The sequence below is a fragment of the Staurois parvus genome, unplaced genomic scaffold (assembly GCF_062004578.1).
Source record: "Staurois parvus isolate SC_StPar_1 unplaced genomic scaffold, SC_StPar_1.0 ptg001246l, whole genome shotgun sequence".
Classification (NCBI taxonomy): Eukaryota; Metazoa; Chordata; class Amphibia; order Anura; family Ranidae; genus Staurois; species Staurois parvus.
This window is the reverse complement of record NW_028319042.1, coordinates 169,855-241,943: the sequence shown is the minus strand read 5'-3', so window position 1 is coordinate 241,943 and position 72,089 is coordinate 169,855.

The following is a 72,089-nucleotide window of genomic DNA, read 5'->3' as shown; positions in this document are numbered from 1 at the left end:
GAAAGCATGACTCCACTCTACTGACGCTACAGTATAAATGATGTCATGCTGCTTCTATTGCTGAGATCTTTATGAGATCTAGAATAAGCAAAATGGGCCCCAAATCACGTTTGTTGTCTACAGAAAAGAACTTTGTAACTTAAAACACGTCTCTTGTAAAATGGTTGTTAAAAAAAATAGTAATAAGAAGAAGGAAGAGCCTTTAAGTGTAGTATAAGACAATATTTATTTGAAAAACAATGAAGAACCACCTTATTGTATAAAATCAAAGTAAGCTCAACTGGGTAGGTGGATGGCTGTGTCCTTGCTGTGTCAGCCGTGTCCTCACTGAGAAGGCCAAGGATGTGTCAGGGTTGCCGGCCGGCATGTGAGGTCTTCTGAAGATGGCATCTGGAACGCACCTTGAAGCATGACGTCGGCGGCAGCGTGATGACGTATACGGACCAGCATGCATAGCGACGCGTTTCGGAGCATGTTTGTCATATAAATATTGTCTTATACTGCACTTAGAGGTAAAAAATAAATATATAGTGTTGCGCTCCCAAACCTCAAATCAATATATTGTTATTTAAATTTGATCTCTATAAATCAAAAATGATGTGTGTGAATAAACATAAATACTAATATACTAATACTTTAAATTGATACAAATAAATAATGTGCATGAAAAGTAAACAATAACAATAAATCACTAAAAAATATATAAATAAATATAAAAAATAAAATATAAAAATAAAAATAAAAATAATGTCCCAAAAAGTGACTTTGTGCTGGAAAATCTTCAATCTAAAATAATTATAAATCGGTGACTGCTTGTGAATCCTCCCTCCAGTGAAGATGTGCGCTCACCTCATAAGAAGCCTGCAATTAGGCTATATAAACTTGCGGTTCACCTCCTTTGGAACCTACTTGTTTAGAAATCCTGCTTTAAGATATCCATGGTATGCGACATATGCTATAGGATGAATCTCCTCTCCAGAGGGTGCAACTCCTCTATACTTTCATCTCCATACGATTCTCCACATACAAAAAAAATCTCGACATGGTGCTTTATCTTTTATATAAGTATGCCTTTTATTTGCTGATGATATGGCACTCACATATAAAGTGTGCGGATAGTGGTAGCACAAATGCAATCCTAAACCGCCGCTGATTATCGGAGCTGTGTACTCGTGGTCCGGCAAACAAACTGACTCCCTCCGAGTGACGTTACAGTCCCACCCCTACGCGTTACGCCACTGGTCACGTGGCTTCATCAGGGGGATTTGATTGGACCAGTGGCGTAACGCGTAGGGGTGGGACTGTAACGTCACTCGGAGGGAGTCAGTTTGTTTGCCGGACCACGAGTACACAGCTCCGATAATCAGCGGCGGTTTAGGATTGCATTTGTGCTACCACTATCCGCACACTTTATATGTGAGTGCCATATCATCAGCAAATAAAAGGCATACTTATATAAAAGATAAAGCACCATGTCGAGATTTTTTTTGTATGTGGAGAATCGTATGGAGATGAAAGTATAGAGGAGTTGCACCCTCTGGAGAGGAGATTCATCCTATAGCATATGTCGCATACCATGGATATCTTAAAGCAGGAGTTCTAAACAAGTAGGTTCCAAAGGAGGTGAACCGCAAGTTTATATAGCCTAATTGCAGGCTTCTTATGAGGTGAGCGCACATCTTCACTGGAGGGAGGATTCACAAGCAGTCACCGATTTATAATTATTTTAGATTGAAGATTTTCCAGCACAAAGTCACTTTTTGGGACATTATTTTTATTTTTATTTTTATTTTTATATTTTATTTTTTATATTTATTTATATATTTTTTAGTGATTTATTGTTATTGTTTACTTTTCATGCACATTATTTATTTGTATCAATTTAAAGTATTAGTATATTAGTATTTATGTTTATTCACACACATCATTTTTGATTTATAGAGATCAAATTTAAATAACAATATATTGATTTGAGGTTTGGGAGCGCAACACTATATATTTATTTTTTGCGGTTTATCACATTGGTAGTTATGTGCTAGAGGTTTGCGATCCAGCATTAGAGTGTATTAATTAGGAGTTTTTGTTCACTTTCTGGCTCGCAAGATATTTCTAATATTTTGCACTTAGAGGTGCTTCTTTCTTCTTACTTCTATACAGAGTCTGCTATAACTATATGAAGCTGGCCCTAGTGCTATATGGACTTTATTCTTACATTGGACTTTATGTCATTACATTATTATTAGAGATGAGCGAATTATTCAAAAATTCGATTCGGCTGATTCGGCGAATTCGCGGAATAAATTCGATTCGAGTCGAATATATTCTCTGCGAATTTAACTTATAAAAAGGGTGTTTCTAGGCTTCAGAGAGCCTTTATATTAGTGCAGAACACTGTACCTTTAATTTAAATGCCCTTGGAGTCTGCTGGGGAAGAGAAATAATACTGACAGTCAGTATGACATGCAGATGAGTGCCGTCGATCTTAGAATCACTGCACACTTCACTCATTTGGGCAGTCACGGGGCCAAAACCAGAGTGTGGAGCCACAGTGTGGCGGTGGAGGCAGCAGCAATGGGAGGCCATACAGCACCCTATGACAAAATGGAACCCACCAGCAGTGTGAGGAGACCTGAAAGTGGCACATGGCAGAGTGTGGCGATGGAGACAGCAGCAATGGGAGGCCGTACAGGGACCCATGACACACTCTGGACCTGGCAGCAGCAAGAGGAGGCGGTACAGGGGCCCATGGCAGATTACGGGCCTGGCAGCAGCAATGGGAGGCCGTACAGGGACCCATGACACACTCTGGACCTGGCAGCAGCATGAGGAGGCGGTACAGGGGCCCATGACAGATTACGGGCCTGGCAGCAGCATGAGGAGTCGGTACGGGGGCCCATGGCAGATTACGGGCCTGGCAGCAGCAATGGGAGGCCGTACAGGGACCCATGACACACTCTGGACCTGGCAGCAGCATGAGGAGGCGGTACAGGGGCCCATGACAGATTACGGGCCTGGCAGCAGCATGAGGAGTCGGTACGGGGACCCATGACACACTCTGGACCTGGCAGCAGCATGAGGAGGTGGTACAGGGGCCCATGACAGATTACGGGCCTGGCAGCAGCAATGGGAGGCCCGTAATCTGCCAGCACCCTATGACAAAATGGAACCCACCAGCAGTGTGAGGAGACCTGAAAGTGGCACATGGCAGAGTGTGGCGATGGAGACAGCAGCAATGGGAGGCCGTACAGGGACCCATGACACACTCTGGACCTGGCAGCAGCATGAGGAGGCGGTACAGGGGCCCATGACAGATTACGGGCCTGGCAGCAGCATGAGGAGTCGGTACGGGGGCCCATGGCAGATTACGGGCCTGGCAGATGACGACGAGGCTGCCAAGTGCGATCAGCCTCATCATCATCAATTAGGGTCTCCGCCTCACTACTAGCCCCCTCGGCTGCGTGTGGGTCAGGAGACAGACCTGTCTCTAGACCGGCTACCGAGCCACTCTCCTCGTCAGTACTTCTTTGCCTGGCTGCTGAAGAGGCGGATGTCTCCCCCCGTTCCTGACCGCCCTCTGTTAGCTCTTCCTCACTGTACAGTGGGGCTGAGCCCACAGCATGCGATACTTCGCTTGGTGAGGGAACACCAAAGGACAGGGGCAGGTAGAGGACACGTGATTTCAGTGGGCTTGCTCCCGGGCCATGCCAACTAACGGTTGTGTCTGACGTACCCACCGACCATTGGCTGTAGGTGTCAGAGGTGACCTGGGAAGAGGAAGACGACCGAGCCAACCAATCGATGATGGCAGGGTTGTCGGTGGAGACACGACCGCTGGATGACACCGGGAGCACTGGCCTCTGGCTGCGACTAGTGCTGCCTCGACCCCTTCCTCTGCTGCCACGTCTGCTCGCTCCTGAAACATTGCCTCCTCTGCCACTCCTCTGCGTGTTGTCTGACATACTCTTTAATTCAACGATTCTGTGTCCCTGAGTAACGATTCTGTGTCCCTGAGTAACAATTCTGTGTCCCTCAGTAACAATTCTGTGTCCCTGAGTAACGATTCTGTGTCCCTGAGTAACGATTCTGTGTCCCTGAGTAACGATTCTGTGTCCCTCAGTAACAATTCTGTGTCCCTCAGTAACAATTCTGTGTCCCTGAGTAACAATTCTGTGTCCCTGAGTAACAATTCTGTGTCTGTCCGAGTAACAATTCTGTGTCCCTGAGTAACAATTCTGTGTCCCTCAGTAACGATTCTGTGTCCCTCAGTAACAATTCTGTGTCCCTGAGTAACAATTCTGTGTCTGTCCCTGAGTAACAATTCTGTGTCTGTCCCTGAGTAACAATTCTGTGTCCCTGAGTAACGATTCTGTGTCCCTCAGTAACGATTCTGTGTCCCTGAGTAACGGTTCTGTGTCCCTGAGTAACAATTCTGTGTCCCTGAGTAACGATTCTGTGTCCCTCAGTAACAATTCTGTGTCCCTGAGTAACGATTCTGTGTCCCTGAGTAACAATTCTGTGTCCCTGAGTAACAATTCTGTGTCCCTGAGTAACGATTCTGTGTCCCTCAGTAACGATTCTGTGTCCCTCAGTAACAATTCTGTGTCCCTGAGTAACAATTCTGTGTCTGTCCCTGAGTAACAATTCTGTGTCCCTGAGTAACAATTCTGTGTCCCTCAGTAACAATTCTGTGTCCCTGAGTAACAATTCTGTGTCTGTCCCTGAGTAACAATTCTGTGTCCCTGAGTAACAATTCTGTGTCCCTGAGTAACAATTCTGTGTCCCTCAGTAACGATTCTGTGTCCCTCAGTAACAATTCTTTGTCCCTGAGTAAAAATTCTGTGTCCCTGAGTAACAATTCTGTGTCTGTCCCTGAGTAACAATTCTGTGTCCCTGAGTAACAATTCTGTGTCCCTGAGTAACGATTCTGTGTCCCTAAGTAACGATTCTGTGTCCCTGAGTAACGATTCTGTGGCCCTAAAGTCTCTCTGGCCCTAACTCTGTCCCTAATACAGACAGGTCTGTCTCTCTTGAATGACCGGAGGCTAATGGAGAATTGTAAGATGGCCGCAATTTATAGCTCCACCATTACACAGTGCTGGCTGGCTGGCTGCTGATTGGCTAATGCGATCACATGTCATGAATGAATGCATTATGGGTCAGCGCGCCTTGTCTGCGCGCCTTCCCAGAGATCCCCGCTCCGTCGCCACACATGTCGCCGCCATTTTTGGGAAAATTCGATTCGTGCATCCGAAGTTTGCTAATTTTCGGATTCGGCGCGAATCGAATTTTTCCTGATATTCGAAACGAATTCCACTTCGCCATGTTCGATTCGCTCATCTCTAATTATTATGTTTAGTAGCGTGCTCTTATATATAGGAGCTGGGTGTTTGCTTACTGCGCTGATCTTCCTCTGTACAGAGTTTCTTGTTAAAAAAAATAGCTATTCTCTGAACAGAGAGTAACCATGCAAGAAAATGTTAACCGCAAGGGAACACGAACACCTAACAAGTAACAATAGAGAAAGTGCTTCCTAGTCTTAGATATGAACCCAACTATGGGAATAGCTCTCGAGAGGCTCTTTGTCTATGAGGGTATCTTGAGGAACCAAAGCCTTCCTGTTTCATCCTTCCAAGCAAGTGCCATCGCATAGCCAGGAAAGTGTAACTCCTCTCTAATGATGCTTGTTTCATTTAAACCTGTCATATATATAGAGTAATGATGCTTCTATCACTGAGATCTATATTAGATCTATAATAAGGAAACTAGACTTGAAATCACATTTATTGTCTACACAAAGGCCTTAGAACTTTTGGAGTCTTCCATAAAGTGGTTGTTAAAAAGAATTGCTGTTCCCTGAGCAGACAGTAACCAAGCAGGAAAATATTAATCTTAAGGAAACAATAAAACCTTAAATGAGACAATAGAAGACCATGCTTCTTAGATATCATCCCAGCTACAAGAGCAGCACTTGAGATGCTCGTATTCTACAGCTGTAGAAGGGCATCTTGAGATACCAAGGCCTTCCTGACCTGTACTTCCACCAAAGGTGCAAACGCACAGCTAGGAAGGTGTGACTCCATTCTACTGATGCTTGATTCATTAAAACCTGCAATATAAATGGTGTAATGCTGCTTCTATCACCGAGATCTATATTAGATCTATAATTAGGAAACTAGACTTGAAATCACATTTATTGTCTACACAAAGGCCTTAGAACTTATGTAACTGAGAATAAGTCTTCCATAAAGTGGTTGTTAAAAAAGAATTACTGTTCCCTGAGCAGACAGTAACCAAGCAGGAAAATATTATTCTTAAGGAAACAATAAAACCTTAAATGAGACAATAGAAGACCATGCTTCTTAGATATCATCACAGCTACAAGAGCAGCACTTGAGATGCTCGTATTCTACAGCTGTAGAAGGGTATCTTGAGATACCAAGGCCTTCCTGACCTGTACTTCCACCAAAGGTGCAAACGCACAGCTAGGAAGGTGTGACTCCACTCTACTGATGCTTGATTCATTAAAACCTGCAATATAAATGGTGTAATGCTGCTTCTATCACCGAGATCTATATTAGATCTATAATTAGGAAACTAGACTTGAAATCACATTTATTGTCTACACAAAGGCCTTAGAACTTTTGTAACTGAGAACAAGTCTTCCATAAAGCGGTTGTTAAAAAAGAATTGCTGTTCCCTGAGCAGACAGTAACCAAGCAGGAAAATATTAATCGTAGGGCTCGTGTACACTGCAGCAGCTAAACTCACGTTCAGGAGATGTTCAGCATTTTTTTTTTTTTTGTTTACAAACGATTTTATTGAATAAAAGTAGACATTAAAACAACAGCACATTTTCAAATAATATTTACAGCAAAAACAAGGCACTTTTGAAAAGTACAATTCAGAAAAGTATATTATAGTAAGAAAGAGAAGAAACAGAAAAAAAGTAGATTGCAAGTACCTGAAATACGTTAATGATAAGATAGGTTGAATGATACTTCTGTCAACAGTATGGGGGTGATTTACTAAAAAGTACATGGTGCAAAATCTGGTGCAGCTCTTCATAGAAACCAATCAGCTTCCAGATTTTATTGTCAAAGCTTAATTGAACAAGCTGAAGTTAGAAGCTGATTGGCTGCCATGCAGCTGCACCAGATTCTGAGTGCTCCAGTTTTAGTAAATCTACCCCTATATGTCAGTCATTTTTCACTGGAAATGTTGCTAATCATGCAATAAATGTCTATAATCCCTCCATGGCTCCCATTTTTTATCAAATAAGTGCATCTTATCCAGCAGAGTATAGTGAATGCATTCTATGAGCATTACAGCATCAATTCTGTGTAGGATGGAGGCCAAGGGTACAGCATTGGACCTCCAGTGTAAGGCAATAGACCATAAAGTGGCAATACATATAGTATGTATCAATCTCATAATGGCATCAGGGACCCCCGGGATATGAGCCCCCAATAGACACGTCTGTATAGACAAGCGTACTGGGGTACCCGCCAGTGAGGTAGCCACCTCGGATATCCTGCACCAAATCAAAGATACGGACGGGCAATCCCAAAATATATGCACCAAAGTGCCTGTAAGGCCACAGCCCTGAAAACATAAAGGGGACGTTTGTGGGAACAATATATGTAGTCTTGATGGGGTATAATACCATCTAGTTAAAACCTTAAGGGCCGTCTCACGAACAGAAACAGATCGAGAGCTTTTACATATGTTATCCACCATGGAATCCCAATCCTCATCCGAAAAAGTGGTACCACTATCCTCCTCCCATTTTTGTCGGTATAAAGGAGGTGTATGAAAAAGACAGAGCAAAGATTGGTGATAAAAATTAGAAATAAGACCCCTTCCCCTAGGGCAGTCACGGCTGGTACGTTCAAAAAAGGAAACCGGAGAAGTTGGTATAAGGCCAAAGTATGATTCAAAAAAGTGTCTAATCTGTCGGTAACGATGGCATTCACGAAGGGGAATATCAAAAAGCGTGCGCAGCATATCAAAGGTAATGTAAGATTCTCCTCTTTTAAAAATCAGATAATCTGATAAGAGATTGATCATACCACCAACGAAACAGTTGAGGAGAAGAAAAAGCTGCTGCAAAAGAAGGATCACCAAAAAATGAGATACCGGGGGGAATAGGAGAGACCAAATTTAATTTAAATTTGTATTTGGACCAAAGTGTGCTGTTCAGCATTTTTTTCCAGCAGCCCCTGAACTCTCCTTTATGTTTTCCTATGTGTCCATGTATACACAGTCGTTTACAGGCAGTTGAGTTTACAGTTTTTTTTTAACGCACCAAACTTGCGTTCAGGAGTAGATTTTTGCAAACGCCAAACGCTTGTAAACGCGGTTAACCGCGTCTATAAGCGTTTGCTTTTAGAAGTGTTTAACTGTTCCATGTCCAGATGCTGTCTAAAGCCTTTTTTCATCATCAGAAATGCATGCAAAGCATTTTCCATGTATTCAAATGGACCCGGCACACCAGCGCAGTCAGTTCCAGGTTTTGCGTGAAGGAAAAAATGTTAGAATGCGCCGCATTATGCTCATGATGGCATCCATAGTGAATACAACCAGAAAAGACAGGTCATCTCAACACATACTGCTCTCTCTGCTTCTGCTCTCTCTATTTCTCTCAAAATGTCTGAAATAGTTAATTATTTACTATCTATCAGTGCATTCTGGGCATTTGGGAAGGTCTCCTGAGGTTATCTTTTAAAAATGCTTCTAAACGCAAACACGCATAAACGTGGTATGCAAATGCGGCTAAACTGACGTTTTTTAACCTTCATTTTCCAGCAGTCAGTTTCCATCGTTCAGAAGAGTTTTCCAAGCGCCCCGTGTACATGAGCCCTTAAGGAAACAATAAAACCTTACAAGAGAAGAGAGAAGAAGCCGCTTCTTACACTCAGATATCCTCCCATCTATAAGAACAGCCCTGGAGATGCCCCAGTCCTAGAAGGGTGTCAAGAAGAACCAAAGCTTTCCTGCCCCATCCTACTACATAGCCAGCAAAGAGTGACTCCATTCTACTGACTTGTGCTTCATTGAAACCTGTAAAATAAATAGTGTAATTCTGCTTCTATCACTGAGATCTATAATAGATCTATAATAAGGAAGAGAGGCCTGAAATCACATTTATTGTCCACACAAAGGCCTTAGAACTTTGTAACCGAAAACAAGTCTTCTGTAAAGTGGCTGTTAAAAAAGAATGGCTATTCCCTGAGTGGAGAGTAACCAAGCAAGAAAAAAGTTAATCTTAAGGACACAATAAAACCTTATAGGAGAAGATAGATGAAGCTGCTTTCTATTCTCCGGTATCCTCTGAGCAAAAAGAATAGCTCTAGAGATACCCCTGTTCTAAAAGGGCATCTTGAAGAATTAAAGCCTCCCTGCCCTGTCCTTCCACACAAAGCACCATTGCACAGCCCGGAAAGTGTTACTGCGCTCTACTGACGCTTGCTTCATTGAAACCTGCAATATAAATGGTGTAACGCTTCTATCATTGAGATCTCTATGAGACCTAGAATGAGTGAAATAGACCCAAAATCATGTTTACTGTCTACACAAAGGTGTTAGAACTTTGTAACTGAAAGAAAAACTTCTGTAAAGTGGTAGTTTTAAAAATGACAATTTCCTGAGCAGAAAGTAACCACGAAACACAAAGTTAAGGCCAAAGAAAAATAAAACCTTAAATGAGATGATAGAAGACACTGATTCCTAGATATCATCGCAGCTACAAGAGCAGCACTTGAGATGCTCATATTCTACAGCTGTAGAAGGGCATCTTGAGATACCAAGGCCTTCCTGACCTATACTTCCACCAAAGGTGCAAACGCACAGCTAGGAAGGTGTGACTCCACTCTACTGATGCTTGATTCATTAAAACCTGCAATTTAAATGGTGTAATGCTGCTTCTATCACTGAGATCTATATTTGATCTATTATAAGGAACAAAGACCTAAAATCACATTTAGTGTCTACACAAAGGCCTTAGAACTTTCTAACTGCAAATAAGTCCTCTATAAAGTGGTTGTTCAAAAAGAATAACTATTCCCTAAGCAGAAAGTAACAAAGCAAGAAAAAATTAAGTTCAAGGAAACAAAGTTTTACAGGAAAAGAAGCTCCTATGTGGTTAGCTATATACATCTATGAGCACAGCTCTGGAGAAGCTCCTGTTCTAGAAGGACATCTTAAGGAACCAAAGCCTTCTCACCCCAACCTACCATACAAGGTGCCATCACACATCCAGGAAAGTGTGTCTAACCTCTACTGATGCTTTCTTCATTATAACCTGCAACATAAATGGTGTATTGCTTTTTTCTTTTTTCAGTGAGACCTATGCAAGATCTATAACATGGAAAATAGACCTGAAATCATGATTATTGTCTACACAAAGGCCTTAGAGCTGAGAACAAGTCTTCTGTAAATTGGTTGTTCAGAAAGACTGGCTACCCCTTGAGCAGAAAGTAACCAAGTAAAGAAAAGCTAAACTCAGGAAAACAATAAAACCTTCCAAAAGAAAATATAAGCTGCTAGTTAATCTCAGATTTCCTCCCATCTATGGGAACAGCTGTAGAGATGCCCTTGTTTCGAAGGGCATCTTGAGAAGCTAACCTATTGTTGCATACAAGGTGCAGGACAGTGTGATTCAGCTGTATTGACTCTTGCTATATTGAAACCTGCTGTCAGGGATCTCCTTGATCCCTGCCGCGATGGTCCCGGCGCAGGCGCAGTGCACCGCCCTGTGCAGGGACACGGGCACTAGGTCCGGGCCGGCCACGGCGTTCGAGTTCGCGCATGCGCAGTAGAAGCCGTGGCCGCCCGCTGGGCACCAATGGCAGCGCAGGGCGGGATATTTAAATGGCCCTGAGCTGTCATTCAGTGCCTTCTGGTCTTCCCTGCATCCTGTGAACCTGTACCTTTGTAAGTTTTGACCCGGATTGTACCTGACCTTGCTGCTTTCTCCTATTCTGACCCTTGCTTTGCCTGACCTCTTTCTTGAATGCCCCTGTTTGGATTTGACCTGCTGTTGCTGACCTGGCGTGTGACCCGACCATTCTATGCCCGTTGCCTTGTACCTTGCCGTCCTCTCTGTTACCGACCCGGCCCGTCTGACCTTGCTCATCCATCCATCCATCCATCCCTTGCAGTGGGGTCTTCTGACCTCCTCACATCAGACTCTTCCCCGTGGGAGCCCTTGGCGCATACCACTACCACTGACGGACGCACCCAGTAGCCACGACCTGGTCTCGGGGGGCTCCAAGTCCATTCCCACCATCAGGGGCCCTGGTGAACAAGCACCCTGGGACTTAGATTCCGTGCACTGGGGACGCCTATTCAGTGGAGTGCTAGTGGTACCGCCAGGCGGTCCCTTACACCTGCAATATAAATAGTGTGTAGCACTACCCTTATAGAAGTTGCTGAGTTTTGGGTCCCCCTATGGTCTTGCACAGCCAGGCGACACGCATTTTCCTCAGACTTGCACACTGGAGTCAGTAAACAGTCCTTGAGCTAGTTTTTTTTTTTCATTTCATTCAGTGGTATTGAACTTTGATGGGGTTGAAGGATGTATGGGATGCCCAAGGAAACTGCAGCTTGAGGACAAACTCCTTAGCAACTGCATAACTCCATAGACATAGTTTCTCTTCTTGGAGAGCTCTCCAGCACTCCTAGTGTACCACCTCAGACCCCAGATGAAATCTCCTTCTCACCCAGCTGCCTCAGGGAATCCCTTAACAAGGGATCCAGAAACTGTCACTTTAAAATGAACAGTCCCAGGTGAGCAACTAGTCAGGTTTCCCACCAGAAGTCTCTCTCCCCTTATCTAGCCCAGGGGGTGTGGTCCTCTCGTGTAACCTTATGGGTTGGTGGCTGCCATCAGACCTTATGCTGGGCTGGCTCCTTCCTTGCTTCCCAGGCTGTCCTCTCTCAGGGGATGGTTAAGGCTGAGAGATCCTCCCTTCAGGCTCCTGCAGGATCTCTCAGGCTGGACTGCTCCTGGGCCTCCTCCCAGGGTCCACAGTCCAGCCTTTACTCCATCAAAGTAGGTTGGGAGTTTGGGCAAGACCAGTGAGGGAAGTGGGTCAGACTGGAGAGGAAGGATAAGATGCAAATTTTAGCTGCTGTGAGCCTGCTCTTTCTCCTCTTGGGGGAGGGCAGGGTGCCCAAAGGGTTTCCCATCATAGCCCCCAAGAAAGAAGGAAAGCAGGTCAGTGCAGGCCCAGAGGAATACTTTGAGAGTTGGTTCACCCCTCCGTATCAAAGGAAGAGAAGAGTAGCAGGCCTACAGGAAGATATGAGCAACCTCTGACAGGGCCTAAGACCAAATGTTCCTCATGTGTTGCCATGGAACTGCGTTGGCATCTGTAACCTGAGAAGAGCCATGTAATTAATTAAGGTTTTCCAGTAAAAGAACTTAAACTACATCCAGCCTCAATGTTTGGTCACAATGCTGCTATAAAGAAAGTGGGAGAGTTTCACGGAGGTCCCTTGGCTGTCAGGCCTGAGAAAGGTGAAGATGCATATGGCTCCCCCTCGCTCCTAGGAGAGGTTGTGCAGCCAAGAGTGTGGAGAGGGGGTCGGTCACACATGGCTGGTTAGTTCACGTTGAGGGTCAGCTCAACTGCTCACTATAACCACGCCAGGCTGCCCGCCAACTAGTGTACAAGAGAAGAAGCTCTTGTATGGTTCATCTATATCCATCTATGAGAACAGCTCTAGAGAGGCTTCTGCTTTAGAAGGGCGTTTTGAGAAACATGACCCATCCTTCCATACAAGGCAATCCTGAAAATGGCTGAAGAGTGTGCGAAATGTGTAGCAACCACCAGATGCAGACCAAAAGGATTCCAAGGCAAGAAATATGTCATTAGCACACCAGGGAACTCCATAAAAGGAGGTAGGCCCCTCTCCTGGGCCTCCTCCCCGGGTCCACACTCTAGCCTTTACTCCATCTTCCACCAGACACTACTCCCCCTGTTGAACAGAAGATGGTATATGGCTCCCCCTCACTCCCAGGGGGAGAGGTTGTGCAGCCAAGAGTGTGGAGAGGGGGTCGGTCACACATCAGGAAGAGTTGTTGGGCAAAGAGTCGCATTGCCTGGATGGTTAGTTCGCGTTGGGGGTCGGCTCAGCTGCTCACTATGGCCACGCCAGGCAGCCCGCCAACTAGTGTACAAGAGAAGAAACTCTTGTATGGTTCATCTATATCCATCTTTAAGAACAGCTCTAGAGAGACTTCTGCTTTAGAAAGGCGTTTTGAGAAACATGACCCATTCTTCCATACAAGGCAATACAACCAACACACACATTCCTGAAAATGGCTGAAGAGTGAGCGGAATGTGAAGCAACCACCAGCTGCAGACCAAAAGGACTTCAAGGCAAGAAATATGTCATTAGCACACGAGGGAACTCTATAAAAGGAGGTAGGCCCCTCTCCTGGGCCTCCTCCCAGGGTCCACACTCCAGCCTTTACTCCATCTTCCACCAGACACTACTCTCCCTGTTGAACAGAAGATGGCATATGGCTACCCCTCACTCCCAGGGGGAGAGGTTGTGCAGCCAAAAGTGTGGAGAGGGGGTCGGTCACACATCGGGAAGAGTTGTTGGGCAAAGAGTCGCATTGCCTGGATGGTTAGTTCGTGTTGGGGGTCGGCTCAGCTGCTCACTATGGCCACGCCAGGCTGCCCGCCAACTAGTGTACAAGAGAAGAAGCTCTTGTATGGTTCATCTATATCCATCTATGAGAACAGCTGTAGAGAGGCTTCTGCTTTAGAAAGGCGTTTTGAGAAACATGCCCCATCCTTCCACACAAGGCAATACAACCAACACACCCATTCCTGAAAATGGCTGAAGAGTGAGCGGAATGTGTAGCAACCACCAGCTGCAGACCAAAAGGATTCCAAGGCAAGAAATATGTCATTAGCACACCAGGGAACTCCATATAGGGGGCCAGCACTTTATTGATTGATCACATTACAGCAGAAAATAGCTACATAGGACCCCTTCATCAGACCCGTGATACCTGATGAAGCATTGGAGCCTTTATGGGTCCTGATGAAGCATTGGACCTTTTGTGGAGTTCCCTGGTGTGCTGGTGACGTTTCTTGCCTTGAAATCCTTCCACACAAGGTGCCCTGGAGTCCAATCCTACTGACGCTTTCTTGTAACCAGCAACGTAAATGGTGTGATGCGGCTTCTATCACTGTGATCTATAAAATAATCCCATTGCTAATAACAGCTATTACCATCGTTCAATAGACAGTGTTCCCATTGCTGTCCATCAAGAAGAGATCTGCGGCTAAGAGCGGACAGCCCCCAGCATGCATTGCAGATTGCTGCCCCTTCCCAGAGCTCATTGTCTCATTGTCATTGTAGCAGCTGAAAATACCTTTTATCTCATTCCTGCCAAAAGTGCCTTTCAAGTGCCAAGCTCTCTGGCTCCTCTACTTCCACTGCAGGCTTTCAGGCTGAGAGCCATTCAATTAGCACTTGTTATTTAATTATACATGTTTCAATGTGCGGTCACGTTTTTTTTTTTTTTTTCTCTGATGAAAAGCGCAATTTGCAGCAATGGAACGGCTTCTGGGAAATTTAAACCTCACCTCATTTTTCCCCCCTCTATTTTTTGACAATTGCTTTTATTTTCAAAATTCATAGTTCTGCAAAAGGCCCCATTAACTGCCCACGCAATAAAAACGAAAATGACTTAGATTATTGCGATATTGTTTAGATAAGGAGAAAATGCATTTAACATTGCCGTAAAAGCAAGGAAGAATTCTGAAAATGGTGAAAAACAAATAAAACATGTATTTTATGGCATCGTGAGGCTTTGTGCTCTGGAGCAGCAGGTGCTGCAGCCACTAAATACAGCAAATAAAGAGAGAACGCAGCCAATTAGCTGGCAGGAGGAACCTCTGGAACTTATTAAAGGAGCCCCACGTGGAATCTGTACGCAGATCAAACCAATGCATTGAGCCTTTAAAGGGGACCTGCTTCAAAATTAGATACTTTGCTTCCCTGCTTACCATGTTTCCTTGGAGAAGTTTTATAGATCTCTAGATGAGGATGAAGTGTGTAATCGAATGCATCACACTCACCGAATTTTACAACTGAAAATTTCTGGATGGAGGAAAAAGATGGACTTATTTTTTTTCAATTTATTTAATATTTAATGTAACTTAATGTAATTCATTTAATTTATTTAAATCTAATTTAATGTTTAATTTTTAATTTAATTTAAGATTTTTTTTTAATTTTTAAGTATGTTTGACAGCTTATATAAAGTTTTCCTAAAACTGAAATTTAACCTGTTAACGGTACGCAAATATGTGGCCTCTCGGTGGCTGGGCTTTGATGTGGAGAGGCAGCATATTTGTGTACCCAGGGGCGGACTGACCATTTGGAAACTCGGGCACTGCTCGAGGGCCTGGGGTCAGTAGGTGGCCCCATGAGATGCCCCTGGTACCTTTTTCATTGGCTTTTTTGAGTTTGGGCAAGGACACAGGGGCCCCATGATCCCCTATTGCCCGGGGGCCCCATGAGTTGTCAGTCTGCCCCTGTGTGTACCCATAGTAAACAAACATGTGCCAAGAGCACACATTTACTGGCTCCTCACGGAAAGGTACCGATTGCTTATTTCCAATCATGTGAACATTGTGACAGCTAATCACATGACCCATCATTGTGACCCTAAACCCTGCCTGCCTGCTGGTGTCACAAACCCCTTAAAGGGCCCGGGAGGTGCCGGCACCAAGAGGTTAATCTACTTACGTTTTGCCTTCCCAGGTTCCTTCTTTCCCACCTCTTGAACATACAGGTAAAAAGCAAAATGTAGTGAGCGCTCTCGCATACGTATAGCAGCTAGAACACTTGAGGCAACCACAATACCTTTGAAATAGCAATATGAATAATAAAGTGCAGCGCTAAATAATGAATAAAATGCAGCAAAAGTATGATAGGATAAAATGTATAAGTCAATCAGATTGAACAGGTAGCATCCACGGTGCTCTCTAGAAAGATGAAAAAGTTCCAGAGCCTAATGCCTCAAATAGTAGCAATGCGCACTCACCAGAAACGCATGGATTATGCGCATGTAGTAATGATCCTCATAGGTGTTTAATCTGCCACGAGCCAGGTGGTGGGCATCCATCTAAGGGTTGGTCATCAGGCTTGGATATAGTGAGAGCTCCAGCTCAGATCCAGACACCCCCTTAAGGTCAGTCGGGTAATCCACTTGAATGATAATACTCCCTCCTCTGGATAATAAAGGCACCTTCTCTGTATGATCTGTCCTGACTGCTCCTCTCTATGGTGTTTCCTCCACCAGCATAGCCCATGTGAATACAGCTGCCTGCTGTCTACCACCCTCACCGATCAGCAGACTGAAGCACACCACAGGGCACACCAGAGGAGGGAGTATTATCATTCAAGTGGATTACCAGACTGACCTTAAGAGGATGTCTGGATCTGAGCTGGAGCTCTCACTATATCCAAGCCTGATGACCAACCCTCAGATGGATGCCCACCACTTGGCTCGTGGCAGATTAAACACCTATGAGGATCATTACTACATGCGCATAATCCATGCGTTTCTGGTGAGTGCGCATTGCTACTATTTGAGGCATTAGGCTCTGGAACTTTTTCATCTTTCTAGAGAGCACCGTGGATGCTACCTGTTCAATCTGATTGACTTATACATTTTATCCTATCATACTTTTGCTGCATTTTATTCATTATTTAGCGCTGCACTTTATTATTCTTATCACCTCTTGAACATGTTAATGAAATATTTTAAATAAGACATTTCCGTTTTCATTACATACCTTTTTTTAGGTTCTGTGACATCATCACTAGGTATCTGTGCTTCTCTATGCAGTGCAGCCAGATCATGGCTGGTGGGAGGGCCAGTAAGGTGCTGTTTATAGCTTCCCGAACACATCACAGTCTCAGTACTTCTCTCAAGAGCCCTCAGTCCTGAAGCCAGCAGTCGGCTGGCTCTTGGGAGGAGTTATGCAAATATTACAATGCCTTGAGCCTTCAGTCCTGATCAGGGGCAGGCTGACAACTCATGGGGCCCCCCGGGCAATAGGGAATCATGGGGCCCCTGTGTCCTTGCCCAAACTCAAAAAAGCCTATGAAAAAGGTACCAGGGGCATCTCATGGGGCCCCCTACTGACCCTGGGCCCTCGGGCAGTGCCCGAGTTTCCAAATGGTCAGTCCGCCCCTGGTCCTGATGCAAGCAATAGGCTGGCTCTTGGGAGGAGTTATGCAAATATTACAGTGCCTTGAGCCTTCAGTCCTGATGCAAGTAGTAGGCTGGCTCTTGGGAGGAGTTATGCAAATATTACAGTGCCTTGAGCCTTCAGTCCTGATGCAAGTAGTAGGCTGGCTCTTGGGAGGAGTTATGCAAATATTACAATTTCATGATGGGTGGGTGTTGGTCTGGAGGAGTGAGCTTTCCTAGGCTGGCTGTATTTGAATGCAGACCACCCTAGGTAAAGTTCATATTTGATTGTGAGTCTCCATGAAAATAACTGAAATCCAACAAATTGAAGGAGTGGGCCAGGCTGGGGAAAAATGGTGCCAGACATCCTCCAGCCAGGAAATGAGGCGGAGCTCCATCTGACTGGCTGCAGCTTCTAATGCACATTGTGAGAAGCTCACAGTGTGCAGTGAAATCAGAGGAAGCCATTTCAGTCCAGGAGAGGAGCCGATACAACTGTGCAAGATTGGAGGGAAGTCTGGGGTAAGGTGTGTACTGCCCCTCTAGATAGCCAGGGGGAGCTAGTTGCTAATTTTTAGGTAGAGGCTGAGTAGCAGCCTGGGGAAATAGCAGGGTCAAATTTGGTTCAGGGCTGAGAGGCTCTTCAGGTCAGTTCCCTGATTCTCTTGGAGAAGATTCCAGAAGCAGTGGGCAGGGGTGAGGAGGGGCTGGTCTGCACACTTAGAGGACTCTGGCCTATCCCCAAGCAGGAAGCTTGGCATGGGGCAATGGCAGCCTATAAGCGTGGCTGAGTCTGCTCAGTAGCAGGAAAGTTTGGGTGGAAGATGTGAGAGAGGAAGAGATGTAGGAACCTGGGAGGGGGCCCAGTGGGAAGGAGCCTACCTACAGGCTGGGACCTGAACAGGAGGATCACTCAGCCTCACCAGGCCCCGGAGGGAGGACTACTTGTGGAGCCAGGAAAGCAGCCAGCCCAGCCAAAGGCCTGAAGGCAGCCACCTACCTACACTAGCTGACCGGAAAGGGACTCAGTGAGTAATCCTACACCATCTGGGCCAGCTAAAGGGGAAAAGAGCACTCTAGTGGGAACCCTGATTAGTTCCTTTCCCAGAACTGTTCAACTTGTTAAAGTGGCAGGCAGGGGTGGACTGACAACTCATGGGGCCCCCGGGTAATAGGGGATCACACTCAAATCACACCCAAAAAAGCCCATGAAAGGTACCAGGGGCATCTCATGGGGTCCCCTACTGACCAGGCAGTGCCTATGTTCCCAAATGGTCAGTCCGCCCCTGGAGGCAGGCACTGGCTCCCCTTGCCCAAGGATTCCTCCAGACAGCTGGGTGAAGAAGGGGATTTATCTGGGGTCTGGGGTGGTACACCAGGAGAGGCTGGAGACCTTTCCCATTAGAGTTTTGCTGTGTAAAGACTTGTACAGAGTCGCCAGGAAGCTGTCCTCCATGTACTGTTCCTTAGGCATCCCATACACCCTTTACCCCATCCAAGTTCAATTCCCCTGAAAAGCAAAGCTTAAGGACTGTTCTCTGTCTTCAGAATGCATGTTGCCTGGCTGTGCAGGACTATAGGGGGAACCAAAACTTCTACAACTCCTAATGGGGTAGTGCTGCAGGTGTATATCAAGCCAACAATGTGTTCTAGTTTTGAATAGACATGGTAAGGATTAGATCCCTTGTTGGGTTTTTACCGCTATTCATTTGAGAGATTTAAAGTGTTACTAAACCAACACCAGTACAGCAGTGCAGTAAAGCATGCTTGTTATACTCACCGTGGAACCTAAGAGGTTAATCCTCTACATTGTGTAAAAAGGCTGTTTGATCCTGTCTTCTCTGCCTCTCCTCTTGTTCAAATGTCCACGCTGATAAGACAGACTGAAGACTGAACCCGTAGCCATTCTGGACATGCTCAGTTTAGTGTGTATTGCTACAGAGGTTTTTTTTTTTCTTGAGAGAGTGCATGTGATCAGCACTGTCCAGACAGAGGTCAGGGGTTTTGCATCCTCCTAGAGCAGAAAGAAAACTCCTCCTACAAGCTGTAACCAGTGCTCTGCTGGGCACTGATAAAAGTCACAAGACTGCTATATACTGCTGATGAGAAAAGATATTTAGCAGTTTGTATTTACTAAAATAATGGCATTTCCATGTTCTGTGTACTGTGGGAGACCGGATATAGTGAATGCAGGGTCCGGGGAGAGCGGATATAGTGAATGCAGGGTCCGGGGAGAGTGGATATAGTGAATGCAGGGTCCGGGGAGAGCGGATATAGTGAATGCAGGGTTCTGGGAGACCAGATATAGTGAATGCAGGGTTCTGGGAGAGCGGATATAGTGAATGCAGGGTACGGGGAGACCAGATATAGTGAATGCAGGGTCCGTGGAGAGCGGATATAGTGAATGCAGGGTCCAGGGAGAGCGGATATAGTGAATGCAGGGGCCGGGGAGAGCGGATATAGTGAATGCAGGGTCCAGGGAGAGCGGATATAGTGAACGCAGGGTCCAGGGAGACCAGATATAGTGAATGCCGGGTCCTGGGAGAGCGCATATAGTGAATGCAGGGTCCGGGGAGACCAGATATAGTGAATGCAGGGTACGGGGAGAGTGGATATAGTGAATGCAGGGTCCTGGGAGAGCGGATATAGTGAATGCAGGGTCCGGGGAGACCGGATATAATGAATGCAGGGTCCAGGGAGAGTGGATATAGTGAATGCAGGGTCCTGGGAGAGCGGATATAGTGAATGCAGGGTCCGGGGAGACCGGATATAATGAATGCAGGGTCCAGGGAGACCAGATATAGTGAATGCATGGTCCAGGGAGAGCGGATATAGTGAATGCAGGGTCCGGGGAGACCGGATATAGTGAATGCACTGTGTGGAGAGACCAGATATAGTGAATGCGGGGTCCGGGGAGACCGGATATAGTGAATGCACTGTGTGGAGAGACCAGATATAGTGAATGCGGGGTCCTGGGAGAGCGGATATAATGAATGCGGGGTCCTGGGAGAGCGAATATAGTGAATGCAGGGTCCTGGAAACTGAGAAACGTCCATGGCGTCCAAAAAGCGTCCCTTTAGGTCAGACGCGGTTTTAGACCGGCTAGAGAACAGCGATAGTAAATCAGAACCACTTGCAGAATTGAGTGATAATGATTCGTGGGGGAAATTCCTCATCAGACACTGAAAACGATTCTGCGACTTTGCTCAGCGATGTGCGAACTTGGCGCTCTATTTCAAATCTCAGTGTTTTTGGTTTGATTATATTATTGAATTACATTTAATATTATTATATTATTATTGTTTATGATTATTTATTAAATTATAATTTATGATTTCCTGTTTCAAGTTTTATCATACCCGGGATGTTTACTAGACTCTTGTTCGGACAGATTTCAGTGAGTTATTCCTAAAAATGACAGGCCTACAATAAAAAAAATACATATTTCCATGCAAAAAAAAGTACTGCTTTGAGCACAGAAATATGGACATAATCAGACCGCTGGGGAGGTTAAATAAACTCTATACAATGAGACATGGTGCCAAATACATAAAAAAAATAGATTTAGGGATTAGATTCACTTTGACTGTATGGGTGAGTGAATTTTAGTGTGTAATAAGCGAATAGTGGGTGATGCCACCTTCCTGCACCCCTTTAGGCAAGGCCCTCCAATCCATTACTCTCCATTTGGGTGATGTGACAGGCTACATGGCGGGGTGAAGGGTCGGAGCAGAGGTGACGCGGCCAGACATGTACATTTTGCTAGTTGAGTAGAGATGACAAGATAACAAACAGGACCTCGGATTATTTAAGCCAAACCGCCAGAGCCGCGACGTTCACCACCGGAGCCTTCCATACTTTTCCGGGGGAACAACAAGTTAAACCTGACAGGGAACTAATTACATTCCCCTATCTGCCATTGATCTTCCGTGCAGCAATTAAATCATCTGTCGTTTTCTCAGTCTGGAAGAAGAAATATGTTTATTGAAATGTTTGCAGAGACATACGTCTCCGTTTGCCTCCGCCGCAATATATATACGGCCAACGGATGCGTGACTATGGATTATTTACTGACAAATTTTCTTTCTGTCTATCTCTTTATTTGTTTTTTTTTTTATTTCACTTCTCATATTTATCGCGGTATAACTTTCAGTCTCGTTAAAACTCCTTCTACTTTATGCCGCTGTTTTCTTGTAAAAACAAAAAAAGAAATAAAATTTAAAACCAAAAAGTTTTTACTATTGAAAACTAACTACAACGAATGTCAATTGGACTGTTGATTTAAAAAAATAAATAAAAATAACAACTTTATGTGCTTTACAGAGGAAAGTTTGAGAAAACAAACAATACAAACTCAGAAATGTATTGCCAAATATAAAACAAATCTTGACAAATTACTAATGCACTTTTTTTTTTTTATCACTTGAAAAGCAAGCCTTTTCTGACACTTTTTGTTTACAACTGATATGTAAAAATCAGTATTTTTTTTTCTGGAAAATTACTTTGAACACCCAAACATTATATATTTTAAAAGCAGAGGCTCCAGAGAATAAAATGGTGGGTGTTGCAATTTTTTATATCACACAGTATTTGGGCAGTGGTTTTTCAAACGTAATTTTTTTAGAAAAAATACCATTTTTTTCATAGTATTGCACAGAACATAATATAACACCTACCGTATTTTTCGCCGTATAAGACGCACCTGACCATAAGACGCACCTAGATTTTAGAGGCAGAAAACAGGAAAAAAAAAATTCTGAACTAATGGACTGCAGACACAGTACAGGAGATGACCAGAGACTGCGGACAGCACAGGGATGACCAGAGACTGCGGACAGCACAGGGATGACCAGAGACTGCGGACAGCACAGGGATGACCAGAGACTGTGGACACAGTACAGGAGATGACCAGAGACTGCGGACAGCACAGGGATGACCAGAGACTGCGGACACAGTACAGGAGATGACCAGAGACTGCGGACACAGTACAGGAGATGACCAGAGACTGCGGACAGCACAGGGATGACCAGAGACTGCGGACAGCACAGGGATGACCAGAGACTGCGGACAGCACAGGGATGACCAGAGACTGCGGACAGCACAGGGATGACCAGAGACTGCGGACAGCACAGGGATGACCAGAGACTGCGGACACAGTACAGGAGATGACCAGAGACTGCGGACAGTACAGGGATGACCAGAGACTGCGGACAGCACAGGGATGACCAGAGACTGCGGACACAGTACAGGAGATGACCAGAGACTGCGGACACAGTACAGGAGATGACCAAAGACTGCGGACACAGTACAGGAGATGACCAGAGACTGCGGACAGCACAGGGATGACCAGAGACTGCGGACAGCACAGGGATGACCAGAGACTGCGGACAGTACAGATGACTGCTGACCTTTGGGGAGGTGGGGAGCGGGTACCTGAATTTGACAGGTACCCGCTCTTCCGCAGAGTTGTTCTTTGATCTTACCTGTTCCTCTATCCAGCGGCGCGCTGTCTTCCCGGCTTTTGTAGTGTCGGCGCTCGGCATGACAGCCGGGTGCCCAGTGCGCATGAGCGAGAAGCACTTGCGCTTTGTGATTGGTCCGGCGGCTTCTGGGATCTGTCATGTGTCCCAGGTACCGCCTTACCATTCACAAAAAGCACCGCTTCTTGCGCATGCGCACTTGGCACCCGGCTGTCATGCCCAGTGCCCACACTACAGAAGCCGGGAAGACAGCACGCCGCTGGATAGAGGAACAGGTAAGGTCCCGCTGCAGAGCTGAGCGAACGGCCCGGTATTCTGACACGGCCGCGGTGGAAATACCGGACCGGCCGCTCCATATTCGCCTTATAAGACGCACTGACATTTCCCCCCCAGTTTTGGGGAAGAAAAAGTGCGTCTTATACGGCGAAAAATACGGTAATTGTTTGTTAAAAAATAAAAGAGGATGTTATGCTGAGTAAGTAGATACCAAACATGTGACGCTTTAAAATTGCGCACACCCGTGAAGTAGTGACAACCAGGGGCGGACTGACCATTTGGAAACTCGGGCACCGCCCGAGGGCCTGGGGTCAGTAAGGGGCCCCATGAGCTGCCCCTGGTACCTTTTTTATAGGCTTTTTTGAGTTTCGGCAAGGACACAGGGGCCCCATGATCCCCTATTGCCCGGGGGCCCCATGAGTTGTCAGTCCACCCCTGGTGACAACCGACATAAATTTTATTATCCATAGGCAACGCTTTAAAAGCATTTACAGTTTACCACTTTAAATTTACGCAGGAGATCTGGTGCTAGGATTACTGCCCTTAATCTGACGTTCGTGGTGATGTTCGTATATGAGTGTGGGGCCGGCATGTGTGTTCACCTTTGCACGCAAGCACGGGGGTGCTTTACATTTTTTTTCAATTATTTAATTATATTTTTATTTTTACACTGCCGCTTTCATTTTTTTTTTATCACTTTTATTGTTATCCCAGGAAATAAAAATATCCCATGTGATAGCAATAGGCAGTGACAGGTACTCTTTACTGAGATATCTGGGGTCTATTAGACCCCAGATCTCTCCTCTGCTCTTGAAAGCTTCAGATCATACTAAGATCGGTATGATCCAATGCTTTTTTCAAACCCCTAAGGGTTTTTTTGCATCCGGTAAAACCGGAAGTGATGAAATGCTCATCGCTTCTGGTTTCTACGCTGTACTCTCGTGTCTCCTGGTGGGATGGGAGAGCCGCTGAAGGCAGCGGAAAGCGAGGATGCCCTGTCCAGGGGTGGACTAACCATTTGGAAACTCGGGCACTGCCTGAGGGCCCGGGGTCAGTAGGGGGCCCCATGAGATGCCCCTGGTACCTTTTTTCATAGGCTTTTTTGAGTTCGGACAGGGACACAGGGGCCCCATGATCCCCTATTGCCCAGGGGCCCCATGGGTTGTCAGTCCGCCCCTGGTCCTGTCCCACTCCTTGTAAAAGCAATCCTAATTAGCCGCTAGGATTGCTTTTACAAGAAAGTCAACATCTGGCTCAAAAAAATCAATACCGGCAATGGTAAGCATCGCCATAGCCACACGGGCACGTTGCTGGCCCGCAAGGAAAACAAGCTTTACTAAATTTCCCAACCACAAATTATATTTCTATTTTTACACAGTCGCTTCAATTTTTTTTCACCACTTTTATTGTTATCCCAGGAAATAAAAATATCCCATGTGATAGCAATAGGCAGTGACAGGTACTCTTTACTGAGAGATCTGGGGTCTATTAGACCCCAGATCTCTCCTCTGCCCTTAAAATCTTCAGATCATACTAAGATCGGTGTGATCCAATGCTTTTTTCAAACCCCTAAGGTTTTGTTTGCATCCGGTGAAACCTAGAAGTGATGAAATGCTTATCACTTCCGGTTTCTTAGACCATAGAGCTGATCGGAGCTGTTCTAGTCTCCGATCAGCTCTATGGCCAGCTGGTGGAACCACCAACTGCACTCTCATGTCTCCTTGTGGGATGAGAGAGCCGCTGAAGGCAGCGGAAAGGGAGGATGTCCCATCCCACTCCTTGTAAAAGCAATCCAATGGCTAATTATCCGCTAGGATTGCTTTTACAAGAAAGTCAACAGCTGGCTCAAAACAATCAATACTGGCAACTGCAGGCTTCGCCCAGTATAGCCACAACGGTACATTGCTGGTCCGCAAGGAAAACAAGCTTTGCTAAATTACCCAACCACAAAATCACCAGCTCAGTAAAAATTCATCCATTCTATGACATTTCTATGTAAGGTTGCCCCATGATATAACTTCACCAAATTGTAATTTTTGAGAAATCACATCCTAAACCAAATCAGGTATCCCAAATCTGGATGATTAAGGTCAATGGGATGTTCACACCCACCACAACACGGTGTTTCAATTAACCACTTGCCCCCCTTTATGACCAGGGCATGTTTTGCTATTCAGCACTGTGCTACTTTAACTGCCAATTGCGCGGTCATGCAACACTATACTCAAATGAGATTTATATTGTATTTGTTCACGCAAATAGAGCTTTTTTTAAGTTGTATTTAATCACCGCTGGGTTTTTTATTTTTGTGCTATATAAGTGAAAAAAGACCGAAAATGTAAAAAAGACAATCTTTTTCTTAGTTTCTGTTATAACATTTTGCAAACAAATAATCCTTGTTCATATAATTACACCAGCATGTGTTCTGCTACATTTTCTTTGGTTAAAATAACCCAAATCAGTGCATATTATTTATTCTGTGTGAAAGTTATAGAGTCTACAAACTGTGGTATATATTTGAAAATGGATCAATCCTGATGTACTGAAGGTCTGATTTCTTGAGGTCCTAAAATGCCAGGACAGTACAAATACCCCTTAAATTACCAATTTTTGGAAAGTGACCAGTCTGTTGCAGGGGCGGACTGACCATTTGGAAACTCGGGCACTGCCCGAGGGCCCAGGGTCAGTAGGGGGCCCCATGAGATGCCCCTGGTACCTTTTTTCATAGGCTTTTTTGAGTTTGGGCAAGGACACAGGGGCCCCATGATCCCCTATTGCCCGGGGGCCCCATGAGTTATCAGTCCGCCCCTGGTCTGTTGCATTTAGCAAGGTTTTTTGAAGTTGTAGGAAAATGAAGAAATTAAATACTTTTTTTTCACAATTTTTTTTTTTACATTTGGCTACCGGCGCAGTACAGCATCAACATATGACTGGTGTGGCGGTGAATAGGGCCACTGACTCGTGACGGTATGTAAAAAAATAAATCATTTTTTATAAACTTTTTTTTTTTCTTTTTTTTAACCAGTAAATCACTGTGTCTGCCTGTGCCACCGGCTCACAGTACATTTACTGTTAGCGGGTCAGCAAGTGGTTCATGTCCAACTGGACCTCATTAGTGCAGTATTTCTCAACCTTTTCAACATGGAGAAATAACATTCCAGGATCAGGTAAACCTCTGCTAATAATTTTTATACCTACAGCTCAAGTTACATTAGTGTGATGATCACTGGGAACAATCCTCTTTACATTGGGAAGGATCCCATCTTTACAGATACCTAGAAGATCATTGGTGGTAACTCATCTAAGAGACATAAGTTGCTCATCGGTCAAGGAACCCCCTAGGAACCTCTTGAGGAACCTTAGGGTTCCACAGAGCTCTGGTTAAAAATGGCTGCATTAATGTATCTGTAGCACAGGCCCCAGACTGGGTCGGCTGTTTGATTCACGGTCCCATTCCCTTATGGCAGCCAGGCACATGGTAGTTCATTGTCACTCAGGTCAGAAAACAGGCCGTGCATATCTTTTTGCAGATTATTTGCTGAATTAACTTGAATGGGTGAGAGTGAGAACCCAAAATTAGCAGAAATGCAACAGAGGACACTAATAACTAATCTGCTCCTTCAGGGTGTAAGCATCCTCTTGAATTAGGAGAATAGAACTACAATACAGGCAAAGTAAAAGTAGATCCCCCCACAACAATATACCCCCCAGCAATAATAGATCCCTGCCAGAAACAACAGATTTCCCAGCAGCCAGCATCAGTAGACAGTAGATCCTTCTCAGCAACATAAGACGCCCCCTCTAGTAGCTCTCCTATCTAATAGATCTCCTATCAGCAACAATAGACCCCCTACAACAATAGATCCCCCAAGTGACAACAGACCCCCTAGCAGCCAGCATCAATAGACCCTATGGGACACACCATAACCCCTTACTATTACATACATTCAGTAATGGAGGTGCCGTGTTCCCACTGAAAAAAAGCCCTGATTGTTACTCATGCACTCATATGACTATGGGGGCATCTGTCTGGTGCAGGATGGATTTGTCTATTGGGTCGTTCAGCATCCTGGGACCCAGAAGACTGAAAGATCCACATGGAAGAAAAATATATTTGGAATATATTTTTAAAATATGCTTCCCAAATATATTGATATTAATACCGTATTTTCCGGCGTATAAGACGACTGGGCGTATAAGATGACCCCCTACTTTTCCTGTTTAAAATGTAGTGTTTGGGCTATACTCGCCGTATAAGACTACCCCTCTTCCAGTGCACACCAGTGGGAAGAATCGTGCCCCATTATTGGTGTCAGTGGGAGGAATAGTGCCCCATCATTAGTATCAGTGGCAGGAATAGTGCCCCATCATTGGTGTCAGTGGGAGGAATAGCACCCCATCATTAGTATCAGTGGCAGGAATAGTGCCCCATCATTGGTGTCAGTGGAAGGAATAGTGTCCCATCATTGGTATCAGTGGGAGGAATAGTGTCCAATCTTTGGTGTCAGTGGGAGGAATAGTGTCCCATCATTGGTGTCAGTGGGAGGAATAGTGCCCCATCATTGGTATCAGTGGCAGGAATAGTTCCCCATCATTAGTATCATTGGGGGGAATAGCACCCCATCATTGGTGTCAGTGGAATAGTGCCCCATCTTTGGTGTCAGTGGGAGGAATAGTATCCCATCATTGGTGTCAGTGGGGGGGGGGAGGAATAGTGCCCCATCGTTGGTGTCAGTGGGGGGGGGGGAATAGTATCCCATCATTGGTGTCAGTGGGGGGTGGAATAGTGCCCCATCATTGGTGTCAGTGGGGGGTGGAATAGTGCCCCATCATTGGTGTCAGTGGGGGGGGGGGGGGAATAGTGCCCAATCGTTGGTGTCAGTGGGGGGGGGGGAATAGTGCCCCATCGTTGGTGTCAGTGGGGGGGAGGAAAAGTGTCCCATCGTTGGTGTCAGTGGGAGGAATACCACCCCGTCATTGGTGTCAGTGAGACCAACGATGGGGCACTATTCCTCCCACTGACACTTGCTGACCCCTGTTCCAGTACGGTGCTGCTGAAGCCAGCATATGTGGTTGCAGCAGCACCTAAGCACGGCACACTTACCTGCATCTCCACTCGATTTTCGCGGTGCCGCTCAGCTCCACCTCCTCGCCGGTGATTGGCTGCCTGTGTGCCTTTCCTGAGCTACAGTTCTGGCGGCCAATCACTGGTGAGGAGGCGGAGCTGAGCAGCCGCGCCAACATCCAGTGGACGAACCGAAGGAAGGAGCAGCCGCGCTTTCTGGACCGGATCGTCGTGGGACCGGAGCCAGGTAAGAGACAGCAGCCCCTGCCCACCCCTGTACTTAGTGTCCCTTCTGTTGGAAGGGGGGGGGTGGCGGCACCGCGCCGCCCCCCTAAAAAGTGTCAGCATGCCGTTACCGGCGTATAAGACGACCCCCGACTTTTGAGAAGATTTTCAAGGGGTAAAAAGTCGTCTTAAAATACGGTATTTGAAATACTACAATTTTGGCCGTATTCAATATATTTAAAAAAAATATATATATATTTTGATAACGTCAAAATATATATGTCTTGATAACGCCCTGTGGGTGGGGCGAAACGCGTTGACGCACTTCCGGTTGCCTGGTCCGTCGTCTGACGTCATTTCCGGTGAGTGGAGCGCACGCCGAGCGGTGCGTTCCAAGGGGCCATCTTAGCCTAAGTAGAAGAGTCTGTAGCTGAGGTCTGCCATCCTGCTGCACACTAAACTGTGGGGTCCTTGTATAATCGGTGTACATGAAAAGTGGATCATTCTTGAAGAGAATCGCTGTTGTTTTGAATAAAAAGTGGGCTATACCCCGCAAAAGAATGTGAGTGGTCTGGAGAGATTAATTTGAGGAGAAGTTACTGCGGGATCACGCTATGGTCTTTTCTTCTTCCTGATTTTCCTTTGGGGGATTCGGTGAGAGGAGTAAGCAGAAGAGGTACCTAGACATAAGAGGAAACAGCACTTGGAGGTCTCAGACAAAGTAAAGGGGGTCCAGGAGCCCTTAACAATCCTGAAAGGCGTGTGACTCACCATTATCTGGTGAGTGCGGTTAATGTTGATTTCTGCACTGGTGGATGGTGAAGGGATCAGTAACACGGAAGAATCAAATGGAAAATATATTATAATTTAATTTGATTTAATTTTGTCACGGGACTGTAATTATATATATATATATATATATTTTCTGGGGTTTTTTTGATTTTTTTGATTTTTTGTCACTTTGCTTTTTTGTCACTGGACTTATAATTTTAAATTTTTATATATCAATATATTTTATATATAATTTACTTTATTAACACATTAATGTTTTTTTAAACTGAGTAATGTAATTGATCATGTGGGTTTGCGCTGGTTTTCATTGTTAAAAGTTTTTGGTCCTTTGTACCTGTGCACAGCAGCATCTCACGGGGATTTGTATGGTAAATAGGAAGTCCTGAGCGCTGAGGTTTTGTTTTTTTATATATATATATATATACTGCATGTTGAAATTAGTTTTTTATATATTACATATATGTGAAAAAGTTTATTAAAAATATATATTTTTTAAATATATTCAGATTTTTTTTAACATATAAAAAGCCATTTTAACATATATTTCAATATATATATATATATATTCTGGCCAGCTCAGTGGATTGGTTTAAAAAGGCCTGGAATCTTTCCTACAATATAACTGGATATAACATTTATAGGTAAAGCTGATCCAGGGAATATCCGATTGCCTTTCGGTGGATCAGGAAGGAATTTTTTCCTCTGCAGGAGCAAATTGGATAATGCTTTGCTGGGTTTTTTTGCCTTCCTCTGGATCAACTGTGGGTGTAGGATTCTAACTTTTTTTTTGCTTTGTTTTGGTTGAACTGGATGGACTTTTGTCTGTTTTCAGCCAGACTGACTATGTAACTATGTAATTGCATTTCCCAGGGAGAGATTGCCAGGAGGCATAAGGAGGAGAAAAAGCTGCATTTTCCCAGGCTGTACGGGACACAGCTTCCTCCTGCTGTGAAGGAGACTGGAGAGTACACATTGCTGTGTGCACCACCACTGCTGCATATTGGCAGACTGAGCAGAATCCACAATGCTGAGTTCAGGGGTGTCAATAGCCAGAGCCATCTGGATGCAGAGCAGAGAGTGGACTAATCACTGAGTGAGAAAGAAAGAGAGAGATAGAGAGAGAGAGGGAGGAAGAAAGAGAGAGAGAGGGGGGGTGAAGAAAGAGAGAGAGAGGAAGTGAGAGAGAGAGAGAGAGAGAGGGAGAGAGGAAGAAATACAAGAAAGAGAGGGGGGAGTGAGAGAGGGAGGGAGGAAGAAAGAAAGAGGGGGGAAGAAAGAGAGAGAGGAAGAAAGAGAGAGAAAGAGAGAGGAAGAAAGAGAGAGAGAGCGAGCGAGAGAGAAACATTTAGAAACTGACCATACAGCCATCTAGCAGCCTTACTTCTGCTTGCAGGTTTGACTGGGGCTGTTCTCATGTGCTCCAATGGTACACCTGGATCCCAATGCTAGCCGGCTAAGGCGATAGAACTAAAGACATCCCCTGTACAGCTGCTACAAAGAGACTTTTTCACATTGCTTAGTTTAAGAGGTACCTCTCAGAAGACGTGGCATCATACCCTAGCCATTCTCTTACAGTGCACTCTAACCAGTTACAGTATTTTTATCTACACGGCAGTTAGTGTTTATGTTCACTGTTAATTTCTGACTTTAAGTTGTTTGAGTTGATTTCAGTCTAGTGGTACAGAACTTTATTCTAAATTACTTTAGCATAGTAATTGCATGGCAGGCTTGTACTTCTGTCTGTAGGTTTGACTGGGACTGTTCTCATGTGCACCAATGGTACAACTGGATCCCAATGCTAGCCGGCTAAGGCGATAGAACTAAAGACATCCCCTTTACGCAGTTGTTACGCAGTGAATTTTGCCCATTGCTTTGTTTATGAAGTACCTCTCAGGGGACATGGCATCATACCCTAGCCATTCTCTAACCGTTATAGTATTCAAGTGGCTCCTTAGAGAGGTAGCGCTATAATACGTTTATTGTTGTTACATTACAAAACACAGCAAAACTCAGGCTAACTTAACACTGGCTGCAGAGAGGCAATAAAAACAGATGATTTATCCAAATTTTTACTGCCCCTCAACACCCACCTCCAAATTTACACAGTGGCCGGAGGGATAAATTCACAGTGTCATGGCCTTGGTATTTTGTGGCAATTTAACTTGGCATATAGAGTCTGACAGGTGACACCAACTGACAAATTTGCCCACTGAAAGTCAATGGGACTGTGCCATGTGCCAAACATTGCTATGGAGATAGTTCAATATGAAATCCCCATTGGGACCATGCTGGAGGTGGTAGTATCACTTCCTCAACACCTATAAACCGGCTATCAACCATGGTCTATCATGGATCACTTCTCAGAGGGCGGTAAAATCCATTGAATGTGTGAATGAGGCCTAACAGTAGGCTGTCCAGACCAAAAGTCTGAGATTCCCAGATCCGCCTACCAATGTATGGCCAACAGGGACATAATTATGTCACCGCTCACTAAACACAGAAATAGTGCGGGGAAGTTACAAGACTTGTAGCCAGGGGGGGATAGTGAGCATAGTGGCCACCAGTCTTAAAGCGACAGATGCCTTTCCATCAGGGAACAAAGTAAGGATTTTCTCACCGACTCCATCACTGTGCTTTAAAGAACTATATTTAAACAAATTAAACATTTAAACTTTTTTAAAGTAAATGTTTTTAATTCAATGTTTTGTATACTTTTTTTTTAATAAAATAAATAAGAACTTTAATGTAATTACACAGTTAAACGTTTTAACTGAAATGTTTTTAATTCAATGTTTTATATACATTTTTTTTATTAAAATAAATAAAAAAATAAATGTAATTACACATTTAAACTTTTTAACTGAAATGTTTTTAATTCAATGTTTTATGTAATTTTTTTTATTAAAATAAATAAAAAATTTAATGTAATTACACATTTAAACATGTAAAAAAAATCTTTATTCACATAAAAAATAAAATTCCACCCAGAGTTCAACTTTAAAGCATTAGAGCTATGAAGAGCAGTGCAGTCATTAGTGTAAAGTGGATAACGGAGTGGACTGGGGACACCGGCGTTATAAGTAATGGTGGAAGAGGTATAATTTGTTTTTAATGCGCAGTAAAACATACAGAACTAGGCATCTAATCATAGTGATGTCAAAGTTAACTCAACTTGACAGTAACAAGTACATTTTCCCCTTGAACGCAGCAATTTTTTAAAAATCCTGTCACCGGTGTACTATCAAAAGGGTAAACAATTCAGGAAAGTATTAGGAGATTAGTTAACACAATGCATCACAGCGGATGGTTGGAACAGGTCGGCCAAAGTTTTTGCAGAGACAGTTTAAAAGATTTTTTTTTATATTAGTATTTGTTCATTTTTGTACGTATATATTTTCTGCAATTTATTATGAACTTAATGGAAAAAAAATTAATATAGCGTAATCAACGACCTTTTTATTTTATGCTGAGTCGCTATAAATTTCTAAAAATGTATTAGGAGAAGAGCTATATGGGGGGGGGGGGGGAGGGGATATGTACTAGGGGAATTTTGGTTTGGGGATGGGGGTAATTCTTTGTTGCACCCTAATGACCTGTGCATAATGCTCTCCTGACCCCTGTACTCTGTACTTTACGCACTCCTGACCTCTGCACTCTGTACATTAACGTATCCCAACCCCATGCGTTCTGTGCTTTACACACTCCTGACCTCTGCACTCTGTACATTAACGTATCCCAACCCCATGCGTTCTGTGCTTTACACACTCCTGACCTCTGCACTCTGTACATTAACGTATCCCAACCCCATGCGTTCTGTGCTTTACACACTCCTGACCTCTGCACTCTGTACATTAACGTATCCCAACCCCATGCGTTCTGTGCTTTACATACTCCTGACCTCTGCACTCTGTACATTAACGTATCCCAACCCCATGCGTTCTGTGCTTTACACACTCCTGACCTCTGCACTCTGTACATTAACGTATCCCAACCCCTGCATGCTCCTGACCTCTGTACTCTGTACATTAATGTATCCCAACCCCATGTGTTCTGTGCTTTACACACTCCTGACCTCTGCACTCTGTACTTTAACGTAGCCTAACCCCTGCACACTCCTGACCCCTGTGTTTTTTTGGGTTACGCACTTCTTACCCGTGCTCTCTGTACTTTACAAACTCCTGACCTCTATTCTTTTTGAGTTATGCACTCCTGACCCCTGCACTCTGTGGTTTACATACTCCAAGCCCCTTGTGCTTTTTGGTTTACATACTCCTGACCCCTGCACTCTGTACATTAACGTATACCAACCTCTACACCAGTGGTGGCGAACCTATGGCATGCATGCCACAGCGGGTCTTCACGCGAGCCAAGTCGCCCCAGCAGCCGAGCATTGGATAACAGTGCACACAGGAGCCATGAGCATGCTCAGGGAGGAGTAGAGGCAACAGGTGATGAAGTCACGAGCCATTGAAGGAAAACAACCACCAGCAGGCAAGTAGCTGTCCTATCCATGAAGAAGCAGGGACTTTGGTTTGGTGCAACAAACAGCTAATCATAGTCCTCCTTACTGACCTCTGGTTGTAGACCTGCACCCATTTTGGAGACCCCTGTTTGGGTGTGTGCCTGCCTTTCTTTGGTTGCAAATCTGTACCGATTATGGAGACATCTTTATTGATGTGGTACTGCATATGGGGACATCTGCTGGGATGTGGACCTGTGCCCATTCCAGTGACCACTGTTAGGGTGAAAACCTACACCCAATGACCATTACTGAGGTGCTGGTCTGCATGCACTCCATTTACCCCTGGTTAGCTGTGGATCTGCACCCACTTTGATGACATAATTTTGGGTGGGTTGCTACAAGTGGGAAGGGGACCTCCAGAACTGAGCAGAAGATACAGGAATACAATGAGATTTTGATTAACCTCCCTAGCGGTCTGATTATGTCCATATTTCTGTGCTCAAAGCGGTACATTTTTTTGCATGGAAATATGGTGTTTTTTTATTGTAGGCCTGTAATTCTTAGGAATAACTCACTGAAATCTGTCTGAACAAGAGTCTAGTACACATCCCGGGTATGATAAAACTTGAAACACAAATGCATAAATTACAATAAATAATCATAAAAAATAATAGTAATAAATGTAATTCAATAACATAATCAAACCAAAAACACTGAAATGTGAAATATAGCGCCAAGTTCGCACATCACTGAGCAAAGTCGCAGAATCGTTTTCAGTGTCTGATGAGGAATTTCCCCCACGAATCATTATCACTCAATTCTGCAAGTGGTTCTGATTTACTATCGCTGTTCTCTAGCCGGTCTAAAACCACTTTTGACCTAAAGGGACGCTTTTTGGACGCCATGGACGTTTCTCAGTTTCCAGGCAGAAAGAACAGTAAAAATGCAGACAGGGCGCCGGACAAAGCACTCAAATTTGAATTTTGAAAAGTATACAATAAAACAAAAGAGAATAGAAAATAAAAGAATAGCATAGAAAAAAATTGAATGGATATAGCTGTGTTCCAAATTTCGAATAGAATGGAATAAAATAGAAAGAATATAGCCGTCTTTTGACATTCAAATTTCAAAATGAATAGAATAGAATTAAATAGAATAGCAAAGAATAGAATAAAACAGAATAGAATAGAAAAGAACAGAATAAAAAGTAAAAGACTAGAATAGAAAAAAATAAAATGAATATAGCTGTGTTCCGAAATTTAAATTTCGAATAGAATAGAATGGAATAAAATAGAAAGAATATAGCCGTCTTTTGACATTCAAATTTCAAAATGAGCAGAATAGAATAAAATAGAATAGCAAAGAATAGAAAAAAACAGAATAGAATAGAAAAAAATAGAATGACTATAGCTGTGTTCCGAAATTCAAATTGAATAGAATGGAATAAAATAGAAAGAATATAGCCAGCTTTTGACATTCAAATTTCAAAATGAACAGAATACAATAAAATAGAATAGCAAATAATAGAATAGAACAGAAAAGAACAGAATAGAAAATAAAAGACTAGAATAGAAAAAATTAGAATGAATATAGCTGTGTTCCAAAATGCAAATTTCAAATTGAATAGAATGGAATAAAATAGAAGTAATATAGCCATCTTTTGACATTCAAATTTCAAAATGAATAGAATAAAACAGAACAGAATAGAAAAGAACAGAATAGAAAATAAAAGACTAGAAGAGAAAAAAAATAACATGAAATAGAATATTTAGATTAGAATAATAGAATGGAATAAAATAGAAAGAATATAGCCGTCTTTTGACATTTCAAAATGAATAGAATAGAACAGAATAGCAAAGAATAGAATAAAGCAGCATAGAATAGAAAATAATAAAATAAAAAATAAAAGACTAGAATAGAAAAAAATAGAATGAATAAACCTGTGTTCCGAAATTCGAATTTCGAATAGAATAGAATGGAATAAAATAGAAAGAATATAGCCATCTTTTGACATTCCAATTTCAAAATGAACAGAATAAAATAGAATAGCTAAGAATAGAATAAAACAGAATAGAACAGAAAAGAACAGAATAGAAAATAAAAGACTAGAACAGAAAAAACTAGAATGAATATAGCTGTGTTCTGAAATTCAAATTTCGAATTGAATAGAATGGAATAAAATAGAAAGAATATAGCCGTCTTGACATTCAAATTTCAAAATGAGCAGAATAGAATAAAATAGAATAGAAAAAAACAGAATACAATAGAAAATAATAGAATAGAAAATAAAAGACTAGAATAGAAAAAAATAGAATGAATATAGCTGTGTTCCGAAATTCGAATTTTGAATTGGATAGAATGGAATAAAATAGAAAGAATATAGCCGTCTTTTGACATTCAAATTTCAAAATGAATAGAACAGAATAGCAAAGAATAGAATAAAACAGAATAGAATAGAAAATAATAGAATAAAAAAGGAATAGAATCGAAAAAAGTATAGAATAAAACAGAAGCTCACAGTGTGCAGTGAAATCGGAGTAAGCCCTTTCAGTCCAGGAGAGGAGCCGGTACAACCGTGCAAGACTGGAGGAATGGCTGAAGGTCAGATTTAAGAAATCACCTTACAATTTCCAGATGATATACAATACAGAGTCTGTAAAGTAAAAAAAAAAAACAAAAAAACCCTCTGGGTCCAGTTCAATAAGTCAGTAAGTCGTTTGATTAATTAAGAAGTGGACAGGTGTGTGCGCCGCCCGGTGATCAGTGATCTGTTAGCGCCGTTGTGTTATTGTCAAGCGAGCTGCAAAATGAAACAATTTGTGGAGATGATCTGAAGAGAATTAAAAATCTTGTCAAGTGGAGCTGAAGAGAAATGACCCGCATGAATCAAAGCTCCGAGATTTACGACCTGCCCGGCAAACGTGTTGCGGGCAGCCCCATCCGCGGCCGGCCAACGGCCCGCACATCATCCATAACTACTCTGACGCAGGCTTTGCGGAAAATAAAATTTAAAAAAAAAAAACTGGTTGGTTTATGAATTACGGCCACTAAATTACGCCCGGTTTGGCACTCCCCGCAATTTACTGGAGGCATAAATTTTCCCGCTAAATGAAAGTTCGGGGAAAGTGGCTACTGAAGTGTGAAAGACAGACTCGATGGATGGATATTTTTACTATGGAAATAAACTCTAATTCTACTGTTCGTATGGAAGCAACAGGAATGGTGGGCCGGGGGGGGGGGGACGACGACGAATCTACGTCCTGGAATGAGCCCAAAACCAACAGGAACGGTTTTAACAACTTTTAACTGTTTTGTTATCATCAGCAAAGTAGAAAAAGCCAAGTTCATTGTAAGGGAACCGGCCCCCGACTGCGCTAGGGTATCTCTGTTAGACTCCCGCTTCCCTGTCTGAACACCAACCACGGACACCACCGCTGACCATACAGGAAATAGACAGCACCAGACTCCTCTTAAAACAGGAAGTGGACTGCTTTATTTTTACACAGACACAAGATATAAACATTCAAGGGAACAACCCACCTCCCAGCATAAGGACACAGGGCGGGGCAAACCAAATCTAGCAACCAGAGACACATCCCAACAGACAGTCCCATCAGGAGGGAGGGCTGCTGGAAACACCCCCCACCAAGCCAATACACAAACACATAATAGAACAATGGGACCACATGGCAGTAAACAATGGACAACCCCCACACCAATACAGGAACATTACATCCCATAATAGTTTGCTAGAACAATGGGATGCAGCCCCATGGCAGAGAACAATGAACAACCCCCACACCAATATTAGAACATTTCACCCTGTCCCCTAACAGGCACAGGGTGACTTACACATAAGAGGGATTTGGGGAAATGATACAGGGGTCCCCCCACCCCGAAAAGTCACTCCCATCACATTCATTAAAGGCCCATTTACACATCTCAATGCGTCAATGCCAGGGGCGGACTGACCATTTGGAAACTCGGGCACTGCCCGAGGGCCCGGGGTCAGTAGGGGGCCCCATGAGATGCCCCGGTACCTTTTTCATAGGCTTTTTTGAGTTTGGGCAAGGACACAGGGGCCCCATGATCCCCTATTGCCCGGGGACCCCATGAGTTGTCAGTCCGCCCCTGGTCAATGCATGCGATAACATGTTGGAGAGCCATTTTTGTGAATGATTCTCCATTTTAAATGAACCTTTGACGAAGATTTTTTGCAGCACAACACATAGTAATATACTACTATGCATTGTGGTGCACGCGTCCATTTCTTTGTCCATTCTGGGGCATTGGTGGCCCATTCATTGGGATGGGCTGTCTTAATGCAAGGCGCGCTAACCAAGAACTAGAACAGCAAGACGAAAATGGGCCCTAAAGGAGCAGCCTGCTGAAAAAAATGCCAGCTATGGGTGGACCCTTTTGCCTTGACTGTTAGAACAACCCAACTGTTGGCCTTCAGGCTAATATGGGCTGTCTGGCTAATGTGCATAAGCATAGGCGTGCACATTTCTATGAGCATAGAAGACAGATTGCCCATTCATCATTGCCCACATGTGCCCACGGCAAAGTGAAAATGGATCCTACTGGAGCAGCCTACCAAAAAATGCCAGCTATGGGTGAACCCCATTGACTTACTATTGGACAAACCCATCTATCAGGATCTGTCAGGCTAATACGGCCTGTCTGGCTAGTGTGCATAGGCATGCACCAGGAGTGGACTGACAACTCATGGGGCCCCCCGGGCAATAGGGGATCATGGGGCCCCTGTGTCCTTGCCCACACTCAAAGCACATCCAAAAAAGTCTATAAAAGGAACCAGGGGCATTTCATGGGGGGCAATAGGGGATCATGGGGCCCCTGTGTCCTTGCCCACACTCAAAGCACACCCGTAAAAACCTATAAAAGGAACCAGGGGCATTTCATGGGGGACAATGGGGGGATCATGGGGCCCCTGTGTCCTTGCCCACACTCAAAGCACACCCAAAAAAGCCTATAAAAGGTACCAGGGGCATTTCATGGGGACCCCTGCTGACCCTGGGCCCTCGGGCAGTGCCCGAGAGCTCGAATGGTCAGTCCGCCTCTGGCGTGCACATTTCTATTTCTATATAGAAATTCATCATTGCCCACATGTGCCCACGGCAAAGTGAAAATGGATCCTACTGGAGCAGCCTACCAAAAAATGCCAGCTATGGGTGAACCCCATTAACTTACTATTGGACAAACCCATCTATCAGGATCTGTCAGGCTAATACGGGCTGTCTGGCTAGTGTGCATAAGCATAGGCATGCACAAGGGGCGGACTGACAACTCATGGGGCCCCCGGGCAATAGGGGATCATGGGGCCCCTGTGTCCTTGCCCACACTCAAAGCACACCCAAAAAAGCCTATAAAAGGAACCAGGGGCATTTCATGGGGGGCAATAGGGGATCATGGGGCCCCTGGGTCTTTGCCCACACTCAAAGCACACCCAAAAAAGCCTATAAAATGTACCAGGAGCATTTCATGGGGCCCCTACTGACCCCAGGCCCCCAGGCAGTGCCCGAGAGCTCGAATGGTCAGTCCGCCCTTGGCGTGCACATTTCTATTTCTATATAGACATTCATCATTGCCCACACGTATGATCACAAGTACCTCCGCTGCTGCCAAGCAGCCTATTTAGACCTGATCTTTGATTTTGTTGCTGTGATCCAGTCTTGATGTGCATCCTTGATCCTGTTGCTCACCCGGCTTCCTCTCTGACCTTGCTATTGGTTTTACCCGTGTCTGCTCATGTTGACTGCCTAAGCTACGGACCCCGGCCTGGACTACTGACCATACTTCTGCCTAGTGACTTTGTAACTCACTGCCCAATGGTTGCTGATTTTTGCTTGTTCCTGATTCTGTTTCTGCTTATGTCCTTGTGCCCTTCCACTCGGCTGTTACTTAACCAGGTGTGGGGCTTGACTTCACCATCAACTGGACTGGGTATCTCCTCAGTGAATTACCAGCTGTACCTGTTCTTGATACCAGAACTCCCAAATTCCTGCTCACAGTGTCTACACCTCAGCACTTTTGCCTTTCCTTCGCCCCTGCAGCTCTTGTCTCAACATCAAGGGTTGCAGGGTGTAAGAGGCCACCATCACCATCTCAGGGTCTTCATACACTGTACGTGACACCAAAACCTTTCACTGCTCACAGACCACTCTGTGTCCTCCTCAATTCCCTACAATGAGGCAGGTGTTAAGATCTTGGAGCCCACTCTTGCTCCACTTGCACCACTTTGGACGGTGGACACTATTGAGTTGAATCATTGCTTGAAGCTCTGCCTCTGCTCCTTCAACCCAACAGGAAGCTTAAAGTGTTACTAAACACAGGACCCTCAATTCACTATATCCGGTCTCCCCGGACCCCGCATTCACTATATCAAATCTCCCCGGACCACGCATTCACTATATTTGATCTCCCCGGACCCCACATTCACTATATCCAGTCTCCCTGGACCACGCATTCACTATATTTGATATCCCCGGACCCTGCATTCACTATCTCCGGTCTCCCCGGACCCTGCATTCACTATATCCGGTCTCCCCGGATGCTTCATTCACTATATCCGGTCTCCCCGGACCCTGCATTCACTATATCCACTCTCCCTGGACCCTGCATTCACTATATTCACTCTCCCCGGACCCTGCATTCACTATATCTGGTCTCCCTGGACCCTGCATTCACTATATCCGGTCTCCCCAGACCCTGCATTCACTATATCCGCTCTTCCCGGACCCTGCATTCACTATATCTGGTCTCCCTGGACCCTGCATTCACTATATCCGGTCTCCCCAGACCCTGCATTCACTATATCCGCTCTTCCCGGACCCTGCATTCACTATATCTGATCTCCCTGGACCCTGCATTCACTATATCCGGTCTCCCCGGATCCTGCATTCACTATCCGGTCTCCCCGTATCCTGCATTCACTATATCCGCTCTCCCCAGACCCCGCATTCACTATATTCACTCTCCCCGGACCCTGCATTCACTATATCCGCTCTCCCCGGACCCTGCATTCACTATATCTGGTCTCCCCAGACCCTGCATTCACTATATCCACTCTCCCCGGACCCTGCATTCACTATATCCACTCTCCCCGGACCCTGCATTCACTATATCCGCTCTCCCCAGACCCTGCATTCACTATATCCGCTCTCCCCGGACCCTGCATTCACTATATCCGCTCTCCCCAGACCCTGCATTCACTATATCCGCTCTCCCCGGACCCTGCATTCACTATATCCGCTCTCCCCAGACCCTGCATTCACTATATCCGCTCTCCCCGACCCTGCATTCACTATATCCGCTCTCCCCGGACACTGCATTCACTATATCCGCTCTCCCCGGACCCTGCATTCACTATATCTGGTCTCCCCTGACCCTGCATTCACTATATCTGGTCTCCCCAGACCCTGCATTCACTATATCCGCTCTCCCCGGACCCTGCATTCACTATATCTGCTCTCCCCGGACCCTGCATTCACTATATCTGGTCTCCCCTGACCCTGCATTCACTATATCTGGTCTCCCCAGACCCTGCATTCACTATATCCGCTCTCCCCGGACCCTGCATTCACTATATCTGCTCTCCCCGGACCCTACATTCACTATATCTGGTCTCCCCAGACCCCGCATTCACTATATCCGCTCTCCCCGGACCCTGCATTCACTATATCTGCTCTCCCCTGACTCTGCATTCACTATATCTGCTCTCCCCGGACCCTGCATTCACTATATCCGCTCTCCCCAGACCCTGCATTCACTATATCCGCTCTCCCCGGACCCTGCATTCACTATATCCGCTCTCTCCGGACCCTGCATTCACTATATCCGGTCCCCACAGTACACAGAACATGGAAGTGCAACTATTTTAGTAAATATAAACTGCTAAATACCTTTTCTCATCAGCAGTTAGAGCAGCCTTGTGACTTCTATCAGTGTCCAGCCAAGCACACGTTAAAGCTTGTAGGAAGAGTTTTCATTCTGCACTAGGAGCAGGACCTCTGTCTGGACAGCGCTGATTGGCCCTGTGCTGATCACATGCACTCTCCCAGAAAAAATAAAAAACCTCTCTAGCAAAACGCACCAAACTGAGTATGTGCAGAGTGACTCCACACGATATGCCTTATCAGGAGATAAGAGGGGGACACTGGAAGAAGGGGAGGATCAGAGAAGTCAGGATCAAACAGCCTTTTTACACAGTGCAGATGACTAACAGTGCAGATGTTCCACAGTGAGTATAACAAGCATGCTTTACTGCATCTACAGACTGATTGTACTGGTGTGGGTTTAGTAACGCTTTAAGTCTGAAGTCCTACATACATGTATGTCATATAGGCAACCCACAGCCAACAGAAGAATCACAGAGGTTAATAGGTTCTTGGCTGTGTACAGACACTTGTAAACCCAGCTAAAAACTGCACCAGGATTTAGAGGATTAATTATCTCTTAACAAACATCTCCGGGAAATTGATGGCGACCTATCCTTCTGTAGAGATGGCGGCATTGTCAGGCTGAGTGCTGTGATTTCTATATAAATTCATGGAAGTGTTTCAATGAACACAATATCAACATGCTGCACATATCAGGAATACATATATCTGGTGAGGATCACTTTATCTTCATAACAAAAACAAGTATAACATTTCCTGACCTTTGAGATGTAGAAAAATGCTCAAATCAAATTGTAACACTGTAGGCCAGTGATGGTCAACTCAAATGTGACCCCTGACATCACCATTGAATGTAATGGACATTATATCACTCTTTCTCCACCTTTTTACCCTAGAAACATCATGGCAGGGGCAGACTGACCATTTGGAAACTCGGGCACTGCCCGAGGGACCGGGATCAGTAGGGGGCCCCATGAGATGCCCCTGGTACCTTTTTCATAGGCTTTTTTGAGTTTGGGCAAGGACACAGGGGTCCCATGATCCCCTATTGCCTGGGGGCCCCATGAGTTGTCAGTCCGCCCCTGCATCATTGAAATCATTTCTAGGTCTAGGGCACTTGCTAAAAGAACAACCAGGTGTCAGGTGTCACCTGGTGCTAAAAACACCAAGTGTTTCTTATATGATGGTCATTGGGCAGAATGCTCCTTTCATTGGTAGTCAGAAGAACGCTCCTTAAATTGTCAGTCAGTTTGTAGAATGCTCCTCACGTTGATCAGTGGGGAAAATATACTCACATTGGTGGTCAGTGGAAAAAATGCCCCTTATACTGGTAGTCAGCGGCAATAATGTTCCATACATTGGAGGCCATTGGGAAGAATGCTTTTCACATTGGTGGTTAGTGAGGAAAATATTCCTTACATTGGTGGTCAGTGGAAAAAATGCCCCTTATACTGGTAGTCAGTGGCAATAATGTTCCATACATTGGAGGCCATTGGGAAGAATGCTTTTCACATTGGTGGTTAGTGGGGAAAATATTCCTTACATTGGGGGTCAGTGGAAAAAACGCTCCTTACATTGGTGGTCATTGGGAAGAATGCCTTCCTTATAACTGCGGCCATTGGGAAGAATGCCACCTTTACTGTTGTGGTCTGAATGGCACCCTTATATACAGCAAAAATTATCATTGGTGGCTATTCCAAATGGCACTTTCCCCAGAACTATGCAGGTAGAATCAGATGGCAGGTCAACCAGCCACAGGACAAGGACCTCCTAACAACCTCTGGAGGAACCCTGGTGGCACAAAGTTGTGAGAGACAACAGATATGCAACAGGACCTGTGCAAAAACTATGTGGTGATCAGAGATTTAAGACATGAAACAGAAGACAAAACATGGTATTGTCCTTACGATGGACAAAGAACAAAACAGCCACACACCAAAACCATACAAAAGATCAGGGTTTATTTCAGTGATGACCACCTTAGTCCGCACCCAGTGACCACCTACATGATGCATTTCAACACTTCAGGATTAGTTGGGCTTATCTCTGCCCCGAACTACATCACTGACCTAATATCCAAGTACCACCCAACACGCACTCTCCGCTCCTCACAAGACCTCCTTCTCTCTAGTTTCCTGGTCTCCTCCTCCTATGCCCGCCTCCAGGACTTCTCCAGGGTGTCACCCATCCTATGGAACTCCCTGCCCCAACCCATCAGATTATCACCTACTCTCCTCTCCTTTAGGCGCACCCTGAAAACCCATCTCTTCAGGGAAGCCTACCCTACCCCCTGCTAACTTGCCGACCTCCTCCACTCTTCCTACCACCCCATCCCACACAGCTATCTCCTCCTGTGCCACCATCCCCTCCCTCCTAGATTGTAAGCTTGAAAGAGCAGGGCCCTCAATCCCCCCATGTTTTGCATTGTATTGTTGTTGTTCTGTCACTTGTTCTGTCCCCCTTTGTAATGTACAGCGCTGAGCGAACTTTTGGCGCTTTATAAATACTGTATAATAATAATAATAAATCTCTACGGCTAAGCCTGAAATGGGGATATTGTCATGTACCTGGTTGAGGCCAAGCTGGTGAGAGGGCATTCCCTTACATGTCCTGTCCTGTTTCTCCTGAAGGTAAAGACAGGATATAACAGGGCATGGAGTGGCAAGGGTGCCTTGTAGGAGATCCTGGCCGGGAGATTCTTGCAGCAGCTACCAAGCAGCAGACAAACTGATGAGCTAGCCGATGAGAAGACACAGCATCAGGGGCAAAATAGTGGACAGCAAGCAAGCTGGTGAGCAGGCAGATGCAGGCTACTCAGACAGATGCAGAGGCACTGTAGCAGATGCAAAACATCAATCGGCAAGCAAGATACGATGTAGGTGGATGAAGGATCTCAGGTAGTAAGGCAGGCAGGAGCAGGGGCGGACTGACAACACATGGGGCCCCCAGGCAATAGGGGATCATGGGGCCCCTGTGTCCTTGCCCAAACTCAAAAAAGCTCTAGTGATATAAAGATCTATATAGAGGGATCAGGACCTCCTTCCTCCTGCCGGTGACCCCTCTAGTGATATAAAGATCTATATAGAGGGATCAGGACCTACTTCCTCCTGCTGGTGATCCCTCTAGTGATATAAAGATCTATATAGAGGGATCAGGACCTCCTTCCTCCTGCCGGTGATCCCTCTAGTGATATAAAGATCTATATAGAGGAATCGGGACCTCCTTCCTCCTGCCGGTGACCCCTCTAGTGATATAAAGATCTATATAGAGGGATCCGATCCTCCTGCTGGTGACTCCTATAGTGATATAAAGATCTATATAGAGGAATCAGGACCTCCTTCCTCCTGCTGATGATCACTCTAGTGATATAAAGATCTATATAGAGGGATCCGGTCCTCCTGCTGGTGACTCCTATAGTGATATAAAGATCTATATAGAGGAATCAGGACCTCCTGCTGGTGATCCCTCTAGTGATTTAAAGATCTATATAGAGGGATCAGGACCTTCTTCCTCCCACCGGTGATCCTTCTAGTGATATAAAGATCTAAGTCTCTTGCTGGTGACTCCTATAGTGATATAAAGATCTACAGAGAGGAATCAGGACCTCCTGCTGGTGATCCCTCTAGTGATTTAAAGATCTATATAGAGGGATCAGGACCTTCTTTATCCTGCCAGTCAGGGGCGGACTGACAACTCATGGGGCCCCCAGGAAATAGGGGATCATGGAGCCCCTGTGTCCTTGCCCAAACTCAAAAAAGCCTATGAAAAAGGTACCAGGGGCATCTCATGGGGCCCCCTACTGACCCCGGGCCCTCGGGCAGTGCCCGAGTTTCCAAATGGTCAGTCTGCCCCTGGGCAGGAGTCAGTATCAGCTGGGCAGTTGAGGTGCAGAATCAGAAACCAAAGCAGAGTCAGATTCAGTGCCAGGCCAGGGTCAGTACTGGATGAGCAGAGAAGGTATGAAAACAGCAGGCAGAAGGCAGATCACTAGCCGGAGTCAACAAGATGGTATCAGGATCAAGGAGTTAAAACATGCCAGGTAAACACAGACGACAGCACAGGATCAGGTCACAAACGGTAGAAGCTGATGGCTGCTTAGCAACAATCTGGTCTCTAGTGGCTCTTAAAACAGGCAAGTGGGTGCCAAGTAACCATGCTTGGTCAGGCTAATGCGCAGGAGCATATGCACGCACGTGCACAAGATAGGGCAGGTCTGGTTGTTACTTGAGTTGCATTATGTGCACATTTTCATGCACAACCATGCATACAATTTCCCATTGGTGTGGGCAGTGCTGGGACAAGGTCATCCAGTGCTCAAGGCAAAGATGCCAAACGGTGCCCTCCCCCTCCCATTTATGATGTACCAGCTCAGGGATTGAAGTGTGGGGCTGAAATAAGTAGTGATGCTGCTATCACAGAAGAACAGAAGGAAGGTGCCCTCTTCCCTTCAGAAGACCTTTGAGTCCAGGGCAGCCGCCTCTCCCGCCCACCCTTTGTCCCAGCCCTGGGTGTGGGCGGTCTCTTGTTGGGGACTATGGTTGTGGTCATTGCTGGGATAATCCCTGGAGTGCAGTTGTTTTTCTCTTTATCTGTGGTATGCTTGGAGCAGGGGCGGACTGACCATTTGGAAACTCGAGCACTGCCTGAGGGCCCAGGGTCAGTAGGGGAACCCATGAGATGCCCCTGGTACCTTTTTCGTGGCCAAGAATTTATTTTTCTTTTCAGGTCACAGCTCATTTCTTTTTCATTTATATTTCCCACATGATTCTTCCATCATTGATCAGAAATGAGTTAGTTTTTCAAAAAATTTCCAACATGTCCGATCCAGGGGCGGACTGACCATTTGGAAACTTGGACCCGGGTCAGTAGAGGGCCCCATGAGATGCCCCTGGTACCTTTTTCATAGGCGTTTTTGAGTTTGGGCAAGGACACAGGGGCCCCATGATCCCCTATTGCTCGGGGGCCCCATGAGTTGTCAGTCCGCCCCTGGCTTGGAGTGAGGTAGGCTCTCCAGCCTGCACCTAAGCTCCAGAAGATAGTGGAAGTGTTCTCCTCAAGTGAAGGATATCTATTCATGCTATAGGAATTGGTGGAGATTGAGGTCCTACTTCAGGAGGCAGCCATAAACTTGAGACATTACATGAGAGTGCTGGAGATCACTTTGCTCCCTACAACTCCTAAAAAGTGCTTGCAACCTGTTATAAAACATTAAAAATACAGAATGGACAGCGAAAAAAAAAAAAGAAAGATGGTGTGAAAAAAATAAGAATCAAACTACTGAATCCAAAAAAATAATTTTTCTTCACTGGCCTGAGTAGGCATCTAGGTCATAGCTCCCAACTGTCCCTGAATTAGAACAAAGTCCCTCCATTCCTCATTCCTCCTTATTTGTCCCTCATTTTGGTCTGTTCTCTATAGTTGTATATAAAATGCACTTTTTATCTTTCAAAAAGTGTTTTCCAGTGCTAAAGCAGGCTGACACTTGCTGCTGGCTTGCATGTGGAATTTGTGAACAAAAGTGGAATTTTGAAAAGTGAAGAATTAAAAACCTGGAATTGAAAACAGGAGTTAAGCCAGGAGTCTTCTAACCTCTAAAAAAAAAAAAGCAGGTGCATCCTGGGAGCTCAGACTCAATCTTAAGAACTGAGGGAGAGGAAACCAGCCATTATACCTGCAGCACATGTCGTGGACTAAACCTACATCCCCTACTGGCAGCATCTCTGAAAACTGGATAGACTGAGAAGGGAGTGATCTGCACGGCTATACGATCAACAGCTGGTCGCATTACAGAGGATCAGATTGCAGCATATATCCAGCTTTAGGCTGATTAGAAGGAGAGTATATTGCCTTTTGGAACACTCACAGGACTTTTCATATATAATTCCAATAACATTTTATTATTATTTTTTCACTATCGTTTGGATATACTTTTTCAAAAAAAATTTTTTTTTTTCTTTCACATTATTTGAAAACTTTTCTAACACTTTTTGTTTTTCACAGTATTTCCTTTATTCATTTTGATTTAAATTTATTGGACACATTGTAAAAAATTATTTTGGGATTTTTTTCATAGGATTTATAATTGAATGGTTATTCACTGGTTATCACGTTTTGATATTTCTTGCACTTGTCTAATAATGACCATGAAGAATTCAATCACCAGGTTTATTAATTTTATTATTTATATATAATAATCAGGTTTATACAATATTAGAGCGCGGCACCCTAATACTATAACCAGTGCTAAACCTTCCATCCAATTTTTAAATTGCTGCATTTGTCAATTTCAAAAGCCAATAAAAAATAAATAGTACCTTGTGGGTTTAACTAATCATTTTATTATTTTTTGTATAATTCTCCTTTAACCGATTAAGGACCACCCTATAGCAGATATACTGCTACAGGCCAGCACCTGAGTGCCGAATCATGTTTATATATGCCATTTCGCATTTCCGGGTAGGGGGCGCGTGCCCATCTACGGATGTCAATCATTGGGTCCCGGACGGTAATTACCCGCCGGCGCCCGGTGATTACCGACAATCACCGACAGGGAGGAAGATTGTTTTGTTTACAATCTTCCTCTGTCAGCTCGGGCACATTGCTCAGGATGGCTGTGCACAGTACAGCCATCCCGATCAGGTGTGCTTACAGTGAAGAACACACCCCCAGCCCCCTAGTAAAACACTCCCAGCACACAGTTAACCCTTTGATCGCCCCTCACATTAACCCCTTCCTGCCCAGTGCCATTAGTACAATGTCAGTGTTTTTTTGCATTGGTCACTGTATTGGTGTCAGTGGGGTGTCAGTGACACCAAGTTAGTTCCCCCCAGTGTCTGAATGTCCGCCGCAGTCCCGTTAAAAGTTGCTGATTGCCACCGTTACTAGTAGAAAAAAAAAATCCCACTAGCTATACCGCCATTTGTAAACGCTATAACTTTCACGTAAACCAATTAATTTACACATATTGGGATTTTCTTTTAGCAAAGACACGGAGCAGAACACATTTTGTCCTAAATTTATGACAAAATTAGATTTTTAAAACTTTTTTACTTGATATGTTTTATAGCAAAAAGTCCAAAATGCTGTTTTTCTCTCAAAATTGGTGGTCTTTTTTTTATAGAGCAAAAAATAAAAACCGCACAGGCAATCAAATACCAGCGAAAGAAATCTCGATTTGTGGGGAAAAAGGACATAAATTTAATTTGGGTGCAGCATTGCATGACCGCGCAGCTGTCAGTTAAACTAACGCAGCGCCATAACGCAAAAAAAATGGCGTGGTCATGAAGGGGGGTAAATCCTCAGGAGGGCAAGTGGTTAAAGGGGGCACATGGCTGGGGGGGGGGTGTCTTATGCCCAGTGCCATGTCGGTGCTTTTTTTTTAGCACTGATCACTGTATTGGTGTCACTGACATCTTATTTATTTATTTCAGGTACTTATATGGCGCCATCAATGTACGCAGCGCTTTACATATATATTGTACATTCACATCAGTCCCTAACCCTCAAGGGGCATAAAATCTAAGGTCCCTAACCCTCAAGGGGCGTACAATCTAAGGTCCCTAACCCTCAAGGGGTGTAAAATCTAAGGTCCCTAACCCTCAAGGGGCGTAAAATCTAAGGTCCCTAACCCTCAAGGGGAGTACAATCTAAGGTCCCTAACCCTCGAGGGGCGTACAATCTAAGGTCTCTAACCCTCGAGGGGCGTACAATCTACGGTCCCTAACCCTTGAGGGGCGTACAATCTACGGTCCCTAACCCTCGAGGGGCGTACAATCTAAGGTCCCTAACCCTCGAGGGGCATACAATCTAAGGTCCCTAACCCTCGAGGGGTGTACAATCTAAGGTCCCTAATCCTCCAGGGGTGTACAATCTAAGGTCTCTAACCCTCGAGGGGCGTACAATCTAAGGTCCCCAACCCTCGAGGGGCGTACAATCTAAGGTCCCTAACCCTCAAGGGGCGTACAATCTAAGGTCCCTAACCCTCAAGGGGCGTACAATCTAAGGTCCCTAACCCTCAAGGGGCGTACAATCTATGGTCCCTTTAGGCGCACCCTGAAAACCCATCTCTTCAGGGAAGCCTACCCCACCCCCTGCTAACTTGCCGACCTCCTCCACTCTTCCTACCACACCATCCCCCACAGCTATCTCCTCCTGTGCCACCATCCCCTCCCTCCTAGATTGTAAGCTCGAAAGAGCAGGGCCCTCGATCCCCTCATGTTTTGCATTGTATTGGTATTGTTCTGTCACATGTTCTGTCCCCCTTTGTAATGTACAGCGCTGAGCAAACTATTGGCGCTTTATAAATACTGTATAATAATGGTCCCTAACCCTCAAGGGGTGTACAATCTAAGGTCCCTAACCCTCAAGGGGTGTACAATCTAAGGTCCCTAACCCTCAAGGGGCGTACAATCTAAGGTCCGTAACCCTCAAGGGGCGTACAATCTAAGGTCCGTAACCCTCAAGGGGCGTACAATCTAAGGTCCCTAACCCTCAAGGGGCGTACAGTCTAAGGTCCCTAACCCTCAAGGGGCGTACAGTCTAAGGTCCCTAACCTTCAAGGGGCGTACAATCTAAGGTCCCTAACCCTCAAGGGGCGTACAATCTAAGGTCCCTAACCCTCAAGGGGCGTACAGTCTAAGGTCCCTAACCCTCAAGGGGCGTACAGTCTAAGGTCCCTAACCCTCAAGGGGCGTACAGTCTAAGGTCCCTAACCCTCAAGGGGCGTACAGTCTAAGGTCCCTAACCCTCAAGGGGCGTACAGTCTAAGGTCCCTAACTCACATTCATACATACACATACTAGGGACAATTTAGACAGGAGCCAATTCACCTACCAGCATGTCTTTGGAGTGTGAGAGGAAACCGGAGTACCCGGAGGAAACCCACGCAGCACAGGGAGAACATGCAAACTCCAGGCAGGAGGTGCTGTGGCTGGGATACAAACCAGCGACCTGACTACTGCCAGGCGGAAGTGCTAACCATTTAGCCACTGTGCTGCCCAATACCTATGTTTGCTAATAGATGTCCCTCGTTCCCATCTGAAAAAGTTGGGAGGTATGATCTAGGTAAGGAAAACAGACTACTGTATGCGGGAAGAGTGGGGGGGGTCACACAGTAAGTGCCAAAGGGCTGTAAGTGCGCCCCGTTCCCTATCATAGACCAGGCACCAAGAGAACCTCATGGAAATACACTGCCATCACAAAGGTGTCAAATTGTCCCAGCAATCGATGTTCTTGTATTCCATATCAATCCTCAATGGTATAACTAGTACAAGAGACTGCGGGAGCAAAAAAAATAATTTACATTGTGACAAAGTGCAATATAATCCCGTCTTTCTGGCACGTCTGACAGGGTCATTCTCTTGGAAGTACTTTTAAATACGAGATCATTGCGTTCCACACGGGGGACGTATTAATTCAGCTTTTCTGGCAGGCTCGAATGACACCGCATAGTTTGTGCTGTTTTTTAATTTATAAAGAAATCAAATAACTGTTTGTACACTGGAGGAAGTTTGAAGCAAGCATTCATCTAGGATTTATTTTTCCAGATTAATTGGAACATATGAATGTAATCTGCACCTTCCCTGAGGGGGTGCGGGTCCGCAGACCGCGTCCGTCTTTAGGCATTAGGATTTTGTGAAACGTCTGACTGTAATCCTCCAGCGGAATCTGTCACACACAGAGCAATAACCCGGCAATGTGGAGAAGGTTGGGACAAACGCAGAATTTCCTTAGAGTGGAACTAAAAGCAGAACTTTTTTTTTTTGGTAATAACATTTTTTTCTAGATAATATTGTTTTTTGCTTCCCAATCAGCTCACAGGTAGTGACAATGGCACTGGATTTCTGGGAGGACCAAAAAGTATTATCTGTACTTGCAGAAAATGTTCTTATCTTGGAAAAGGAAAAGGAACGCAGCCACCAGCTCATTGGATTGCTTCCAAAAAGTCCTGGATTGTTTCTTAGATACACAGAATATAACTGGAGCAGGGGCGGACTGACCATTTGGAAGCTTGGGCACTGCCCGAGGGCCCGGGGTCAGTAGGGGGCCCCATAAGATGCCCCTGGTACCTTTTTCATAGGCTTTTTCGAGTTTGGGAAAGGACACAGGGGCCCCATGATCCCCTATTGCCCGGGGGCCCCATGAGTTGTCAGTCCACCCCTGAACTGGATACTAACATTTATAGGTAAAGTTGATCCAGGGAATATCCGATTGCCTCTCGGGGGATCAGGAAGGAATTTTTTCCCCTACAGGAGCAAATTGGATCGTGCTTTGCTGGGGGGGGGGGGTAACCTTCCTCTGGATCAACTGTGGGTGTAGGATTATAAATTGTTTTTTTTTCTATGGATGGACTTTTGTCTTTTTTCAGCCAGACTAACTATGTAACTATGTAACCACATCTAGAGGCTAGTAAGCTGCAGTATTTTATGTGCTGGTTCTTGGGTTTAGTTATCTTTAAAATTGTTGCATTTTTGTTTTAGTTGCCAAGTAGAGATGAGGTCAGGGCCGGATCTAGGGGGGTGCTGGGGTGAGCTGCACCCGCAGATTTTAGTTGTGCCCCTCCCCCCAGGTCTATGAGAGTGCTTCCACTGATCCAAGAGCAAGTCTGATAAAGATAGTTGATGTAAAGAGGAATTCTGATGGGGACAATCCATGTAAGGGGGGACGCTGATGGGGACACCTAATGTCAGGGAGCACTCTGATGGGGATAATTGATCATATGTAAAGGGACACTCTGATGGGGACACTGATGTAAGGGGGCACTCTGATGGTGACACTGATGTAAGGGGGCACTCTGATGGAGACACTGATGTAAGGGGGCACTCTTATGGGGAAACTGATGTAAGGGGACTCTCTGATGGGGTCATCTGATGTAAGTAGGCACTCTGATGGGGACATTGATGTAAGAGGGCACTCCAGGGGTGGACTAACCATTTGGAAACTCGGGCACTGCCCAAGGGCCCGGGGTCAGTAGGGGACCCCATGAGATGCCCCTGGTACCTTTTTCATAGGCTTTTTTGAGTTTGGGCAAGGACATAGGGGCCCCATGATCCCCTATTTCCCGGGGGCCCCATGAGTTGTCAGTCCGCCCCTGAGGCACTCTGATGGGGACACTGATGTAAGGGGGCACTCTGATGGGGACACTGATGTAAGTGGGCACTCTGATGGGGACACTGATGCAGGGGGGCACTCTGATGGGGACACTGATGTAAGTGGGCACTCTGATGGGGACACTGATGTAAGAGGGCACTCTGATGGGGACACAGATGTACAGGGGAACTGTGATGGGGACAACTGATGTAAGAGGGGACTCTGATGGGGACACCTGATGTAAGGGGACACTCCGATAGGGACACTGATGTAAGGGGGCACTCTGATAGGAACACTGATGTACCGGGGGAACTGTGATGGGGACAATTGATGTAAGGGCAAACTCTGATGGGGACACCTGATTTAAGAGGGGACTCTGATGGGGACACCTGATGTAAGGAGGCACTCTGATTGGAACACCTGATGTAAGGGGACACTCTGATGGGGACACTGATGTACGGGAGAACTGTGATGGGGACAACTGATGTAAGGGTGAACTCTGATGGGGACACCTGATGTAAGACGGGACTCTGATGGGGACACCTGATGTAAGACGGGACTCTGATGGAGACACCTGATGAAAGAGGGGACTCTGATGGGGACACCTGATGTAAGACGGGACTCTGATGGGGAAACCTGATGTAAGAGGGGACTCTGATGGGGACACCTGAGGGCACTCTGATGGGCACTTAATGTAAAATTGGACACTGCTAAGTAGTCATGATGTAGGGACTCTGATGAGGACTCTTAATGTAAAGGGGGACTATGCTAGGGACATCTGAAATCTGCTGCCAAGCTCGTACCGTGTCCAAGCACAGTATGGGTTGGCAGGGGGTGCACATGTGCACTCAAACCCGGAAGAAGGCAGTCACATACATGTATGTGATTGTGCCTGTACCTGTTGCCCGCTCGCAGTATATTTTACGGTTAATGCATGTTTAGATTTTTTAAAATTATTTTTATGTATTTTTTATATTTTATTATTTTAGATTTTCAGTTATTTTTAATTTTAGATTTTGTATTTATTTATTTTAATTTTAGGGTTATTTTCAGTTGTCCATTTGAACACAGGAGTTAGTAGCCGCATGTCATTTTATTATGTATCATCAACTATAAGATGCAGGCATACATTCATTCCAAGTTAGAGACGATCGGTGAAGGGAAGGAGAAGATGTAGGTCTGGAGCACCTACTGGAAGTTGATGGTAAGATATTCAGAGCCAAGAAAAATTGAGGCAAAATCTCCACAAAAGGGACACAGATGGTGGTAAAACCCAAATTAGGTCCCAATCCTTCCATAACCTGTTCAGTAGTTTAGAAAAATTGTTGTTCCACTTGAACAGAATTCCTTGCTCTCATCTCTGGAGTTATGTTGGGCACCAGTGGAGCAGAAAGATGGAAGTAGATCATTCTTACTCCTCTTGTAATGGCATGAATAGCCAACGTCTCTACCACCCGCCGTCCCATCTCCGTTTTTTACTTTGATTTCATGCCAAGGATGAAGCCATCCAGTTCTCTACCAAACTGACCTCCAGAACAGTGTGATGGATCACCAACCCGTCCAGATGACATTACTGTATATGTAAAATATCAAGACAGACGCAAAATGGTCATTTGGGTGGGAGATCTCATCGGCAGTGATTTACTGCATCTCCTCAATACCTCATCACTTATGAAGAGATACAGACTTCTGGATAGTTTATTAAACAGATGCTGCGGCCAAAATAAATATATAGAAACCTGTCTTAAAACTGTAACATGGTTTGTTTTTCTATAACATCGCAATGATGAAGAGCATTCGGCATCAGTGCAGTTAATGTGTTCTGAGACCTCTATAATTATGATGTTAGGCTGCATTCACACTATTTTTGGGAGGTGTTTTGTTGCGTGTTCTTGCATGTTTTTGTACAGCCTTTTTAAAGTGTTTGTGAGCTTTTGCACTTTTTTAAATTAGTTGATAGAGAAAAAAATCTGTTTCATCATTTGTTGCTATGTTTTTCATCTTTTTCATCTAATTGTATTTATTATTAATTTTTTTTTTTTTTTGGGGGGGGGGTTAGAGGTTATTATTTATTATTATGGATTTTTTAAATTATTAATCTGATTATTAATATTGTTTTTTTAATATATATTTATTTAATATTATTATTTTCCTTTTGTTAGGGTTAGGGGTTAAAACTAGGGTTAGGGGTTAATTTATTTATTTTATTTACTTATTTGGTATTATTAATTATTGTTGTTATTAATATTATTATTGGATGTTATTTATTTATTTAGTTATTTATTTTATTGCATTTGTCAAAAATGAGTGACAAAATGCGTGCCAAAATTTGTAAATTGCATGTTTCAATGCATTTCTATTGGGAAAAAAAATGCTTCAAAAACATACCAATCGGCAAAAAAGAAGCTCCGATTTTTTTTTTGAGCTTCAGGCAACTTGGAGTGGAGGTGTGAACCAACTCCATAGAGAATAATTGATTTTTTTCTTCTGCAGCATTTTGGGGCTTCAAGCTGCAAACCAACTTGTAAGGCTCAATGGGCCTTACATGCAGATTCTGATTTAGGGCACAATTGCCACTTGAAATGAAAAATGAAATTTTATGACTGCTCACAGAGATCACAGTATTGCCTCTAACAATGTGTCTGCTTTTCTTTCCAGGAGGATAACGCCATCTCTATTCAGGCATCACCCACAGTCACTGTCTTCATCCTGATATGAAAGTGACTGGGGAGAAGCGCCTTAGTACTAAACAATTGTAAAGCTGCTATGCACGAATGAGGTACCAATAACCCCTAAAAGACCTTACTAAACATAAAATAAAGTGCAGCGCTAAACATATATAGGTAATGACATGTATTCAATCAGTTCGATCAATAAAAAGTCCTCCTCAATTAGATGACAGAGATTAAGTGCTCAAGTATTCAGGTGACTTAGGTATTCCGGTGACTTTGTTCAGGTATCCGTGCACGAAAGTGATAAAGCAATGCGCACTCACCAGACCCGCATAAAATATGCGCCTTTGTGTATAAATGATCCAGATGTCATCCGATACTGGGTGGTCCTCCCTCAGCTGTGTATGAGGCTGATGATCCTCTCCACTTAGGGGTCCCCCCTGATGCTGGACGTTAAAGGATCTGGTCTGGGTCCCTCCGGTGTATCCAGGAGCAGGTCTGAAAATTAGAGTGCTCCCCCAGGGGGTAACAAAGATACTCCCATAGTGTAGTATTTTGCAATAAAATAAGGTTTTATTGAGGTTAGGTATAAAACGTTGCAGACAGTTATTAGCGCACAACTAACCGTCTGGGATAATAAGATGGCCGCCAGAGCTCCGCGTTGCTCTATCGGCGTGACTTCACGGCGTGTTATGGCTCCTCCTTACGCGTGTCGTGCTCCAGCACGTCTTCAGAGGGGGGTTGCCAAAAGGCATATTTTATGCGGGTCTGGTGAGTGCGCATTGCTTTATCACTTTCGTGCACGGATACCTGAACAAAGTCACCGGAATACCTAAGTCACCTGAATACTTGAGCACTTAATCTCTGTCATCTAATTGAGGACTTTTTATTGATCGAACTGATTGAATACATGTCATTACCTATATATGTTTAGCGCTGCACTTTATTTTATGTTTAGTACTATCTTCATCCTGTTTCTGGAACAGTGAGGAGGAGATTTGCTTAACAAGACCTCAGGGTTGCAATTATCTCTTCTCCAATCCAATGCCAGGTCTCCTGTCCAAAGCGCAGCCACCAGCACTTCCACATTTCAGCAAAAACATTGGTGCTGGGGCCAATCAGGAGGCAGGTTACCTGATCAATGCTACAGCTAATCAGGAAACAGCTCTCCTGACTGGATAGGCTTTGAATTTTGAGATGATGTATGGGTCCGTGTTCGCTGCCAATTCCCCTCCTGATACAGTACTTATCTAAACCCCTTGTGCCTCCTGTCCTCTGTGCCAACTTCCAGTCTCTGGTTACCCATTGACGTTGGGTGCATCCCGTGACCCTGAGCATCTTGTGTCATCTGGTAACCCCTGTGTGTGTCCAGTAAGGACTTCAGTACGTTTTGAGCATTCTATGTCTTCCAGTTGCCTCTGTGGGCTCCATGACTCCACCAAGTCTGGAGCATTCTTTGTCATTCGGTGGCCACTATATGCCCCTGTGATTCCCATGACTCCGCCGACCCCTGAGCAACCTGCACCATACAGTAACCCCTGCATACCTCTGTAGATCTTGTGACTTCAGTGACCCCTGAGCAACCTGCATCATCCAGTAGCCCCAGTGTGCCTGTGTGGGCCCCATGACTCCAGTGGCACCGAAGGACTCTGCATCACCCAGTGACCACTGAGCATCCTATCTCATTGGATGACCCTTGTATGCCTCTGTGACTCTAGTGTACCTTGTGACTCCAGTGACCCCTGAGCATTCTATGTCACCCAGTGACCACTGACCATGCTATGTCATATAGTGACCCCTGTATGCCTCTGTGACTCCAGTGACCCCTGAGCATTGTGGTCATTCAGTGACCCCTTAGCATTCTGAGTCATCCAGTGACCCCCTGCATACCTCTGTGCACCCGTGCCCCATGACTGCAGTGACCCCTGACCATCATGTCATCTTGTTGTGCCCCTGTGTACCTCTGGGCACCCCTGTCATCTCTTCTTGTGCCCCTGTGTACATCATGTCATCTCTTCTTGTGCCCCTGTGTACCTCTGGGCACCCCTGTGCCATCTAGTGACCTCTTTCATACCTCTGCTCCCTGTGACTTCAGTAACTCTGGAGCATTTTGTATCATCTGGTGACCCTTGTATACCGTGAGGTAAACAAGGCGTTTGCCTAGGGCAGCAGTTTGTTTGGGGGGGGTGGAGTTGGCACCACCTGGGGCGGCTCCATCATGGAATCCGAGGAGTTTTCATGCTGGAGGGTGTAAACTTCCCACACAAGAAAGGAAGACACTGGGTTTGGCTCTGGAGAAGTGGAGCTCTGTGGGTGGTGGTGGGGGCCAGGGGTGGGACTTTGTCTGGCAGGGAGTGGCGAGGCCCAGGGGAGTGTGCTGGTGGTGAGGGCACCCAATTTTAGTGGCGGGGGCCGGGGGGAGTGCTTGTGGTGGTGGAGGGTGCTCAATTTTAGTGGCGGCCGGGGACGGGTGCCCAATTTTAGTGGTGGACACTGGGTAGGGTGATGGGTGGCTGGTGATAGTGGTGGTGGTGGGTGCCCAATTTTAGTGGCAACGGGTATCTGGGGGGAGCGCTGGTGGTGGTGGTGGTGGGGAGCGCCCAATTATAGTGTTGCCTATGGCAGCTTGAAAGCTAAATGCACCCTGTTACTCCACTGACCCCTGAGTATACCTGTGTTATCTGGTGCCCCCAGTACACCCTGTGCCTCCAGTGACTCCAGTAACCCCAAATAATCCATTGCAATCTAGTAACTCCTACTGCACCCTGGAGCCTCCTTTATACCTCTGTCTCCATACAGATTCTGCCATGCACTTTACATGTCTGGCCTGCTGGTGCTCACCAGTATCAGTACCCTCTGCTGTCTCTATACCCTCAAGTACGCTCCTACAATCACTCAGCGTATATTGGCCCCTGCCCATGTCATTCAGATAGCGATAAAAACCTGACAGAGGTTCCATCCCGTCCGTAATCTGTCCAAAACTCAGAAAACCCGTATTAATTGGTTAAAAGATTAAAGATGACCAAAGTTATTCTTCTGATATAGTTTCTATAGCGCCATCATCTCCTTAGGTGCTGTACAAAGTAATAGCTATAAGGAGGAGAAGTTCAGATAATGCCATAGATAAAGCGTTGTTAAGACAAAGCAGATTTAGTTGTATACAATGAACAATGGCAGACAGCCGGAGATGGAGGGGGGGGGGGTGACGGAGTCGAATATAGAACGGCACCGCAGACTGAACGGATATTTCTGGGTTCAGATTTCCATCTATGATCCATACTTCTCACCCGCAGTCAGATTGAATCACGTCTGCTCAGCTCATTTGACCTCCTTGTAAACCCAGAACTTTAATAAGTTTTGATTTTTCAGCCTTTGTTTCGATTTTAAACAACGTGACAACTGACAGATCTTTGTTTTCCTCGCTGTCCATTTGGGATATCGCTGTTGTGTTGGCCGGAGACTTTCTTCCTCTGGTTACTCATATAACAAATCAGTCTAAAATGACCTGATTGGGTTATACGGCAAAATCATTTTCCATGGTTCCCATGTCTGAGCTGTTTGGCTGATGGGCTTGGAGAGCTTCTTTTCAGAAAGGTCAGGAGGGAAAGAAATGTTTTGGAAATGGTTCTTACCTTTCGAAACAACAGGGACAGGACAAGGGGAGGGCAGGAGGGACAGCCGCCCCAGTTGCAGTGCTGTCATTGCATGTTCCAGATCAGTGGCTGGCAACCAGCAGGCTATGGATTCATGTCTGCTATGACAGCTACTGCTGCCATTCTGTGCTCCTGTGCTCCAACATGCCTATTCTCTGCCCCAACCCACCCACAGCCAATATGGAAAGTGCACCGCTCATGCTCAACTGCCTCCCAGCCAGGGCTGCTGTTAGAAACCACGGGGCCCCATACAGCCAACCTGACAGCCCCCCCCCCAAAAAAAAAAGTACACCACTTTCTCTGCTTCAGTTATGGAAAGTGCACCGCTCGTGCACAACTACCTCCCAGCCAGGGCTGCTGTTAGAAACCATGGGGCCCCATACAGCCAACCTGACAGCCCCCCCCCAAAAAAAAAAAGTACACCACTTACTCTGCTTCAGTTATGGAAAGTGCGCCGGTCATGCACAACTGCTTCCCAGCCAGGGCTGCTATTAGAAACCATGGGGCCCCATACAGCCGACCTGACAGCCCCCCCCAAGAAAAAGTACACCACTTACTCTGCTTCAGTCATGGAAAGTGCATCACTCGTGCAGAACTGCCTCCCAGCCAGGGCTGCTGTTAGAAACCATGGGGCCCCATACAGCCAACCTGACAGGCTCCACCCCCCCCCCCAAAAAAAAGTACACCACTTACTCTGCTTCAGTTATGGAAAGTGCACCGGTCATGCACAACTGTCTCCCAGCCAGGGCTGCTGTTAGAAACCACAAGGCCCCATGCAGCCAACCTGACAGCCCCCCCCCCCAAAAAAAGTACACCACTTACTCTGCTTCAGTTATGGAAAGTGCACCGGTCATGCACAACGGCTTCCCAGCCAGGGTTGCTGTTAGAAACCACAGGGCCCCATACAGCAACCTGACAGGCCCCCCCCTGAAAAAAAAAAAGTACACCACTTACTCTGCTTCAGTTATGGAAAGTGCACCGGTCATGCACAACGGCTTCCCAGCCAGGGTTGCTGTTAGAAACCACAGGGCCCCATACAGCAACCTGACAGGCCCCCCCCTAAAAAAAAAAGTACACCACTTACTCTGCTTCAGTTATGGAAAGTGCACCGCTCATGCACAGGGCTGCTGTGAGAAACCATGGGGCCCCATACAGCAACCTGACAAGCTCCCCCCTAAAAAAAAAAAGTACACCGTTAGCTCTGCTTCAGTTATGAGTGAACACAGTGAGTGATAGGTACCAATCACTAACTGTGTTCATTCAGGGAAGGAAGGGGCTGATGAATGTGACATTTTCCCCCACTCTCCATCCTAAAGGATCCTATTGTATGCTTGCAGCTGCCAGTGAGAAGGAGAGGAGGGAGGCCGGCAGCACTGCAGGGGTAGGAGCACATAGGGGGAAATGTAAGGTGCACAGGGCGGGTGATGGGTGCAGCGGGGGGGGGGGGGCAATTACTGGAGCTGATCCCCTGTATGGCTCTTCTCTGCTGCAGCTGAAGGAGAAGAAGCCAGCTTTCAAATGCTGCAGGAGAGCCATACAGGGAATCGGTTCCAGTAAATGCCCCCAGCCGTGCCGATCTCCCTCCCAGCCCACATCCAACTCACCTAGCTGCCTGGGCCCCGTACAGGAGGACTGGTGGTACCCCCTTATCCATGACCCTGCTCCCAGCTTTTAGAAAGCGAGAGATTGGCCAAACATGTCCAGTGCACACTCTATGCCACTGTGGGAAGCCAGAGCAAGGGACAGAGAATGGACACAGGTTAAGACGCTGATTCTGTGTCATGTATTGGAAACGGGATGGGGGAAAAGCTACGCACTCTTGTCCTTGGCTCTGGACGAACCCATCCCAATACTGAGTGACACCTATTGCTTCCTCGATGGAGAGCCTTGGGTATTAGGGAAGAAAGCATAACAATTCTGTAACCAGAACACATCTGAACTTCTGAACATTGCCTTACAGGTGGAATAAAGTAACAATAAAACATTACATTCTGGTGAGCAGTCAACCTTATGTCTCCATGTAGCTGCTGTTCCTTAAAGTTGAACTGTTCAAAGGCAATGGACATTTAAATATTTACATATTTCTAACATTGTAAATGAGGTTTAAAATAAATCCACCCCCACTGTCCTCCGTAGCTTCAGGTACTGTGGAGTAATTCATCCCCAAAGTTCACAGCAAACACTATTTTACTTTGATATTCTTTCTCATTCTACTCTGTGCTCCCAGCAGTGACTTAGTAGCCTTCCATCATTCTAATCTTTAGGGTTCTTTCCCACAGGGTGGGCTAAGGACGTCACATGCTCCACCTCAGCCAATTAGAGTAAGCGTTGTAATCATTCATAGAATACAAAGCTTCCTCTGAATGGCTGAGCGCTCTCAGCCTGAATCACATTTTTGCCAGGAGCAAAACTGTTCTCATCCCACTGCTGGAATACAGAGCTGTATACTGTATATAGCAACAAGCTAGTAAAGGAAATCAGTTTAGTCCAAATAAACTATTTAAAATTAAATGAAACATGAAGATCAGCTTTACTTGGACCTGACACCAATGATGGGGCACTATTCCTCCCACTGACACCAAGGATGGAACACTATTCCTCCCACTGACACCAATGATGGGGCACTATTCCTCCCACTAATACCAATGATGGGGCGCTATTCCTCTTACTGACACCAATGATGGGGCACTATTCCTCCCACTGACACCAATGATGGGGCACTATTCCTCCCACTGACACCAATGATGGGGCACTATTCCTCCCACTGATACCAATGATGGGGCACTATTCCTCTCACTGACACCAATGATGGGGCACTATTCCTCCCACTGACACCAATGATGGGGCACTATTCCTCCCACTGACACCAATGATGGGGCACTATTCCTCCCACTGACACCAATGATGAGGCACTATTCCTCCCACTGACAACAATGATGGGGCACTGATTCCTTCCACTAACACCAAAGAATGGACACTATTTCCCCCACTGACACCAATGATGGGGCTCTATTCTTCCCACTGACACCAATGACGGAGCACTGATTCCTTCCATTAACACCAAAGAATGGGCATTATTTCTGCCACTGACATCAATGACGGGGCACTATTCCCCCCACTGACACCAATTAGGGGGCACTATTCTTCCCACTGACACCAGTGGTGGGTCACTATTCTTCCCATTGACACCAGTGATGAGGCACTTTTTCTTCCACTGACAAAAATGATGGGGCACTATTCTTCCTATTAATACCAATAACGGGACACTATTCTCCCCACTGACACCAACAATGCGGGTATTATTCTTCCCATTACTACCAATCATCGGATGCTGTTCTTCCTCCTCCTCCTAACCACAGGGGTGCTGTGTAATTCTTATTACTCCCACTCACCACCAAGCCTGAGACATTATCCCCTGACCACAGTCTGGCCCAACTAAAGTCTGAAGAACAGTAAACTGGCCATTTGTTTAGACAGTATGGAGACCTCTGGGCCTTGACAGTAAGTGGCTGCTGAGACTCAATGTTGCACAGCTGGGACCTTCCACAGTGCTACACAAAGTGGCTCTGCATGCAGAACATGGAGTTGTAAAGCAAAGGAAAAATGCAAATGGAGTTCTTCTTTAAAGATCATCTGCTAACCAAAACTGTAATGAACAAACGCATGACTGATTCCGAAGACTTATCACAGACATGATTTGTAGACACTTGTGAGATGAATTCTAAGGAGGAGCAGGTTTTCTTCACAGATTAGAATTTTAATTATCTCAAACAGTGTTTCCACCCCATTGACCATGCAGAGAAGATAGCCATGCAAAATGCAACAAATCTGCTTTTGTCTTGACTTTTGTCTTGACTTGGCAAGCTTGGTACAGGCTTGTCCCGTGTTCCGATATCTTCTGGGAAGAGGGGAAAAGGGCAGCCCAGTCATTTTCCCAGAACTAATCTAGCGTGTCCACGACAATGGATGTGCGTGGAGGTGAGCCTATCCTAATCTATGGAACCATCTACGTCAACACAATGCCTCCGCTGGACATGAAATGGACGAGGAGATGCATTGCCTCCTCCTGACCTGAGATGAACTGGAAGGGGATTCACTGCCTCCACCGGACCTGAGATAGACTAGGAGATGCATTGCCTCCACCTGACCTGAGATGAACTGGAAGGGGATTCATTGCTTCCAAGGACCAGAGATGGACTAGGAGATTCATTGCCTCCACCTGACCTGAGATGAACTGGAAGGGAATTCATTGCCTCCACCTGACCTGAGATGAACTGGAAAGGGATTCATTGCCTCCACCTGACCTGAGATGAAATGGAAGGGGATTAATTGCCTCCCCCTGACCTGGAATGGACTGGAAGGGGATTCATTGCTTCCACCTGACCTGAAATGGACTTGAAGGGGATTCATTGCCTCCACCTGACCTGAAATGGACTGGAAGGGGATTCATTGCCTCCATCTGACCTGAGATGAAATGGAAGGGGATTCATTGCCTCCACCTGACCTGAAATGGACTGGAAGGGGATTCATTGACTCCACCTGACCTGAAATGGACTAGAAGGAGATACATTGCCTCCACCTGACCTGAGATGAAATGGAAGGGGATTCATTGCCTCCACTTGACCTGAAATGGACTGGAAGAGGATTCATTGCCTCCACCTAACCTGAGATGAAATGGAAGGGGATTCATTGCCTCCACTTGACCTGAAATGGACTGGAAGAGGATTCATTGCCTCCACCTGACCTGAGATGAAATGGAAGGGGATTCATTGCCTCCATCTGACCTGAGATGAAATGGAAGGGGATTCATCGGCTCCACCTGACCTGAAATGGACTAGAAGGGGATTCATTGCCTCCACCTGACCTGAAATGGACTGGAAGGGGATTCATTGCCTCCATCTGACCTGAGATGAAATGGAAGGGGATTCATTGCCTCCACCTGATCTGAAATGGACTGGAAGGGGATTCATTGCCTCCACCTGACCAGAAATGGACTGGAAGGGGATTCATTGCCTCCACCTGACCTGAAATGGACTGGAAGGGGATTCATTGCCTCCACCTGACCTGAGATGAATTGGAAGGGGATTCATTGCCTCCACCTAACCTGAAATGGACTAGAAGGGGCAATGAATCCCCTTCCAGTCCATTTCAGGTCAGGTGGAGGCAATGAATCCCCTTCCAGTTTATCTCAGGTCAGGTAGAGGCAATGAATCCCCTTCCAGTTCATTTCAGGTCAGGTGGAATCAATTAATCTCCTTCTAGTCCATTTTAGGTCAGGTGGAGACAATGACTCCACCTGACCTAAAATGGACTAGAAGGAGATTATTTGATTCCACCTGACCTGAAATGAACTGGAAGGGGAATCATTGCCTCCACCTGACCTGAGATAAACTGGAAGGGGATTCATTGCCTCCACCTGACCTGAAATGGATTGGAAGGGGATTCATTGCCTCCACCTGACCTGAGATGAATTGGAAGGGGATTCATTGCCTCCACCTAACCTGAAATGGACTAGAAGGGGATTCATTGTCTCCACCTGACCTAAAATGGACTAGAAGAATGGACTGTAAGGGGATTCATTGCCTCCACCTGACCTGAAATGGACTGGAAGTGGATTCATTGCCTGCACCTGACCTGAAATTGACTGGAAGGGGATTCATTGCCTCCACCTGACCTGAAATGAACTGGAAGGGGATTCATTGCCTCCACCTGACCTGAAATGGACTGGAAGAGGATTCATTGTCTCCACCTGACCTGAGATGAAATGGAAGGGGATTCATTGCCTCCACCTTACCTGAAATGGACTGGAAGGGGATTCATTGCCTCCACCTGACCTGAATTGGACTAGAAGGGGATTCATTGCCTCCACCTGACCTGAAATGGACTAGAAGGGGATTAATTGGCCTCTGACTTTAGTCATGTGTCCCGTCTCCACAACAATCAAAAAACAGACACAACGACATAGACAATTAGAACCGTCCTCCAGTAAAATATTTACTGCTCTGATATCAGCAGATCAGACTGGGTCATCCACCGGACAGAACAATAGAGAACCTTTGATAGGCCGAAAGCCGTGGGAGTTTGGCAGAACAAATTGTTAGATTGCATTGATCAGTTACTTTGGCTTCAGAAATTCTCACATGACGCATGACTGGAGAGAATTGTTTTCTGTGTTTTGTAATGAAACCAGGAAACACAAAACCAATCTCAGAGAAAAGAAAAATACCCAGCTGGTATTTATAATCCATTAAAGAATATCTAAATCCAAAAATAAAAATGTAATATATATTGTGCTTATCTGTCCTTAGGTGTGGTGGCTGCATTGGTTTTCTTTTTTTTTTTTCCTTCATTTTAAACTTATGAATAAAACACTGCCTGTCCTAGGGCGACAATGCTCACTCCTACACTGTATCCATGAAGGGAGCGACGGTTGTCACCCAGGCTGGACTTTTAACCTTGAGAGAGTTTCTGAAAAGTTGGTCGTTTTTATTGTTTTGTCATTGAGAGTTCCGTAATTATTTGAGTTTCTCTTTTTGGGTGTGCTGACCTTTTAAATTTTTGGGCTGGCCATGGTATGATGTGATTGCTGTGACCAATGACAACAATCACGTCAGTTGTACTTAATGATTGGCTTTTATTCATAGCCATTCATTGTATACTTTTTTGGTAAGCTCTGTGATTGGTCACAGTGTTGACATGGTACAGACAGGGCCAATCACAGCATATCTGTACCATGTGATAGCTATGGCCAGTCACAGCTATCACAATAGTACACACCTGCAATGAATGGATGCCATTCATAAAAATGATTGCTTATAGCAGTGATCATCACAGTTATAAGCAATCATAGGGTAAAAAAGTCCTGATCACCTCCCCAGAGTAGTACAATGTAACTGTGGTGACACTGTACTTATTGTACTGCGCTGGTCACATAATGTAAAGAAAAATGTAAAAAAAAAAGTAAAAAAAAAAATTAAAAATGTTTAAAAAAGTGAAAAAAAGGTAATTTTTTTTAACATACCGTTACCAGTTAGTATCCCTGATCACTACCACACCAGTCATATGATGTTGCTGTACTGCTCTAGTGACAGTATGTAAAAATCATGCTTGTAACAGTGAATATTAATTATTATAAGCAATCATAGTGTAAAAAAAAATCCTGATCACCTCCCCTGAGTAATACAATGCCACTATGGTGACACTGTACTGACTGTACTGTTCTGGTCAAAGTATGTAAAAAAATGTAGAAAAAGAAAACAATTGTAAAAAAAAATTAACACTATACTGCTCTTGCTACTGGATGTAAAAAAAGATTGAAAAAAAAGTCTTAATTTAAAAAAAAAGTGACAAAAAATTACAACTTCAAAAAACTCACCATTCCTCTTACTAAATACCTCAGACTGTCTCTGTTCCAAAAAGGGGTCAAAAATGTGATATTTTTTAAAATATAGTCTTTTTTAACATCTAAAAAAGTCATTTTAACATATATTTTTACAAAAATTTGTAAGTGTGTTCCAAAAACGTAGATTTGTATTTTTAAAGACACACAGTATATTTGAAATGTATTTTAAAAAATATTTTTCATGTATGTTGTAATAAAAACACACTTCAACATGCAGTATATATATATATATATATATATATATATATATATAATACATGTGTGTGTGTGTGTATATATATATATATATATATTTATTTTATTTTTTTTTAAATATATTGAATATGGCCAAAATTGTACTATTTCAAATATATGTCAATATATTGGAAGAATATTTTTAAAATATATTTCAAATATATTTTTCTTCCATATGGGAGGAGATGAAGTGGTTAAGATGCGGAGGCGCTGATCAGAAGACCCTGTACAGATTCGGCTGTGTGTCCGTGTCTCTGATACATTTATTAATTTCTGGTTTCAGATTTATCTTTACACAAGGAATACTATATTCAAGGGGAAAGGGATCGGCGCGACGTCTCCATACAAGTTTCAAGAGTTTTTCTTTAAGGAAGAACAAGCCAGTCCTTTCTTAGAATCCAGCCACTGTGACTTGCGATTCCCTCTGAACACCGGAGGAATGCGGAGAGTGAATGTTAACATCCCGACCAAAGACAACTTTGCAGCACAAGCCCCGCCATTCATGCAGAGTGCGAGTTTTGTCGCGGACCAGCCGCAGAGCCCCCGTGTCCGAAACAGACGGGCCATTCACACAGCACTTGGCTGGGACTCGGAAACATAATATTGACGACTCGCGTGCAACCCTATACGGCTGATTAGGTGAACATATTTCCCCGTCACCCAATCGCCTTTGCCGAGCAGAGGCCTGGCTGTTCTTGAAGTTGGAATTATATAAGCTGAGAGACCATTAACCTGACTGTAGTTTAATAATGTACTAGTGACTCCTCTCAGTATGAGTATTTACACTTTACAAAGAGACCCGGGACGATTCTGTGCCCAACAAAAAACAGGAGTGCTGAAGATCTGAGCACACCTTCCACGAACGCCCAAAACCTTCTCTGCACCCATCCCCCTTCCCAATGGCTTTTTTTTATTTAGAAAAAATGTATACATTTTAAAAAAATTTAATAATTTTTTGCATTTAAAAAATATATTTATATGCCTTGATGTATTGCTTCTTTTTTTTACTATTAATAAATATAAATGACAATTTGCAGAGTGGTTGCAAATACTATTACTATTATTAATGTTATTATTATTATACATTTATATAGCTCTGACATAATATGTAGCGCTGTACAGAGAACACTGAGCCAGTCACATCAGACTCTGTACCAGGGGAGATTACACTCTAATGTCACGCTACAATCAACAAATACTAATATTATTACTTTTTATTATTATTATTATTATTGTTATTAATAAACATTTATATACTGTAGCTCTGATATATTCTGCAGTGATGTACAGAGAACAATTATTTTTTTGCATTTAAAAAATATATTTATATGCCTTGATGTATTGCTTCTTTTTTTACTATTAATAAATATAAATGACAATTTGCAGAGTGGTTGCAAATACTATTGCTATTAAAAATGTTATTATTATTATTATACATTTATATAGCTCTGACATAATATGTAGCGCTGTACAGGGAACACTGAGCCGGTCACATCAGTCTCTGCACCAGAGGAGCTTACACTCTAATGTCACACTACAATCAACTAATACTAATATTATTGTTTTTTATTATTATTAATATTATTATTATTATACATTTATATTGCTCTGACATATTCTGCAGTGCTGTACAGAGAGCACTGTTCCAGTCACATCAGTCTCTGTACCAAAGGAGCTTACACTCTAATGTCCTATCACAATTAAATGCTATTATTAAATATTATTATTATACATTTATATATCTCTGACATATTTGGCAGTGCTGCACAGAGAACAATTATTTTTTTGCATTTAAAAAATATATTTATATGATTTATGTATTGCTTCTTTTTTTACTATTAATAAATATAAATGACAATTTGCAGAGTGGTTGCAAATACTATTACTATTAAAAATGTTGTTATTATTATTATTAGACATTTATAGAGCTCTGACATAATATGTAGCGCTGTACAGGGAACACTGAGTCGGTCACATCAGTCTCTGCACCAGGGGAGCTTACACTCTAATGTCACACTACAATCAACAAATACTAATATGATTACTTTTTATTATTATTATTATTATTATTATTAATAATATTATTATTATTACACATTTATATACTGTAGCTTTGACATATTCTGCAGTGCTGTACAGAGAACAATTATTTTTTTGCATTTAAAAAATATATTTATATGATTTATGTATTGCTTCTTTTTTTACTATTAATAGTATAAATGACAATTTGCAGAGTGGTTGCAAATACTATTACTATTAATAATGTTATTATTATTATTATTATACATTTATAGAGCTCTGACATAATATGTAGCGCTGTACAGGGAACACTGAGCCGGTCACATCAGTCTCTGCACCAGAGGAGCTTACACTCTAATGTCACGCTACAATCAACAAATACTAATATTATTTTTTATTATTATTAATATTATTATTATTATTATACATTTATATAGCTCTGACATATACTGCAGCGCTGTACAGAGAACACTGAGCCAGTCACATCAGTCTGTACCAGAGGAGCTTACACTCTAATGTCCTATCACAATTAAATGCTATTATTAAATATTATTATAAACTATACATTTATATAGCTCTGCCATATTCCAAAGTGCTTTACAGAGAACACTGAGCCGGTCCATCAGTCTCTGTACCAGAGGAGCTTACACTCCAATGTCACACTGCAATCAACAAATACTATTATTGTTTATTATTATCATTATACATTTATATAGCTCTGAAATAGACCACAGTGCTCTACCGGCAACACTGAGCCAGTCACATCAGACTCTGTACCAGAGGAGCTTACACTCTAATGTCCCCCCCACAGTCAAATACTACTATGTTATTAATATTATTATTATTATTATTATACATTTATATAGCTCTGCCATATACAACAGTGCTGTACAGAGAGCACTGAGCCAGTCACATCAGTCTCTGTACCAGAGGAGCTTACACTCTAATGTCCCACCACAATCAACAAATACTAATATTATTTTTTATTATTATTATTATTATTATACATTTATATAGCGCTGACATATTCTGCAGTGCTGTACAGAGAACACTGAGCCAATCACATCAATCTCTGCACCAGTGGAGCTTACACTCTAATGTCCCACCACACTTAAATACTATTATTATATTAATATTATTATTATGTACATTTATATAGCTCTGACATATACTACCATGCTGTACAGGCAACACTGTGCCAGTCACATCAGACTCTGTACCACAGGAGCTTACACTGTAATGTCCCACCATAGTCACACAATATTAATATTAAACATTTATATAGCTCTGACATATACCATAGCGCTGTATAGAGAACACTGAGCCAGTCACATCAGTCTCTGTACCAGAGGAGCTTACACTCTAATGTCTCATCACAACCCCGCACTATTATTATACATTTATATGACTCTGACATATTCTGTAGTGCTGTACAAAAACAGTGCGCCAGTCACATCACTCTCTGCACCAGATGAGCTGACACTCTAACGCAGCGGTTCTCAACCTGTGGGTCGCGACCCCTTTGGGGGTCGAACAACCCTTTCACAGGGGTCTCCTAAGACCATCAGAAAACACATATTTCCGATGGTCTTAGGAACCGAGACACCGCTCCTCTATCAGTCTCCAGGCGGGTCCGCCCACATGCAGATACGTCCACATTTCCCTGGACCGCGATGTGTGCGCGGGATGACATGCCGCCCCTGTCATCTGGCCACATCCCTGGGATCACTCAACAGCTCCGCCTCCTCGTCAGTGATTGGCTGCCGGAACTGTAGCTCAGGAAAAGCACACAGGTGGCCAATCACCAGCGAGGAGGAGGAGCCAAGCAGCAGCGCGAAGATCAAAGAAGATTGAGCGAGGGAGCGGCCGGAGAAGGAAGACAGCTGATAGGTAAGTGTCTGTAGCGTGCAGATGGTGTTGCTGCAGCCAGGTATGCTGGCTGTAGATGGGAGAGGGAGGGAGCGAGCCCAGGCTGGAGCAGGAGTCAGCAAGGTAAGTATCATTGGTGTCAGTGGAAGGAATAGTGCCCCATCATTGGTGTCACTAATACCAATGATGGGGCACTATTCCTCCCACTGACACCAATGATGGGGCACTATTTCCTCCCCCCCCCCACTGAAACCAACGATGGGGAACTATTCCTCCCCCCACTGACACCAATGATGGGGTACTATTCCTCCCCCCACTGACACCAACGATGGGGCACTATTCCTCCCCCCACTGACACCAACGATGGGGCACTATTCTTCCCCCACTGACACCAATGATGGGGCACAATTCCCCCCCACACTAGTATCAATGATGGGGCATTATTCCCCCCCCCCCGACACCAATGATGGGGCACTATTCCTCCCACACTGACACCAATGATGGGGCACTATTCCTCCCACTGACACCAACAATGTGGCACTATTCCTCCTGCTGACACCAAAGATGGGGCACTATTCCTCCCACTGACATCAGTGATGTGGCACTACTCCTCTCACTGACACCAATGATGGAGCACTATTCCTCCTATTGATACCAATGATGGGACACTATTCCTCCCACTGACACCAATGACGTGGCACTATTCCTCCCACTGATACCAATGATGGGGCACTATTCCTCCTATTGATACCAATGATGGGACACTATTCCTCCCACTGATACCAATGATGGGGCACTATTCCTCCCACTGACACCAATGACGTGGCACTATTCCTCCCACTGACACCAATGATGGGGCACTATTCCTCCCACTGATGCCAATGATGGGGCACTATTCCTACCACTGATACCAATGATGGGGCATTATTCCTCCCACTGATACCAATGATGGGGCACTATTCCTCCCACTGACACCAATGACGTGGCACTATTCCTCCCACTGATACCAATGATGGGGCACTATTCCTACCACTGACACCAATGACGTGGCACTATTCCTCCCACTGATACCAATGATGGGGCACTATTCCTCCCACTGATACCAATGATGGGGCACTATTCATCCAACTGACACCAATGATGGGACACTATTCCTCCCACTGACACCAATGATGGGGCACTATTCCTACCACTGATACCAATGATGGGGCACTATTCCTCCCACTGATACCAATGATGGGGCACTATTCCTCTCACTGACACCAATGATGGGACACTATTCCTCCCACTGACACCAATGATGGGACACTATTCCTCCCACTGACACCAATGATGGGACACTATTCCTCCCACTGATACCAACGATGGGACACTATTCATCCCACTGATACCAATGATGGGGCGCTATTCCTCCCACTGCAAAATTACAGTTATGAAGTAGCAACGAAAATAATTTTATGGTTGGGGGTCACCACAACATGAGGAACTGTATTAAAGGGTCGCGGCATTAGGAAGGTTGAGAACCACTGATCTAACGCCTCTTTCTTAGACCTTTAAAGTTTTGATATCGTAAAGCATAGCGGAAAAAAAAAATGAACAAGTTGAAAAAAAATCTTCAAACGGAATCCCTTCTCCAAATTCTCTCCTGAAAATAACAGATGACATTGGCTGTACGATGGTATAATCTGATTTTTTTTTGTTGT